This window comes from Glycine soja, chromosome 7, assembly GCF_004193775.1.
Source record: "Glycine soja cultivar W05 chromosome 7, ASM419377v2, whole genome shotgun sequence".
NCBI lineage: Eukaryota > Viridiplantae > Streptophyta > Magnoliopsida > Fabales > Fabaceae > Glycine > Glycine soja.
The window spans coordinates 39,864,991-39,925,938 of NC_041008.1; the positions used below are offsets into that span (position 1 = coordinate 39,864,991).

At 35.1% G+C, this 60,948-nt stretch overlaps 4 protein-coding genes, 1 long non-coding RNA gene and 1 pseudogene across 16 annotated transcripts; 4 read left to right on the plus strand and 2 right to left on the minus strand.

Moving 5' to 3' along the window:
• Positions 1–1,029: 1,029 nt before the first annotated feature.
• LOC114419636 lies at positions 1,030–2,962 on the minus strand. Of its 2 annotated transcripts, none has more exons than XM_028385364.1 (2): positions 2,652–2,962; positions 1,030–1,842 (listed from the first exon to the last, which is right to left on the minus strand). In XM_028385364.1, the coding sequence occupies exons 1-2, from the start codon at positions 2,876–2,878 to the stop codon at positions 1,290–1,292; spliced, it is 780 nt and encodes a 259-aa protein (XP_028241165.1). In that variant the 5' UTR covers positions 2,879–2,962; the 3' UTR covers positions 1,030–1,289. The 2 variants fall into 2 exon arrangements, with proteins under 2 accessions (XP_028241165.1, XP_028241166.1); XM_028385365.1 differs by having other exon boundaries at positions 1,050–1,836; positions 2,652–2,952.
• Positions 2,963–5,867: 2,905 nt separating this feature from the next.
• LOC114419640 lies at positions 5,868–21,707 on the plus strand. Of its 2 annotated transcripts, XR_003668270.1 has the most exons (5): positions 5,868–5,986; positions 6,285–6,369; positions 7,211–7,264; positions 20,923–21,169; positions 21,573–21,707. It is a non-coding gene; the product is annotated as an uncharacterized LOC114419640 (long non-coding RNA). The 2 variants fall into 2 exon arrangements; XR_003668269.1 differs by lacking the exon at positions 21,573–21,707 and having other exon boundaries at positions 20,923–21,296.
• Positions 8,387–16,401, minus strand: LOC114419637. 6 transcript variants are annotated; one of them, XM_028385368.1, is made up of 8 exons: positions 16,235–16,401; positions 16,004–16,120; positions 14,815–15,208; positions 13,818–14,128; positions 13,653–13,706; positions 12,869–13,356; positions 8,931–9,247; positions 8,387–8,605 (listed from the first exon to the last, which is right to left on the minus strand). In XM_028385368.1, the coding sequence occupies exons 3-8, from the start codon at positions 15,102–15,104 to the stop codon at positions 8,533–8,535; spliced, it is 1,533 nt and encodes a 510-aa protein (XP_028241169.1). In that variant the 5' UTR covers positions 15,105–15,208; positions 16,004–16,120; positions 16,235–16,401; the 3' UTR covers positions 8,387–8,532. The 6 variants fall into 6 exon arrangements, with proteins under 6 accessions (XP_028241169.1, XP_028241168.1, XP_028241170.1 ...); XM_028385367.1 differs by having other exon boundaries at positions 15,992–16,120; XM_028385369.1 differs by lacking the exon at positions 16,004–16,120 and having other exon boundaries at positions 12,872–13,356.
• LOC114419639 lies at positions 10,852–12,257 on the plus strand (annotated as a pseudogene).
• Positions 21,708–31,300: 9,593 nt separating the features above from the next.
• On the plus strand, positions 31,301–55,020 carry LOC114419641 (BAG-associated GRAM protein 1-like). Of its 5 annotated transcripts, none has more exons than XM_028385373.1 (18): positions 31,301–31,688; positions 32,325–32,375; positions 32,520–32,617; positions 33,486–33,561; positions 34,686–34,814; positions 34,930–34,976; positions 35,103–35,226; positions 35,383–35,499; positions 36,105–36,134; positions 36,231–36,330; positions 36,661–36,767; positions 37,804–37,947; positions 38,030–38,134; positions 39,769–39,915; positions 40,130–40,183; positions 53,630–53,693; positions 54,441–54,502; positions 54,614–55,020. In XM_028385373.1, exons 1-18 carry the CDS (start codon positions 31,503–31,505, stop codon positions 54,728–54,730), a joined length of 1,758 nt encoding a protein of 585 aa, XP_028241174.1. In that variant the 5' UTR covers positions 31,301–31,502; the 3' UTR covers positions 54,731–55,020. The 5 variants fall into 5 exon arrangements, with proteins under 5 accessions (XP_028241174.1, XP_028241175.1, XP_028241176.1 ...); XM_028385375.1 differs by having other exon boundaries at positions 31,555–31,688; positions 32,305–32,375; positions 54,614–54,997; XM_028385376.1 differs by having other exon boundaries at positions 31,648–31,688; positions 32,524–32,617; positions 54,614–54,997.
• Positions 55,021–57,196: 2,176 nt separating this feature from the next.
• Positions 57,197–59,983, plus strand: LOC114419642 (selenoprotein F-like). The gene is made up of 4 exons (XM_028385378.1): positions 57,197–57,448; positions 57,641–57,699; positions 58,518–58,699; positions 59,587–59,983. The coding sequence occupies exons 1-4, from the start codon at positions 57,259–57,261 to the stop codon at positions 59,657–59,659; spliced, it is 504 nt and encodes a 167-aa protein (XP_028241179.1). The 5' UTR covers positions 57,197–57,258; the 3' UTR covers positions 59,660–59,983.
• The last annotated feature ends 965 nt before the right edge of the window (positions 59,984–60,948 follow it).

Sequence of the window (60,948 nt, forward strand, 5' to 3'; positions counted from 1 at the left end):
GTTTCTTGAAAATTCAACATCTACATTATTTAGAAAGTGTACATATTTTCCGCATGTTAAAGTAGACATTTGTTACTAAAAATCATAGTTAAAAAAATTTAAAACAAGAAATTTGAGTTCAGTGCATTTTCAGCCCTCGAGATGTAGTAGGCCTTTTATACTTCATTAAGTTTTTAAACTTTTTTTCTTATCATTGGTATAAAGTTGTCCTCACTGAAAACAGTAATTAATCTTTGACGGAGATCATAAATACATACAAAATAAATATTTTCTTTGTAACATGATTTATTTCATATTCAAGTGTCAATCAGAATTGAAATTAAAATCACTTGGTTAAAGGACATAAGTCATTACTACTTGTACCAACTATTATTACTTCATTAAGTTTTAATTAACACAAGGTTAGTTTCACCAAAGATACTTATTAACCTAATTAGAACAAATAACATGAATTAACTCAATCGACTCTGAGGAGGAAAGCAGAAACAAATTTGCTCCAGTTTTTTTAACAGTTCTATTAACGTTTTCTTTAGTCTTTGGTCTAGAATTTGAAACATTGTAAATTACGTAAAGAAGCTTAATGTGTGTGTGTGAGAGTATTTCCATTGGGGAACCATTTATCATCAAACAGAAATTAACAGAAAAGGAAAAAGGGGGTAGTTGATAAGTTAAACATGAAGCATGCGTGGGTATCAGAGTCACATTAGTAGTCACAAAACAACCTAACTTGGCCTTTCAGATACAAATGATAACCACTATCCTTGCTCTACAAGTTTTAGTCATTCATGAATTACGTTTTTAGAGTGTCTTATAAGCAAATTAAGGACTCTACACTTAGCAGTTAGTTGGCTGCGTTTGTTGATTTGAGAAGTTAAGATTCGGTATACGTTTGATTTCTTTTATGAAAATAGTGTTTTTTATTTTAAAAAGTTCTCTTTCAGCCTAAAATAAATTAATTCAAAGTTCAAACAAGCACTTTGATTAAGAAAAGAATTTTCCTACCTAAATCCATGGGATTGAATATAGAAATGAAATGAAAGTTGTGATTCTGATCTGAGCTATACATAGCAATATCATTAATTCAAACCCACTTAAAATTGGGTCATATAAAACTAAATATTTGTTGCAATTATAAGACAACCCCAGTAGTAGAAACTTGTCACACAAGGTGAAAAAGTTCAGTGAATGAAATTAAGGCCAAAGAGAAAAGAAAAGGGACAGGTGAGACGTTGATGGAGAATAAAAATTCCCCAACTGGACTGGACAACTACAGAAATTGGACCACTCAATTAAACTTGTCCAATATCATTTGCCATAACCATTCTACTAAGAGGACTAGGCCCAAGCTTTTTTCTCCTCATCATAGTCCTATTCCTAATAACTTCCATTTGATTTCTTCTTCTAATTTGCATCATTGCCTCTTCCTCAATCACAAACCTCCTCATTAGAACATCATCAGTCAATGATTTGCCCCTGAATACTCTCCTTCCCTCAGTGCTAAGCCTAGCACTATTTGTTCTTTCATGTTCATTTTGCAATGGCTTTGATCTTGGATAACTATTGCTTCTTCTAGGTGGCACCTCAGCTCTCAAAATCTCATTGTAGGAATAGATTGGTGCACAAAGACAAACCCTTGTGAAGGATGATGCAACCTTTAGAGAGGCACATTTTCTTAGCTTGTTCTTGTTGTTAGGACTTGGTGTAGTAGGTACGTGAGGGGATTTTGGCATTGATGATCTCTTCCATAAAGTTGAATTAGGTGTTGGAATTTCTGTAGATTTTGATACACTTTTCCATAGGTTAGTCACCTCAATTGCTCTTTGGTACCATGGCTTCCTGCAACTTGAAATGAAGTGAATGTCATGCACGAGTTCCTGAGATGGTGCAGCTGCAGCTGCTTGATTCATACCCTTCACTACATACATTTTTATTTTTTTTCCAAAATGGCATGCAGAAGAAGCAACTGTGCAAGTGGAACATAATATTGAATTTATTTGCTCTTTCTCAACCTTAAGAAAATTTGGGGAGAGGGTCAAGTTTAGGGCCTTGTAAGAAAGTTAATCTAAACTTTGCCTATGCCCACTAACTAACTGGGAATTTTCCAAATTTAGGCTCACTATTGAAAAAAGCTAAAAAGCCGGTCAGCCAGAGAATTTGACTTTCCTACCTTGGCATGAATGATGTTTTCCTTTGGGGTTGGTCAAATTCATAACAACATTAAGGTTGAAAGACTATAATTTGCAGAGGTTAAACTTGGTCTACACAAGGTTGAACCAATAAAAAAATTATTAAAATGATGAGCCGGTGCACCCCATTTTTTTGACTAATCCGGGACAAGGGTTAAGTTAAGTTTTAGGCCTTAGAGGAATAATGTTGAGCATTTTCATTTTTCTCCACAACTAACTAAACAAAAAATAAATACAAAAAACAATACAACCTCAAGCTTATAGATGATCATACATTTATAGAAACATTTATTAGTAAGCAAATATAATATAGTATGCAATATATATGTATATGATGACAGAAAGCTAAAGTACATAGATAATTAAATTCTCAACATGGGTGTGTGTTCAAGTGTGATGGAGAGGAAAAGGTATAGGAAAATAAGAAGGGAGCTAAAGTGAGTGAGCATACATAATATAACATACCTTCTGTTTGAATTGTTCTTTGGATCTTGCATGAACAAAGAAAACTGAAAGTATGAGAGAGTTGGAGGAAGAGAGCAAAGTATTTTCATTTGTGTAGAGAGTGAAGAAGAAGAGGCTTTTGCTTCTGAAGTGTGTGAATCTACTAAGATGGGGTTGGCAACGTGCTTCTTTCCTTTTCTCCCATTCTTTATTCTAAGCCAACCCCTTTCTTTTGCTTTGGCTGCCATGATGCCTTCTGATTTTGAGTGAGAGAGAAAAAGATTTTGAAATTCCAAAGCAAAGTAAAAATGTTACTACTTTTAATGTAATTACCAAGGTGGCCCCCTAGCTCTTCAAAAAGGAAAGAAGAATGACCCTTATTAAATTCATTACTTTCTGGAGCCTTAATCATATTTTGCCCCCTAATCTTATATGATTGCTAGGAAGAGGAGATCACAGAGGCAATTAATTGGTGTAAGACATGCTTGGCCTGCCTTTATGGCAGAAAAATTATGGGCTGCTAAACCTCAACTCTGTTCACTTGCCTACAATAACAAACTCTCAACTCATTCTTCATATAATATAATTAGGGTAATGATAAGTGGCCCTAAATTTACTAACACAAGTAATTATTTAAGGTTATTCAATTCCATGTTAAGAATTTAATTGAAGTATATTAATAGTGTAAAGGTTTTTTATACTGTAATGAATTATGGTGTGTAATTAAAAAATGACTTTTTTTTATTCATAGAAATCAAATATATGTATCATAAGTAATTAGATATACGTGATGTTTAATTAATTGAGTTAAATTTTCTTAATAAAAATTATTTACTTTGATAATAATTAAGTCATATTTAAAATGTTTTCTAAGATCACAATAAGTTAGTGTATTAAAATTAAACTCATTGAAGTGTCATGGGATCTTGCACACGCTTGAGAGATAGTTTAATTGTACAGAATTTGTTGTATGGCTTTCACGTATTATCTCCCTCGCTGGCATCACTCATTATTCTAACATGTTGAGATTCAATGCCAGGATTTATAAAATTAATGGATCTCTTCTTGCAAATGGGTTGATAAATTAAGTCAACCCACTAATCGATTCGGGATTGTTCTGTCAGTTTAATATTTCGGGCAATGGCATAGATTAAAAAAAGGGTAAAATTATTTTTTTTCCCTCTAATTTATTTTTAACGCTGAATTTGGTTTTTTATTTTTTTTCCGAGTTCAATTTAATCATCTAATTTTTAAAATTGATTTGATTTTATTCCTCTCATTTTAAAATAAGTTCAATTCAGTTTCACCATCTAAATTAATTTGAGTGATTATGTCATCTAAATTTGATCCTATCATTTAAATGTGTATTTTATAGTGATTTAAAATCATCACTAAGTGTTTTTAAACATATACAAAGTGTAATTTTTTAACTGCGTTGGCTCAATTTAAATGGTAGGATCAAATTGAATCGATTTTAAAAATTAGAAGACTAAATTAAATTCCAAAAAATTAGAGGACGAAATCCAAGCTAAAAAATAAATTAGAGGAATAGTAATTTAACTTAAAAAAAACATACCTCAAGAAAGTTATCATTATTATAATAAAAAAATGGCATTTTTATATACCATTAACTCTTATATTATAAATTTAAATTTTCATTGTATACACATAAGTACATTTTTTATAATACTCTATTTTTCTTTATAACAATTGTCAGTCATCATTATTTAATATTTGTTTTATATCTAAAAAATAAACTATTATTTGTTTTCGATTTTCCTTTCATGTCAATATTTCTTATTTTTTTTACCCTCGTAATCTCAACTTAAATTAATTTTAATATTTTATATTTTCTCATCTCAAATTTTAACTTCTTGTATACACAAAAAATCTCAATTATTTGAACTCTTAAATTATATTATATATATATATATATATATATATATATATATATATATATATATTAAAAAATTCCCCTTTTCCTTAAATTTAAGCTACTTATATTTTATACTCGATATTGAACTTAATTAAGCACATTTCTGTTATAATTTAAATATTTTTATTCTGGTTTATATTTTTTAAACTTTACTTAAATTTAAAATATTATAGTACATAGGATACATACTACAGTATTTGACAATGGATACATATATTGGTGATTTGCTAATAAAACAAGTTTTAAAAAGGACACAAATTAGTAAAATGTATTGATAAAAATTATAAAAGATACTTCATAGATAATAAGAAGGTTGCAATTTTTTGCACTCATAATAAATTTCTTATCCATACCAAATACCTTACAGACCTAAATCTCATGTTATCAAATTCCATCAATTTGAGATGATTTATGTTTAATATTTGAGTAACCAATAGGAGGATTATATAATTTGGCTCTTGATTCAAAGTTGTGATCCCAAAAATTAAAATCATATTTCTCCCATGAATCTCTTTAACTCCTTTCTCGAGGGTCAACGGAAAGGTCCATCAAATTACACGGAATTTTGGAGCTACACGTATTTGCAATTAATTCCTTGCCTCAACAATTTTATATATCCTACTCCTATCACTATCATATTTCTTCAAATTCAAAGTATATCTAGAAAAGGAGCTATAATTTCCTTTCATGTGGACATCACCATTTGAAAACGCTCCGTGTCATGCATACACATAAGGACCGATTAAATTCTAATAACTGTGAACTTTTGTTGTGCAATTATTACACAAGCTCCTGTACCTTTCTGTTTATGATGATAATGGGGACGTTCGAAGAAAGGAATTATTTTCTCTGCTTGGCCAAAAAATCGGTGTTATTAATTCTTGACTCATGCTACAGTTAATACCCTTTCACACACGATTTGAAGATAGAAATGATACTTGCACAGCCAAACTCACAAACACTCATGCAAGTCATTTGATAATAGACAATGTTTTTAATGATGGAATGTACCTTAAACCCCACAAGGAATGTTAGAATAAAATATGTGCAAGTATTATATATTACTCTTTGAATTTAAAGCAACTAGTTACCTCCATTTTTTTCTTTTAAGAAATTAAAACCAAAGAAGAAGAACTCCAAATGGTTTCTTAAATAAGAGTACTCATAGTGAAGCCATATTCAATTAATACATAATGAAGAGTTATGCACGTCAAGTTAAAAAAATTATAAAACCCAATATGGTTACAATTATTTTGCCACTTGATGCATTAAAATATTACAATTTTGCTAAAGGTGTTGTGGTGCTACGTATGTCTATCCCCAAACTCCAAAAAGCTGCAACAAAGAGAGAAAGACATTATGATTGGAGATGTTGGTTGGCATCTTGGCAATTGTCATTCAATAAAGATTAAGTTACAAGGTAAATTATAAACATGCAATTTCTTAAGAAACTGATTATATTTTGCATCTTGAGTGCATATGCTGAGATATTAAATCCATCAAGGCTGGTCTCAATTTTTTCTATCCTTCCTTAAGAATTCCATACCAAGTTAATTAACAACAAGGGCTTTCCCAAAGAGTACCAAATTAACCACCAGATTCAAACCATTTAATTAGCCTATAACCTAAACATTATTTTTTTATTATTATTTATTGTGTCAAAAAGAAGAAGAGGTTTTCAGACTTTCAGTCATCTTTTGCTTTTTTATACATTGTAGACCATGGAAATCATTTTGTTCACTTTGGATTGGAACGAAGGTCTTCCAATCAAAAGCACAAAGAGATGCTAATGCTACTACTGCGGTATGGTGTCTACCCCTTTGGGGTCCTTTAATTTGCTAACTTTACGGAATTTAAGGTCTAGTGACTATATATCAAACTAGTTTCAATTAATTAAAAAATAAAAGAAAAAGAGAAACATGAGAAATTTTCTCCTGTTTGTGTGTGTGAAAGAGTGCTAGAGTGGCAAAAATTCTGTATTTTCCTTATCTTATTGCCTTTTTTGTTTTCATTTACATTTCTGTATTCTCTTAATTTTGTACTTTTCTCTGCTTTCTTATCATTTACATTACTTTACAAGTCTACTCTTGATTAGCACCAAAAAAAAAAAAGTCTTGATCTTTTGATTAGTTCTGGTGAAGATTAACGCTTTTAGAAACTATCACAAATTCAAGATACTGAAGAAGCTTTTGAATTATAAATTCTCTTCCCAAATTAATAATAAAATATATATTTAAATTATTATAAGAGAAAATAAGATAAATATTTAGATAGTATAAAATATTTTTATATTATCATTTAATTATAGACAACATATTATTAATATTTGTAATGACTATCTTAGAGATCATATTAACCACAATTTATAGTCGGTGATGAAAAAAAATTTACACTCACATTGTGTACCTATTAAACTGTAATTATAAACATACATTTATTTTATCTTTTATCACATTTTTACTTCATTTGCTTGGGTTCTTATTACATCTATCACTTTCTCCCACAACCTTTTTTTCCTTCCTATTCCTCTCTTCTTCCACCCGAAATGGGATGTATATTTTTCTAATATATTTTAATTTTATCCCGTTGATGAAAATTGTGTCCATTAGTCTAAGTGCTTATCAAAATTTTCCAATTAAAGCAGGGACTGTGAAAGATATTACAACTGGGTAAAGATATATAAACGGAAGCTGTCCTAGTAAGTTCTTTCACTCCTTTTCTTTTTTGAGTGTGTGAATAAAATTGCTTCATTGAGTTTCTGTTTTCTATAAATTGAACTTCCATAGCCATGGAAATATTGAGCCGAACCAAAATAAAAACATTCATTAATGAAGTGTGTAATAGTATAAGGATCTAAATTTAACGAGGCCAGGCATATGGGAGAGTATTATTATAGAATCCGACAACTTGATCATGCAAAAATAAAATCAAATGGATTAGTTGGCGAGCACTGAAAATATATCATGATGCGTGCATGGCATATTCACGTGCAATCTCTGGTTTGTTTTTTAGAAGTCATTATCTCTTATTCTCATTCATTCTGATCCCTCATCAAACCAATAGTTAGCCCCACGCTCACTGCAGGAGTATCTGAAGGACAAGGACATTTAAGACCAATCAACTCTATTTTTATTTTTTAAAAATAAAAAAACAATAAATTAGTTCCCTTCAAAAAATAGAGGCACTAGCATGAACACTTGTTAAGATAGGAATACATTAAAAATATATTTGTGGGTTTTATATGAGACTCATTTTCAGTTTAATATGAAGTTTTCTTGGGGTTGATATCAAGTTTCTGGAAATATCGGAGTTAAATAATAATAGAAAACCATTGTCACGTAAGTCATTAAATGTGATTCTTTTTCGGTTTGTTCCCTACATTTGTCAGTGCTATAATTTAGCTGACATTATTATAACAGCAGCAAATAGTGTGAATCAAATTATATACAAAGAAAAGAAAAAAGGACAACTTGGTGCCATAAAGCTCCCCCATGAGAGTCTAGGAAAGGATAGATTATTACATGGTCTTAATAATGTCATATTCCTTACTAATTTTAATATGATATATAACTAAAATTTTCAGTTTACGAAAAAATTAATAAAATTTGATTATGTGTCATAAAAATTAATCAATTTTCATATGACGACTGAATTTTTCAGTTTACAAGAAATAATCAATAAAACTTGGTGATGAGTTACGTAAAACATGGTGGTATAAGATTATATAATAATTTCTAAAAAAAAAAAAAAAGGGGTAAATCTCGCTCATATTATGAGTTTATTGCAGGTAGCCTTAAACCTTGCATTTGTAAGATGCTGATTCCACAACTAAAATGTGACCTAATTTTTCAATTTGCACTAAAGAATTAAAAAAGAATCAACTTGTGTTACATAAATACTGACCAAGATCATGGTGGTACGAAACCATGTAATAATTTCTTAAAAGAAAAAGGCCAGTCTCACTCATTATGAGTTTATTGCAGGTAGCCTTACACCTTGCATTTGCAGGAAGCTGATTCCACCACAACTCAAATGTGACCTAGTTACACAACAACTCTGATCGTTACACCAAGGCTACCCTTCAATCAAATAAAAAACAAATGTACATGTAAAAATTGAATAGAATTTTCTTTTCATATACTAATCAAATTGGAAAAGAGTGTTCTCACATCCAAACCCAAATTGAAAATGGGTGTGAAGTATAAAATCTGAAAATCAGAATGAAACTAGTTCCTCATCAGAAACGATTCTATAATAGTTATTCACTATAACCTTTAAAGTATAACAACGTCTGTCACAAGTTATGAGGGAGAAAAAACAAGCTATAAATTATGTAGTCACTTCTGTTGAGAAGTCTAACTCACTGGTTCTCAGATTCCCCCGAGCATTTCTTGTTCCAGCTGCCTGAACACGCTTTGCGCTCCCCGCGTTTTCTTTTGTTCTTGAGAATGTTCCCATCTCTATACATACAGGACTTCAGAGTTGATTGCTCTTGAGACACTGCAGGGTTTGTTGTTGCCGTATGAATATCTGACATGGGGATAGGAACAGGATTCAGACTTTCTTCTTCCCCTTCACCTCTCTCCACATCCTGAAGCCTCTCCACAGGATACTGACTTGCACTTTTAAAGGTGTGCTCATCTGTTTCAGCTACCTCATGTATCAAGACATTGTCCACCATCTGCAACCATAAATGTCAAATGTGAATATTTTCTGATATGTACAAACCACCATCATAGATAACAAACTTTGATAGCAATAGCAGACCCAAGAGGTGCTTCAAGAGACCAGCCCACCTCATTCAGTCACGTGGGTAAAACTAGCAGCAGCATATCCCTATTGCCTAATCCACTATCACTACCCATAACATAATCTGTTATAACAGAATTCTGTCCCACTAATTCTGTTATTCTGTTTCGTTATCGTTTAGCAGCACTAGGTGCTTAGACTCCATTATAAATAATGTAAAGCAATAGGAATGAGGGATATCAGAAAAGCTTCTTACTATTTCCCTTTTGTTCTTTACTATTCCTGTTATTTTTCTAAGTTTCTGCAGCTCCATTTCTGTGTCCTATCAATTGGTCCGACCTGCCGGTAACCTGCTGGAAGCATGACTGATCCCCACCTCTGTCGGTGGCAGCCTATCCGCCCAGCCATCCACCACCACCCACATCTGCACTTATTCTACCCCCCACAGGTCCCATCCCTTCCATTTCACCACCCTTCGCCGTTTTCCCTGTTGGAACCCCTGCCTTCGACCATGCCCGCTCACAACAGTCACGAGACCACCATGGACTGCCTTGAAGAGGCACTGTCCCACCTCACCCAGAACATTTCCACCATGACCGCCAAGTCTCTGGAGATGGCCGCTAAGCTTGATGTCATCCTTGACTGGTTATCTGCTCTCCAACCAACTCCATCTTCTCCCAAATCACTCGCTCCACCGGACGCACCCATGCCGAATCTGCCCCCCATGGTCGGAATCAATTCCGGCACCGCCTACTCTTGCGTCAAGGTGTGGCAGCACCACCATGTCGAAATCATCGCCACTAATCAGCGTAATAGAAGCTCGGCATCTTACTTTGCTTTCACCGAACGTTTGATCGGTGACGCCGCCAAGTACTACGTCACCATCAACCCCATCAACACCATCTTCAATGCTAAGCGTTTGTGTGGAAGGAGATTTTCCGCTGCCTCCATTCGGAGTGATAGGCAGTTATGGCTATCTAAGGTTTTCCCTGGTCCTGCTGACAAACCTATGATTGTGGTCAATTACAAGGGTGAGGACAAGAAATTCGCTGCTGAGGAAATGTCTTCCATGGTTCTCATGTGATTCAGCTTCCTTTCATTGATGTTATTGGCGATCAATCTTCAAGTAAATCCAGTGTTCTTGAATCTTTGGCTGCTATTAAACTACCACGTGGCCAAGGTACTTGCACTAGGGTGCCTTTGGACATGAGGCTCCGAAATCACCCTTTTACAACCCTAGAGCTTGTCTTGGAGTTCTATGGCCAGACCATTTCAATAGATGAAGCACACATTTCTCAGGCCATAAGTGCTGCCACTGCTGCCACAGAAGAGCTTGCTTGCCATGGCAAAGGGATTTCCAACAACCCTTTGACATTGTTGGAGAAGAAGAATGGTGTTCCTGATCTTTATCCGGTTGATCTTCCTTGTATAATTCAGGTTCCAGTTCATGGACAACCTAAGAATATTTATGATCAGATTAAGGATATGATCATGGAGTATATAAAGCCGGAAGCAAGTATTTTATTGACTGTTCTCTCTGCTAGTGTTGATTTTACTACTTGTGAGTCCATCGGGATGTCTCAAAGTGTTGACAAAACTGAGCTCAGGACGTTGGCTGTGGTGACAAAGACTGACAAGTCCCCTGAAAGCTTGTTAAAGAGACACTCAGGCTGGTTCAATTGCTGCCAGTGGCCGATATGATAACCTTATAGGGATGTTTGGCTCAAGATCAGTGCCTGCAGTTGGTGTAAGTCTGGGAATTGAAGGAGTATTTGTCATACTGGAGCAACGACAGAAGGACATTTACTACATCACAGGAGAGAGCAAGGAGGTAGTGGCGACCTCCCCATTCTTGGAGAGACTCAAGAAGAACGACTATGAAGTTCTCTTCATGGTGGATGCAATTGATGAGTATGCAGTTCGGCAACCCAAGGAATACGATGGCAAGAAATTGGCTTCAGCCACAAAGCAAGGGTTGAAGCTGGATGATGAGACTGGGAGGAGAAAAAGAAGGTAGCGGAGAAGAAGAAGTCATTTGATGAGCTCTGCAAAGTCATCAAGGACATTCTGAAAGACAAATTGGGGAAGGTCATTGTCTCTGACAGAATTGTTGACACTCCTTGCTATTGGGTGAATGGTGAATATGGACGGAGTGCAAACATGGAGAGGATCATGAAAGCTCAGGCTCTAAGAAACAGCAGCATGAGTGGCCACTTGTCTAGCAAGAAGACCATGGAGATCAATCCAGACGATGGTATCATGAAGGAGTTGAGGAAGGGGGCTGAAGCTGACAAGAATGGTAAGACTGTGAAGGACCATGTGTTGCTTCTCTTTGAGTCTGCCCTTTTGACTTCAGGTTTCAGCCTTGATGATCCAAACACATTTGCTTTGAGGATTCACAAGATATGGAAGCTAGGTCTTAGCATTGATAAGGATGACAATGATGACATTTAGGCTTCCCCATCAGTTTATTTTGCGCCTCTTAGTCATATTACAATCAAGACCTTTGACTATAAGTCAGATTTTCCTGTATCTTCTTCCTGGCTAGTTGCTGGAAGCTGCATACAATGGACACGTTTGTGGCTGAATGAGGGGTTTGCAACATGGATTAGCTATTTTGCCATTGATAGCTGTTTTCCAGAGTGGAAAATATGGTCTCAATTTCTTCATGAACCTACTGAAGTCCCAATCATCTACAACCTTGAGGACAAGGTTGATTTTCCAGCAGTGGGTAATGATACCAATAGCAGACCCAGGAGGTGCTCCAAGAGACCAGCTCACCTCATTCAGTCACGTGGGTAAAACTAGCAGCAGCGTATCCCTATTGTCTAATCCACTATCACTACCAATAACATAATCTGTTATAACAGAATTCTGCCCCACTAATTCTGTTATTCTGTTTCGTAATCGTGTAGCAGCACTAGGTGCTTAGACTCCATTATAAATAATGTAAAGCAATAGGAATGAGGGATATCGGAAAAGCTTCTTACTATTTCCCTTTTGTTCTTTTACTACTCCTGTTATTTTTCTAAGTTTCTGCAGCTCCATTTCTGTGTCCTATCAAACTTCCAAGTTTAGCGAATTAGCAGTAGCATTATCTCATGCAACACCTTCAATAGGTATGATGTTTGATACAGATTCATTGGAAAAAGAAATCAGAATATAACAATATTTCAAAAGAAATGTCAAAAAGCATTGGTGCACAGTTATATGTTGGATGGCAATATGGCATAATACCATATTTATCAGAACCATGAGAAATAAAGAAATCACAGAAAGTTGTTTACCAATCAGAACCATGAGAAATAAAGAAATCACAGAAAGTTGTTTACCAGATGAACAACAAAGAATTGTGGACACAAAAAGACGAAAATGAAGATTGTCTTTATTGAATTTTATATAACACTTTTTCTCATATTTTATCCAACAGTATAAATATCTAAATAAGTTATATTTCATTGCATAAAACACTTTCTAGCATCATCTGAAAAGGAATTGGCAGAAATTATAGGAAGAACTTAAACTATGTAATACTTCTTTTGAGAAAGCTTACTACATCTTCACACGGGTCAACAACCAAGGCCGAATGGAGGGTGACATCAACAGCAGACAATAAGCCAACAGTGCTCTCAATTATATCAGGAATCATAGGACCTTCTCCATAACTTGAAATAGCACTATCATGCATAACAAAATCTCCTATATCAAAGTCGGCTCCATCCTGAGTTGAATTATAAATAACCCCAACAGATACTGTATCTCCATTCCCTGCAGAGATTGTAGGACTTTGAGCAGAGCTAGTCTGCTGCACATCACCGTGATTTAGAAGAAAGCTCAAATTTTCTGATGAAGAAAACTTTGAAGCATTTTTGGACAGGATTCCATCAACATCAGTCTTCAGCTTGTGGACCCTAGCATGTATATTGTCTATTGTCCAAAGCATCTTCTGGAAGGAAGCATCGATTTCATTGAAATCCAACAAAGGTTGATCTTCTCCAATGTCAAATCTGTCTGTTGAATCAACATGTGGCTCTGTGATCACTATACCGAGAGAGAGTATAAAAACATTAGTCATGACTTAGATACAAGTCAAAATGTGATTAATAGGCAAATGAAAGGCAGACTAGAACTGCGAATAGTGAATACAATGAAATTGAAAGACAAGTCAATACACACAAACCACTGACATAATGCTAATGCAGTTGAATAAAACAGTTTTATTAATCCTTTTTTCTCAAGGGAAAAGAATACAAGAGATGCTAATAGCACCACTGAACCACTGATTTAACATTATAGCAGCAAGACATTGGGTATCATTACAAAGCAAATTTCCTAACCTGGATTGCCAAAATCATCAGCCAAATAGCCATCAGGATCAGACTTCTTATTCTCTACAATTTAAGTAAAGGAAAGAGTCACACACTTCTCTGAAGCAGGGACAAGCGGTTGGTAAACAATGAGAAAAGATAAGCAAACCAGGTATCAAAATAAATGAGTGGTACCAAGATAGGAGAAAATATAATGACGTGATGTATACGATCCAATATCAGTTGTGTCTTCAACTTTCTTCCTTCTTCTTCTCTTTTTGGCCTTACTTCTGAGCTGTTCACCCAAAAATGGCAATGACTTTGAACCAAACTCTTCTAAAGTAAATTCATCAGGTGCTGTATGTTTTCCCTTGTCATATTCTGCAAGCTCTTTACTATATTTCAATGCTTGTGAGTCAATTTCCCTAATTCTTAGTTCTGTCCATTTGCAACGCCACATTAGAGGTCGTATAAAGTTCCTCCAACGATTGGTCAACTTCCTCTTCCTACAGTTACACAAGACATTAATGTGAGTAAATAACAGTTTAATGTAACAAAGAAAAAATATTCAAGAACATTGCTTCACCACTAAACACCAACTAGCCAAGTATAGTGGTAACACTGCCAATTAATGATTAGCTTATGGAAGAAAAGATTGATCATTAATGGCCTCTAAAGAAGACATTGATAGTATGACAGACCACACAAACAATGCTGATTGGTTTTCCAATACCAATCTTTACTAGATGCAGAGCCAAAATTCTTTCATCAAGAGTTACTGCTAGAACTATAGGTGATGAACAATTGTCAGGATTTAATAATATAAATTGAAGTGCATGCAGTATCTAAGGAGTTGCATAGAGGCCATGTGGGAAAATAACCTACTCTCTTACTGAAAAATCAAACCAAGACACTAACACACCATATACAACTGGAGATTGTAACCTTTAAATTCTATACTTTTCAACCTCTTTCAATAATTATCAGTAAACTAGGGCAGACAAGCTAAGATTTTTAATTGCTAAACACCCATTATCTAATGTGAACATTTGAGTGCATATATGGATTTTATTTGTAACTTCAATGACTTATCAACAATTTCATAAGACCTGGATTCTTTGATTAGATATTGATAGCTAATCTATTTCCAGGCAAAAGAATGTAAAATCTACTGATTAGGAATAAAAATCACCTCATAGGAAATGCAGAACCATCAGAAGTGTTTGCCAAGCCATTATCACCCAAGAATTCTGACTCCACTTCAGCATCACTCAATCTATAACCATTTTCAGCATCAGACGTAGTGTCAGCAAACGAGCTTGAATAGTCTGTTGCATCAGGGTCCTCAACTTTGTTCGGTGCAAAATCACCCTTGTTTGTCCAACTCATGATGTCGACTTCAGTGTCCTCAACAACTTTTGTAGAGTTAATTGGTTCATCCAAAGGCTCCACCTTAATGATGGGTTTCTCAAAGTGACCCATGTTGCTAAAACCCTTCTGTTGAACCTCCTCCTTCCTGGATGCAACCCTTTTAAAGTAGGGACATAAGGTTGTATTTCAAAAACATGGCTTCATTTAAAGTTTTCCTGGTCGAATTCAAAATGTTGAAGTTCATGAGTAAATTCAACAAATACAAAATCAATTCATTCCGATGTATTGTTGATATTGATTCAATAGTAAATAGCTCAAAAGAAAACTAGCAACTTCTACTACATAAAAAAGAGTACATAATGCAATATTTCAAAGGATTTTGCATACATTAGTATGTTACATGGCTCTAGCCCCTCCATAGTCTCCTAAGCATATAGCTCTAGTCAAAAAGTGTATATCAAATTAATTTAATTTGATAATAATAACTCATAACAGAGAGTATCACTTCAAGTTCAGAAAATATGTGTACATATAACCCAATCGTAGAACAAAGTAACCAATGAAAGGGGGGAAATTTGATTATATTGCAAAAGTCAAAAACAAAGTCAGTGGTGCCAAAACATTGGTTAATTACTCTCACTTTTCAAAAATAAACATAGCTTAATTGATATAAATTTAGAGTTTATTAAGCTATGTTTATTTATCACAAAAACATATAGAGTGTAAAATGATCAAGGATCAATTAAGCTTAATTAACCAATGTTTTGAAATGATCAATTAAGCTATGTATAAATCACTCTAAATTTATTAAGCTATGTTTAATTTAGAGTTTATTAAGCTATGCATAAATCACTCACAACAAAACAGTGTAAAATGATCAAGGATGCAAAATACTCCAATGACACAAATAATAATTCATCACAAATTTCAGTATTCTATTTCTATACCAAAATCTAAAAACTCAAACACCATTCATGACACACAACCACATAATTAACCTCAATGCACACCGAATTACAAGAAACCGAGCAACGCCAAGCCAATTGCAGCACACAAAGACACGCAAAAGCACAAGCATCAACACCTAAACATGTTCAGCAGAAGTTCATTCAAGCACAGCACCGTGACTGCAAAATTAACCGAATGACTCTATAAAGTCGGGAAATGTAAGTTGAATTGACGAAACTTCACGTGCATGTGCTAACACGTAGCGTAAAAATTGAGAGAGAGAGAGAGAGTACCGAGAGAGTGAAAAAAGGGTTGAGATGCGAGCGAGAATGGCGAAGTTTGCGGCGTGGAGGAGCAATGTGAGAGTGAGTGGGTAGCAACAGTTTAACGTTATAAACCTAGGAAGAGTGGAAGGAAGGCGCAGGTTGCCGCTTTGCAAGTTCATGTTCCCTTGTCTTGACACGTGCGGGTGCTACCCTAACATAAAATATTGCACGCTTATTGTTGCTGCCTCCTTGTTCCCCTTCACTTATTTTTATTTTTATTTTTAAATCAATCATCAATCTTGCCTTATTAATTCGGCTTATATTTATATATTTAGCTTTACATTAATGTTAGATTTGTATTGTTATTATTTTTAAGTTTCAAATTCAATGAGAATGGATTTCAATTTATTTTTAAGTGTTTTTTTAAAAGTAAAAATCAAGTAGAAAATAAAAATATTAGCTAGCATCCTTAGGACATGGATTTAGAAAATTAAAAGAAAAAAATTATGATGTGTGAAAATACACTCTCTTATAATTTTTAATTGCATTTTCATATTATTTCTACTATAATTTTTTAATATCTTAACCGATGTTCTTAACAATATCCTATTAAAAATAGAGTTTAATATATATGTATGCTATTATTTAACAAAATTTAAGTAATATTGCATATCAGTATTTTATTTATAAAAATACTAAAAAATACCCGTGTATTCTCACGAATCATTCTCATTTTCATGCATATTTAAAATATAGTTGCTTATAAAATTAATTTTTTATATCAAAATAAACATAGTTAGTTATTTATATTCTCTAAAAAGGAAAAAAATACTTATGCAATAAATATAAAATTAAAAAATTATCTAAAATAATAGTGACCGGTAAATATATATATATATATATATATATATATATATATATATATATATATATAATAATAAAATTTATTTCAATACATTTAATATATTATTTATGTAAAAAACATTCAACACTATTATATGCATAATAACCAATACAAGTATTTTATATTAAATTATTAAAGATAGAGTCAATAAATTAATTTATAATAAACTAGTCTGTAATTTATTTAGCATACACAGGGGTGTTCGTAATTTATTTAGCATGTATATTTATTTGTTTTGCAAAGTAGAAATAAAATGAAAGATAATATGTAAATTTAAATAGAGTTAGCATTGATAAACTTGGATGTAAAGGTATGGCAAAAAAAAAAGGGTTAAGATTGGTACTAAAAAATTTTATAGAGGTAATTACAGTGATAGGAAATCTACATAACAAATAAAATTATAGTTTCAAACATATATAACAAAAATTGTTGGGCATATTGTAGAAGTTGTTTTTGGCAAAATAACAAAATAGATGCAACGACAAAACTAAGATCTACTCTATGTCGCTATTGTCCCAATCTTTTTGGCGTCTAACTCCCAGATCTTTTCAGTGCGTCTATAGTAGAAGGAAATTTAATCGTCGTCGCTGAAATCGCTCTCTTCAAGAAATTGATACCATGGTTGAACCACGTATTTATCACCAATTCCAGCGTCAATCACCACAATAGGCCATTGTAGCGGAGGTCCAAACCTTCTCAAAATTGTCATGTGTTGATCACAGTGGATAAGACATGATGTGATAGAGGGCGGAAGTTGCTATATGCAAAAAAGAAAGATTAGCATTTAACTAAAGATTAATATAAATAGTATGAATAGTGATTAATATTTTACCAATGGATAGGGGACATCAAGCATGCATTGAGTGATGGCAAGAGTCCAGATATATTTCCTTGAGCTGCAGCGTGGTCTTCCACATGTCTGCTGGTCTATTGTTGGAGTGAAGTGCAAGTTGAATATGGAGAAGTGGTCAGAGGCAAGAAATTTTATGGTTATGGACTCATAAATTTCTAATTCTTTCCTGAATCTTGTCAAGCCATCAGCAAAGTAACATTTCCCTCTATGTTGCCTCTGTCGGATTTCATAAGTGGTCCCATCATATTTAAATTGCACGAATTCTGAATAGTCTGGCTGCCATTGCTGGTGGTAGAAAGCTGGTATTTGTATGATGTCCTGAAAGGAAGAAGACAGTGTTAAACAAAACAAAAACAATATCCAAAAGTAGGCATTTTATTTTACCTTGTCACAATGGAATGCTGCTTTAAACTGCAATATTAATGGGCGGCCGATAATTGGATTTCTAATCTGCAGTGAGAGACCATTTGAAAAAGCAAAAGTTAGCATTTGAGTATCCTGTCTTAGTAAGAGAAGTTATGTTTGTTGATGTTGGAAAGAAATAAAGAGCACGATTTGATAATATTAAAATTAGAGGTATAAATCATTGTTTTAAAATATACAGAAGAGAACATGTATATTAATCAATTTGGTTGGGACAACATAATAGGAAGCAGTTGATAGAGTTTGGCAAAAAAAATGAAATAGAAGGCAAGAAAACTAATATTTGTAGACCTTAATTGTGTTGTTGATGAAATTGAATACTAATTGAGTTTAAGTTCTTTAACATGTGACTATTAGGATGGTGAAATATTAATCAAAATAAAACAACAGAACCAAATAGAAGGGTACAAAATGGAAGTCATGGAAGAACCTTTCAGAGTTTTGAATGAGTATAATGAAAAGAACATAATAGACAATGCATATAAGAAATCATTAGTATGAACCATACTAAACTTCATCCTTAAGTAAGTAAATGCAAGATATATCCAAGTAGGAAAATAACCTGAATGAAATCAAAGCAAAAGCAGTACAACCAAATGTCTAATTTGTGCATACCCATGGAAGCAAAAGATCAAAGCATATGGTAATGAATTTTAGCATTGATGAAATGGAAGAAGTTTGAGTGTGCAATATATGGACAAAGGTTAATAATAATCAAAACAGCTAGGAAGCTGAATACAATTGATGAAAATAAGACAAATAAAAGGGTACAAAATGGAAGTCATAGAAGAAGCTTTGAGAATTTTGAATTAGCATCATGAAAACTACATAATAGACAATGCATATAAGACATAATTAGTATGAACCATACTAAACTTCATGCTTAAGTAACTAAATTTAGAGGACAAAGGATTAGGTATAAGTAAAGTATCCAAGTAAGTTATTAATATAACTGAATTAAATCCAACCAAAAGCAGTACAGCCAAATGTCTAATTTGTGATGATAATGGATTTTAGCATTGATGAAATGGAAGAAGTTTGAATATGCAATATGTGGACATAGATTGAACAATTACATGGCCAAAGATATAAATTATATATATGTATGTGCTCTAAGATCACACCATGTCAATGTGAGTATCAATTGATTTTTGCTGGGATAGGTTTTCTTATTTTCATCAAGGAAATGTCAAAACAGAACATGCATATTACATGGTTTCTAAAACATAACCATTCGAATATGCAAGAAATAAAGACAACATGACACCACTACCCAATCTCTAAGATAACACTATGTCGATGTGATTATTAGTTGTTTTTTTTTCTGGAATAGGTTTTATTATTTTTATTAGGGAAATGTCAAAACAGAACATGCATATTACATTATGTGTAAAGCATAACCATTTGAATATGCAAGAAATAAAGACAACATGACACCACCAGCGAAAAACATCCATAAGCGCCAAAACATACAGAAAATAAAACAATGTTCCAGGTTTCCAAAATGAAAACATCAAGAGTGATGAAAGGATGACATCTAGAAAGAACTGAAATAGAAGGCGTGAAAAATGGGTGTTATTCAGGCATGAGATATAATTCAGAAGTGTGTCCATGGAATAACAATTTAGGACATGAAAGAAAATTTACTAACTATTCTTACAAGTCACTGTGCATAGACAACGATGCATGCAAACCTAGAAACCACAAATACGTCTGTCCTAAATTCCAAGCGGGAAAATGGCAAAAACTGACGACAAGATGAGCAATTTTGATGTGGGGTATGAATGAAAGATGGAATCAAAAGCAAGGAAAAAATAATGAGATGAATAAACATAATTTGTGAGTATTCGGTTTATACTCACCTTGTTGGAGGCAGTTGATGAATACGAATTCATGGTGATGGGGTGTGCGAAAGACTGGTTTCGGTAAACCTGAAGTGGAGGGTGCAGGTTAAAGTACTATGTTTTGGTGGTGTGAAGTAGTGGATGTAGAAGATTAATCGGTGGCTTTTGCAGGGATTTAACTTGCGGTAACTCAACAGGTTTTGGAACTGTGGATTTTTTTATTGGTGAACGTCACAAAAAGGTTGACATGTTAGAATGCAAAATGGTTTGTATTGTTTAAAAAATTCAATGGCCATTATTAAATTAAGAACGTGCCTTTAACTACAGCCTGCATAATTTATAATAATAATAATAATAATAATAAACATCCATAATAGGGGAAAAAATTAAGAGATAGGAAATATTAGTGCATGTGGTACAATAATAATAATAATAATAACGAAGTAAATATGCATGACATCAAAGAAAAAATTAAAAAAGAAATATCAGTGTTAATTCTTGCCATGACAACATTAAAAAGGGCTACAGTAACAATGGTAGGGCTGCAGGTTACGACGCTTTAGCCATGCAAGGATTCCAATAATAGGATTCACAGGGCGGTGTTGAAGAATAAATGTGTTATTTTGCAAAAAAATTTCCCTTAATGTTCTCATCTTTTCCTTTTATTCTTTTTGCTTCTTCCTTTATGCAGGCTACAGTTACAATGGTGGTGGTGCTGAAGGTGAAAATGCAACACGCACAGTAGAATGCCCATCACTTTTGGAACCCTCCCACACTGTGTCGATAATGTAAAGAAAAGATGAAGGCTGAGGAAAAATCTCGATCTCTCTGTGGCACGTGTCAACAAATGAAGCAAGGGCAAAATGTACGTGTCAACAAATGAAGTAAGGGCAAAATGACCAAAAGACCAACAAATGTGCCACGTGTCAAACTCCTAGGTATTATTGACTTACATTAATGTCACCAGAAATGGGCAAGATTCTATTGAATATGCTATCACAAATAGAAGCTGCAGCCTTACAACTTTGGGCACCTTGGGTTTATGAATAATCAAATAACAAACAATACCACAAAAAATGAAAACTATTAATAATAATAATAATAATAATAATCATAATAATAATAATAATAATAATAATCTCACATGATTCGTAGGATTTTTTATTTAAAAAAGGAAGTACTTTTGGGGTGAATAAATGGATAAAAGTAGAAAATAATGTATTATATTTTATCATTGTTATTATTATTATTATTATTATTATTATTATTATTATTATTATTATTATTATTATTATTATTATATAGAATCTAGTTGAAGGCCCTTTTATGTTGTGATGATAGGACCCAAAAAATTTACGTCAATAATTCAAAGGAAATTGCAAGAACATCAGGAAAGAAGAGGGCAGTGTTTAAGTCAATGTGAGAGAGGTAAAAATTTTGAATTGCTTTGAAGAGAACTACGATAACGTTTTTTTATACCCATTTTTTAAGTTGCAAATTTTTATTCTACTCATATACTTTCAAGCATGCTAATTAAGTTAGATAAAGTAATTTTAATTTAACTACATGTCTTTAAATTATTTGTTGGCAGACAACATAAAATGAATTGGACATTTAGTCCCAACTCTAATTTCTCGTCCAGTTGCATGTTTGCGGTCTAAACAAGGGAGAAGGCTCAGGAAATTTCCAGGCTCCACGAGGGAAAGAAATGGAAAGATAAAATAATTTTGGGAACAAAAAGCAAAACACATGTCAATCTTTCAAGGTTTTCAAAATTCTAACTTTGTCAACTATGGCCATGCACTTGACTACTTGCCAATCTATCTCTTGTCATCCTGAAACTTTTTGCATGAACTTCATTTTCATCCAGTATTTTTCCCAAACTTGAAACAATATGTGCTTCAATTTCATTATGGTTGTTGAAAAAATAGATATTCAAATGCATAGATAATTTATAAAAAATCAATGTAGAAGTAACAAATCCTTTAATATTTTTCTAGGTTTTCTTGCATGCATTTTCCAAATTTGCTTCTATTTAACTGTTGCATTTTATTGACAATCATGTGTTTTGTATGCTTCGTTGTTGTTTTTCCTGTTTATCACATTAGCAAATAATAGAAAACAAAATGAATATGGGAGAGAAAGTTGACCAAGACATAGATTAAAATGCAGTTTTCTTCTTAATTAATAGTTATTTTTTCTTATTGTTTTTCGAACTTTGTTTTTAGTTCCTTTTTTATTTTCCCGCTTACCACGAAGATGAGAAGAGAGAGGAAATATGCAACACGTTTTCAGAACCTCTTATAGAGATGAAGAGAGAGAGAGGAAAAAATCTGGCTCTCTCACTGCCATGAGTAAACAACTCTGACACATGTCAACAAATTACGCAAAGGCCAAAATGGCCTAAAAACCAACAAATGTGTCGCGTGTCAAAATCGCAATAAAAGGGAGTGTTTAAAGCAATGCTTACGACAACTTTGAAGAAAGAATGGCAAAGAAAGAAAATAATGAAATGTCATGGGCGAAATCGAAAATGCATGATGTATTGTTGTGGTTAATTCATATTGATAGAAAGGCAAACCAAAAATTCAGAGTTGTATCCGTATCAAGTTATATTCTGCAAATAGTAGGAGTCTCGGCTGCAAATTTGTTTATAGAATAGTAGTATTGTTTATTTATCAGTTAATTTGTAATTACATTAGTAATATTATAATGACCAAAGCAGTAGTCCAATGTGTACATTTAAAATCAATTAAAACAGATGCAATTCATGATTAATCTGTTAATGTATTTAATAAACTTTAATATTTTTAATCTGATCCTTAGTATTAAAAGCATTAGATTTCTGAATTGATCCAACTAGTTTTTTTTGTGTCTTGATTTTTGGAATAGACTATATTATGTTAAATAAGCATTTTTAGTGATTTTAGGGTGTTTTTTTTAAAATTCGGAAATGTTCAAAATCATTTCAATTCCTAAATTTTGAAAATTATTTATTTTAGTCCATGATACAATGAAATTGTACTTAATGATAATTTTTGTAAAAAAAATTAAATAATTAATTAAAGCTACAAACATATAGCATCATATATTAATGCACAGAGGGAAAAAAGCAAAGCGTTGTTTGGCGAAGGGAAAATCCACAGCAACAAAACCAATTAGCAACTGAAAAACTCAAAAGGAAACAAAAGCAAGAACAGACAATGAAAGAGACGAACAACAACAATTAAGAACGAAGAAACCAAACAAAGTTGGTGAGGACATCACGCAAACGGAGGTAGCAGGAGTTGATAAGGACACGATGCCGATGGGTACTTTTATTATTATTATTATGCTATTATTGTTATTATAATAATTAGTATTATGATAATTAAAATTATAATCATTATCAATAGCATTATTATTATTATTATTATTATTATTATTATTATTATTATCATTATAATTTTTTTTTATTTTGTGTACTATGCAAAACATCATCTCGGACAGCTAAAGGCAAAGATAGCAAAATTGAGGACACAATTATTGGAGTCTCCAAAAGTATGCTACTATTTATACTGGTTATATCATACTGCAATTTTACATTTTATATCATAAAGGTAATTGTTGCTGCAGGAAGTTGGATCAGGATTCTATTTAATTTTATTGTTATTATTATTATTATTATTATTATTATTATGCAGGCTCTAGTTGAAGGTCCTTTTTTATGTTGTGATGACATGAGTTGTTTGCTTCTCTCTGGTCACTAATTTTTCTCAAACCTGATTTCTCAATTCTCAGACATGGGCATTTTAGGGATTTCATAGGCCTTCTCATTTATAAGATTTAATATAGATTAGGAAATTATTTTCTGATGGAGTAGATCGATTGTCCATTTAGTTTGTTGGTGGTGTATCATTGATTTAGGAAAGGTTTTTTCCTTTTCCTTTTGTGCATGCATTAACAAATAACTCATAAAATTTACATCGCAGGTGGTAATGTCCATAAGTGCTGAATGATTTATCATCACTTAAAATTGTTCCCATAACACTACTAAAAATTCTAACGGGGTAAAAAACAATTTGAATTGAAAAACAATTAAAAGATGTCATTTATATAGTGCTTGAAATTGAATTTGTAATCTAAATTCTTATATCTAGGCTGAGTTGTTAGAAAGGTTTTCAAATCCTATGTACTCTTTATTTGAATTTTTTTGGATGATGTTTGATATGGCCACACCATCTACAATGAAAACCAGCAATCTTAATCAAGCATTACAAAAACATAACCCTTTAGGCATAGACAAATTAGTCATTCTCAATTAAATCCTAATGACACTTGCCTAGTGATATTGCAAAGGACCATGTGATGTGAATTTTCATAATTATATATATATATATATATATATATATATATATATATATCTGTGTGTGTGTGTGTATGTATAACATACAAAGCTAGCATTCAGAATAATAGAGGGAAAGAAAAACTTTTAAATGGTTAATCTCACTAAAATCGAAATCCCTCCAAGGAAAAAATAATGGCTGTGCTCCAAAAAAATCATGTGTCATTGATTTGTTTCGGCACTATTTGTTTTTGTTAGCAAGTTTATAATTCTATTTTTTCTATGCATGTTGTATTGTTAATAATAAATAAGATGAAAAGGATCAATGGGAGCGACAATTTTTTGTGTTTGTAAGATTTTAATTTTGTTAGATATAATGCATGTTTGCAATCTAACTAATAGTGATTTTTTCCGGTTGTCACATTGATCTTGGTTGCCTAATTTGATATTTAAGAAGGTAAATATTAATACGTTACTATTCCAATTATGTTGTTTGTGTAATGGGATTAAGTATTGAAGCATAGAAAGCATAATATTAATATATAAATATTGTTCAGAACAACTACATCAATAAAACTAAGAAGCTGAATATTTTAAATTCAGATATCATTCAGGATCAAAATTAAGTAAACATGTTTTGTAAACTAACAAAATAGAAATTAAAATTCAATGACCATCATTGTCACCCCAATTTTTCTGTTTTCTAATAACTATTTCCCAAATATTGTCACAAGGCCTATAGTAGAATGAAAGCTCGTCTCCATGAACAAAATCACCTTTAGCAAGAAACCGGTACCATGGTTGGGCAACATACTTGCCATGAAAGCCAGGGCTGTAGAAGCAAGCTTCATGATGATGAATCAAGTAGTTTTGATGATGACAAAAAACTCAAAAGAAGGATTTCAAGATTGAGTCAACAAGTTCAAGATCAAGATTAATTTCAAGATTCATTAGAAGAAATCAAGAAGATTCAAGATTCAAGAAAAGACATCAAGAAGAATCAAGATTCAAGAGAAGAAATCAAGAAGCAACAAGTTAAGACTTCACAAGGGAAGTATTGAAAAAGATTTTTCAAAAACCAAACATAGCACAATTTTGTTTTACAAAAGAGTTTTCTCAAATTTTTCTAAGTTACCAGAGTATTTACTCTCTGGTAATCGATTACCAGTTTCCTGTAATCGATTACCAGTGATAAAATTTGATTTCAAAAAGTTTTTAACTAAATTTGCAACGTACCAAATGATTTTTAAATGGTGTAATCGATTACAATATATTGGTAATCGATTAGCAGTGTATCTGAACGTTGAAATTCAAATTCAATTGTGAAGAGTCACATCTTTTCATAAAATGCATTGTGTAATCGATTACATGATTATGGTAATCGATTACCAGTGACAAGTTTTGAATAAAAGGTCAAGAGATGTAACTCTTGACATGATTTTCTCAAGGTTATAACTCTATCAATGGTTTTCTTGATCAGACAAGAAGAGTCTATAAAAGCAAGACCTTGACTTGCATTCACAATAATTTCTTGAACAACTTTTGAGAAACCTTTACAACCTTTACGATTCTTTAAGAATTCTTTCCTACTCATTTTTCTTTTTCTTCCTTTGCCAAAAAGCTTTTTAAGTTTTCTGTTTTCCAAACCTTGTTCTTCTGTAAGTGAAAATTCTGCAGAAAACAAAAGTGTGCTATATCTTTTCATTCTCTTCTCCCTTTGCCAAAAAGAATTCAACAAGGACTAATCGCCTGAATTCTTTTTTTGTCTCTCTTCTCCCTTTTCCAAAAGAATAGAGGGACTAACCGCCTGAATTATTTTGTGTCTCCCTTCTCCCTTTCCAAGAGAATTCAAAAGACTAACCACTTGAGAATTCTTTTGATTTTTCCCTTTCCCTTAAACAAAAGATTTCAAAGGACTAACCACCTGAGATATCTTTTGTTTCCCCTTCCGCCTGAGAATTTTTTGTCTTAACACATTGGAGGATACATCCTTTGTGGTACAAGTAGAGGGTACATCTACTTGGGTTATTGTAACTGAGAACAAGAGAGGGTACATCTCTTATGAATCAGTTCAAGTGGAGGGTACATCCACTTGGTTGTTCAAAGAAAACAAGGGAGGGTACATTCCTTGTGGATCTTTGCTTGTAAAGGATTTTACAAGGTTGAAAGAAATCTCAAGAACCGGTGGTTGCTTAAGGACTGGATGTAGGCATGGGTTGTTGCCGAAGCAGTATAAAATTCTTGTATTTGTCTTCTTCTTCCCTACACTTTTTAATTTCCGCGGTGTACTTTACTTTTACGCTTTACTTTAAGTTACATAACTTAGTAGTAAAACCTAATTGAATCTAGTAACATTAAGAAGGATAAGTTTTAATTAGTCAAGGTACATTAATAATTAATTCAACCCCCCATTTCTTAATTATTCCGAGGCCACTTGATCCAACAAGGGCCAACTAGGAGGATAGGCCATTGCAATGGAGGGCCAAACCTTCTTAAAATTGTCATATGAAAATCGCAAGAAGGAAAATGTATTGCTGCAAGAGGTGGAAGCCTCTGAACATAAAATTAAACTGAGTTAAATTTTTGTGTAAAAATTTGATAATAATGTAAAAGTAGTTAATATAGATTACCAGTGGTTCAGGATCACCAAGCAGGGCTTGTGTGAGTTCAAGAGTCCAGACATGCATTCTAGATGCTAGTAAGGGTCGGCCGCATGCTTGTTGTTCCAGTGGAGGTTGAAAATCCATTTATGTTCACAGGCCATAAAATTGATGGTTACTGACTCGTAGATGTCTAAGTGTTTTCTCAAGTGTTTGAGGCCATCAACAAATAACAATTTTTCTCGATGTTGTCTGAGTCGTATCTGGTATGAGGCTCCGTCATAGTCAAAGTGGGCAAAGTCCGGGTAGTGCAGTGCCCACTGTTCATGGTAGAATGCTGGTATTTCTATATAGTCCTGACCAGAAAATGTGGTAACGGTAAGTGTTATGTATCAGCTAAAAGGAATCAGCCAAAAAAACAATATGAATAAAAGAGTAGTCGAATATCTCCTTGTCGTTGTGGAATGCGACAATAAATTGTAACATGCAGGGCCGCCTCATAATCAGATTCCTCATCTACAATAACGCAGGCATGATAATTACAGTTACAACAACCATTTGGTGTGGAGAGAAGCAGTTAATTGAAAACAAAAACTAAGTAAATGAAAGTTTTTTAGGCAGCTTTTTCACCTTCATAATCAAGATCTTCACTATCCCCATTATCAACTACCTCACCATTGGCATGGACTTTGACATCACTAGGCACCTCACCATCAACATGGACCTCAACATCACCAAGCACCTCACCATCACCAAGCATCTTACCATCATCATGGACCTCACCATCACCAAGGACCCCACCAACATTAATATGCTCCTCTTCATCGATCCTATAAAAAATTACAACAACTTCAACCTCCTCAATTTCAGTAAAAGCTTTGCATCTCTTTGTTGGTAGTCGATCATCAAGCATTGGTACATCAATTAAATGCTCCACATATGTGTCAACCACTTCAAAGCCTTGATAATCAGTGACAAGTTGTAACACAACAGAGCCATTATTTAATGGTTTCAAGTCGCGACTAAGAGAAAGTTTAGGATGTCGGTACCAAAGACACTTGAATTGTTTGAACCCTATACTTTAAATAACCTTTTTCATGTCAATGTAGGACATCTCATCAACATCCCAACTCCATTTTTCTTCTTTGATAATACCCTTGACATACATGGTACAAGGCTTATAAATAAGCATTCTTGAGTGATGAATCCTCAACCTCATGGTCTACACATCATTGGGCCTACAAATAAATGACAAACACCACAAAAACATGAATTTAATACACTCAAATGAATACAACACAAATGTGATAAATAACCATTATTATTAACAACATAAAAGAACACACACCAAAGGACAAAACAAGGCAATAAACAAATACTAACCATTATTGACCAACAAAACAACAATTATAGTTTTCCCCAAACCATGCTACAATTATCTTGCAATTTTTGAAACTTCCATGACTTAATTGTAATATACCAAACAAGAAACCCTAACCCCTCCATGAAATAATATCATACTTCACATCATCACACACTGCTAACACACTACATATGCATAAAGAAATCATGAAAACCCACGTCTTTCAATATTATAAGGCCTTGACCTTTGACCCCACCAAATAAATAAACCTCAACACTACACATGCTCAATAACCAAAAAATACCCCTTAGCATGTCAGGAATTTAACCTGGAATAATACACATGCTTGTGGTTTTTGCTTGCCATCTTCCTTACGTGAGATCCATGACCATGTCCATGAATGTCGTCGGCCATCGATTTCAAAAGAGATATCTCAATGTCGAACAAAAAATGAAGACTCTAACCTCACGCGTTTCCCTCGACATCTGATGCCATAACCACAAAAGATTTGAATGGGGATTTTTGGAGTGTTAGGGTTCAACTTTGAATTGGGATTTTTTGGAATGTTAGTGTCTAACTCAAGAATAAATTTTACACACAAAACTTCATCGAAATTAATTGTTAAAAAAAAGGTCATTAAAAATATTCACTTATTTATTAGACATCTAATACCACAACCAATACTAATTAAGTACACGTCATCATGATCAATGTTTGCGTTGACCATCAGCATGTCTAGACTAATGATGTAATTAAAAGTGCAAATCTTATAAAATAAGAGCACCAAATCTTAGACTTACAAACTAGACCAAAATCACGATTTTCTAAATGCAGATGACCAAATGTGGATGTGCAGTTTAGTCTATTATCTCCAAAGAGCTAAGTACGGAAGATGCCAAAAAGAGCATTCAATCTTGGAGCACCAATGAACAATTGCTTGTTGGCAAAGTCTATGAATACATTAGAGGTGTCAAGCCTACTGTTAATTGGTGTTCTGTTATATGGAACCCAGCAATTCCCCCTAAGACGTCTTTCATTTTGTGGCTTGCTAAAAGGAACTGGCTGCTTACTCTTGACAAAATTGCTTTTTTGAACAAGGGTTCCCTCTGCCCTTTATGTTCAAATGAGGCTGAGTCAAATGCTCATTTGTTCTTTTCTTGTAGGAAATCTCTCCAAGTTTGGGCTCACATTCGTGATTTGGTTCCTTTACGCAGACGTTTCACTTCTTTATAGCATATTACTACTCTTTAATTAGGGACAGATCCACATCAAGTGTTCAAGGAAAATTACGTTGTCTACCTATAGTAATTACAATCTACTGCATATGACTGTCTAGGAACAAGCTGATTTTTGAAGATTATGAATTTTCTGTAATAGAGGTTATTAGCAAGATTAAGTTTCTTATGTATAGACAAGCACACCTGTTACATTTGTTTTAGCATATTGATATAGGTCTTCTTATATTAGTGAGACTTTTGATTTTTTTCTAGCCGCAGAGTATATCCCGTTTATTGTTGTATCATTTTGGGTTTAATATAATTTACATTTTTTTTTAAAAAAAAATTGGGGTGTTTAAAGTCTAAAGTTTAAGGGGTGTATTGGATTAAGATTTCAAAGGATTTTAAAAGACTTTTTTATGATTAAAAAGTCTTGTGGTATTCAATCAAGACTTTTATAAAATATAAACAAATCTTGTGGTATTCAATTAAGACAATAAAGATTTTTTTTTCAGGGCAACAAAATCTGTTGGTATTCAATTGAGATTTCTTACCACTTTTAAAATGTCTTTTGGTATTCAAAAGTAAATAGATTTTGATGGATTCTTTTGTGGAATGGATTTTGAGAGACTTTTTAGTTAGAAATACACATAAAATACTCCTCCAACAATCTCACCCAAACCCTTGAGACTTTTCATAATCTTCCAAAGACTTTTTCTTCTCCTGACAAACAAGACACAAACCACTACCAGGTTCATTCTCTTACAACTTTTCAATCAATTTTACCTATTTTTTTAATGGCAATCGATAGTCAATATTGTTCATACTATATGTATATTACGCAAATCAAAAGAAAAGGGTGCTGTATATGCTTCAAGATTTCGTATTCATATTGTTTTCAACGTCCAGGCAATGAATATGCATCAAAAGAATGGCAATTGATATGCATCAAGATTTCATATTACTTTTTTTTAGTACTGTATATGCAAATCAAAATAAAAAACTCTTTTTTTTTTTTCTGTTTCTTCAACTTGTTTTTTTACAACGTCCATTATTATTATTATTATTTTCTTGTGTTATTATTAAAATGTTAATTATTAATGTGTTATTATTATTATTATTGTGTTAATAATTTTTTAATTGTTATTGTGTTATTATTATTGTTATTTTGTTAATAGTTTTTTTTAAATGATTTTATGATATATGAGTATTATTTTTATGGAAAATGCTAACATGTCCCAGATCATCTTTTTCATTCACTTTTGTAACTTCCGTTATTTTTTTGTTTAAAATGTATTAATCTTTCAAAATCTTAAAAATCCATAAAGTACTTTGAAATCTTAAAAATCTGTGTTAGAAATCCATTAAAATCTTGGGTTAAGAATCCTGATTGTAAAAAGTCTTTTAAAAAAAATCTTTTAAAATCCCACAAAATCAATACAATCCCACATAATCTTTTAAAATCTTCAAGATTGTTTTTGTCAAAATATTCTCTCAAAATCTTAATCCCATACACCCCCCTTAAAACAGGATTTATTAATGTTATCTTGTCCGTTTGCAGGCAAGAAGACGAGTGCGGTTGTTTTGTTTGACACTTCTTTGCGCTCTCTTTCTTTCTCTTCCAACGGTCCATCTTTGACCCTCCTCCTTCTCTTCTTCCAATGGCTTCTCTACCTCATTTCCTAAACCCTAGAAAATCTCCTTCGCCGCTCAATTTCTGATTCGTTTGTTGGGTAGTTACTCTCTCACCGTTTCCGTTGCCACGCCATGAACGTGACCGTTGATTCCGCGCTCTTCGCGTTTCTCTTCCCCTCGGCGTGGGAAATCAAAGTCGCCGTCGCCGCGTCCGTCTTCGTCATCCTCGCCTACCGCTTCTTCGCCGTCCGGACCGGATACGCCGATCCGTCGCTCACCGACAATTCCGCCGGTGATGTTGCCGACGAAAAGGACAAGGTTATATTCGTCACTCCATATGCTCCTCGATTGCCACCGCGCTTTCATTTCAGTCTTCGTCACTATTTCTGTCGTGTTGTTTCTGAATCAGGGAAGATTTACGGAGATTCTTTTTTTTTTTTTACGGTTTCTTTTGTTTTATTCTATGGAATGATCTTGCAGTTTATGTTCGATTTCTTTTTTCTTTTTCTGGTTTTAGAGGAATTGATTAATTCTCCTTAAGTCGAGTTGTTTGGATTCAATTTTGTCGAGTTCGTTAGGATTGTGAATTGTGATCGCCAGTTCGTTTGCGTTTGTGGCTTGTCGAGAATTGGAAACACTGTTTGGTTTTACAACTTAGTGGCTCTAGATTTTCGTGTTAGATGCTTCATGGAGTAATTTTGAACTTGTTGACCTTCAGTTTTGTTTGTGCTACGGTTTCGTTAGGATTGTGAATTGTGTTCACTGATCACTAGCTCGTTGGCTTGTCAAGAACGGAAGTGCTGTTCGGGTTTATAACTAATTCGTTTGTGGCTTGTCAAGAACGAAAATAATACTGTTTGGGTTTATAACGTAGTGGCTCTAAGTTTTTGTGTTAGGTGCTTCGTGGAATAATTTTTAACTTGTTGACATGCAGTTCTGCACTTATTTTTGTAGATGGGTCAGTCTAAAGTGGATTCTCAAGCCAGTTTGGCGTATCTGATCAAGGTAGTTAGGTTTTCTTGAATTGTTTAGTCTGCACCTTCTTCCTCAGAGAAGGCAATTTGTCTTGCACTAAGGTTTGCATGTGGAATATATATATATACTGCAAGTTATTGATGATATCTGATTTTTTTAAAATTCTCTTTGAAGTTAGAACTGTTGGCTGCCAAGAATCTTGTCGGTGCAAACTTAAATGGAACATCGGATCCTTATGCTATAATCACATGTGGCAATGAAAAGCGATTCAGGTTTGTTGATCTAGTTTTTTACCCTCCTTTATTTGAATCTCTCTCTCCAATAAATGGTGGAGCCAGAGGAAAATTTCGTTAGTGCCTTGGGGGTGGGGGGATTCTTTTCAACTGGAGCCAAAGCCTCCTTCTCCTCAACTATGTGCTTCCCCTGTCTCATGGAATTCTTTCCAGTAATATTTTTGGCCTTAAACAAGACTATTCATGTGGAGTTGTGGGCCTCTGTACGGTGAATTACTCTACAATTCAGGTTGCAGATGGAAGGTTTTTTCTTTGCATATATTTCTATCTTTGTTTGACATACTACTAGATTTTACTGTATTAGGATTTTTCTTATATCTAGCAAACTGCTACAGGCAGAGATGCTTTCCAGTTTTGCTTTTAACTATTTTTCCGACTTGCCTGTGCCATTGCCTTTTCGGTTTAGAGCTCTTTACTGTAATCAACCTTAGTTCTCTTACTTTCTTTCGTAAAGAAATTTAGTTTGTTGATAGTCTTATTTGTACTTTGTATTTGTAAGTTTAGGATTAATTTATAGGAGGAATAATATTTTTTGATGTCTTGGAATAAGTGTGAAGCACCCATATATTTATGCATGTGACTGCATACATAAATATATATGTAATGTTGCAGAAAGATTTTGTACTTTAAATGGAATACATGTACTATCAGAACTGACTATTGACCATAGAGTGACAAGAAAATAAAGAATGTGCACTGTCAAAGTCTGTTAGACACTTAGACATGTGACATACTGATATGAAAATATGTTTTCCATACTCAGCTTATCTTCTTCTTAAAAGCAATGCTTTTGCTCAACACTGTTAATTGGGCCCTCATTAGTTGATATTCTGGTGTGCTGATGCAGTTCCATGGTCCCTGGTTCAAGAAATCCAATGTGGGGTGAGGAGTTCAATTTTTCTGTTGATGAACTTCCTGTCCAGGTAGCTAGCTTATCATATATCTATCATCTATGTTTCGATTTGGAGTAATTATACCAAGTGTTTGCAGCTGCTGAAAGTGGTTTCAGTGGTTTGTGAGGTTCAATTTTTACTATTTTTAGCAGACTGTTGTTTATGTTTAAGCTATTCTTACCATTAAGCACCAAGGCTTTTTTTAATAACCTTAAACTTATCTTCCAAGAACATGCTAGTTATTATTTTTTATTTTTTTTGCTTTTTACCTGGATTTATTTTCTTTCAGAGAACAAAACTTTTATCCACCTCTTAGCTTTACATTTCATACAATATGTTTGGCATTAAATAATGCTTCTATGTAAATTTTTCCATGTATGAATGGATTTGATCTCATTGACAATGAAATTTATTTACTAGAATGAAATAACACTATTTCATTGTCATTGTAGTTAATAGAAAAAATATGTGGCAGCAATGATGCATTAGTGAGAAAGTTGGGGTAGCACATATTCTGGAAAGGATGATCAGTGTCATCTTTGGTGGTTTGGGCATATGTGGAGAAGACCTGTAGAATCCCTAATTAATAAGGAGAGTGTAGATTAAATGGAGGAGGATAGTTCAATAGTTTGAGACTCAGAGTTAGGGGCAGATGAAGGATAACTTTAGGCCAAATCATTAGAACTATATAGATTTAAATGGTTTATTATTAGACATGATTTATGATAGGACATAATGGTGTCATTTGATCTATGTAGCTCATGCCACCTAGTGGGACAAGGATTTTGTTGTTATTTGTAATTAATAATCTTTTACTTAATTGGATTCAGATTGTTAAGTGTGTCCACTGAATACCATCTGGATTCTAGTTTTGCATTTGAATGATAAATTTAATGCTGTAATACATTTTCTTTTTTAAATCTCTCGGACAAAGAAAACAGATGAGAAGAATAATGAAAATAAATATGTCTATGCTAATGTAATTATTATAGTGACCAAACATAATATTTTCAGCATATTCTTGGATTGTTATCTTTAAAGGAGTATCAGCATATATTTTGTGCCTTATGTTAGTAGAAGCTTCTCAATTGACAGATTAAATCTGTTATGTAGGTTTTTCGTGAAACTGACTTCTTTCCCTGCTGACGTAGCAGATCAATGTCACAATTTATGATTGGGATATAATTTGGAAAAGTGCTGTTCTAGGTTCAGTGACTGTTCCAGTTGAAAGTGAAGGTCAAACTGGTGCAGTGTGGCATACTTTGGATAGCCCATCTGGGCAGGTAATACCTGCTGTCAGAAGAATTTTTTTTTTGGTTTCAAAGTTTTTGTTTCTTTTAGTTCTAATACTTTTTTATGTCTCAAAAATATCATTATTAATATGTAACTGAATGTCAGGTTTGTCTTCATATAAAAACAATAAAACTATCTGGAAATGCTTCCAGGTAAGCCTTTTGGTTTTATATTTGTTTTTAAAAATTTGTATTATGTTGGTCCTAGATACTTGGGTGCTGTTATTATCATCATATGTTGGTGTATTTCTTATAGTAATTAATTGACTGGTCTGATAGGATAAATGGTTATGGGGGAGCCAACCCTCGAAGAAGGATGCCTCCCTTGGAAAGCCAGGGGCCCACTGTAGTCCATCAAAAGCCAGGGCCTCTTCAAACTATATTTGGTCTTCATCCAGATGAGGTTACTGACAAATTAAACTTGTTTGTTTCTGGTTAATGATTACCAATATGTAGTTTTTTTAAGGTCAAATATGCTCAGAAATAAAAGATGAATGTGTACACCTGGTCTTTTGTACGATTGTGTTTGCAAATCTGACAAGTGAAGCATATTTTTCAGGTTGTTGATCATAGTTATTCTTGTGCACTTGAGAGGTCATTCTTGTACCATGGTCGTATGTATGTCTCAGCATGGCATATTTGTTTCCATTCCAATGTCTTCTCTAAGCAAATGAAGGTCAGACTATACTTCTGTCTTATCTAGGTTGAGTAGTGAACACTATAGCGTACAGTGTTTCTTGTATGAGATTGTGAAGTCATTGTTCCATTACTAGCTATTTTAATTTAGGATTTTCTGATAATGTTTGAGAGATTGATAAAAATTGGAGTTGGAGCAATTACATTTGAGATATGATACATATACATGATATAACAATTCATACAACATCGTTCCTTGTGTCTATCTTTCTCCATCATTATGACATGTAATAAATGATGTGTAGGAGAGAGATACACACAAAAAAAATGATGTTATACAAACTGTTGTACGAATTGTTGTACAAATAACTGTTTAGATTTCATGTAAAGTTTCTCATTTAGGGAAACAGTTGTATTATCAGTCATCGCCTCATAGAGTTTTGCCTGGACCTTCATTTACTGAAACTGTATTACTAATAGTAATATATGTGCCTTTAGAAAAAAAAAGTAAGCCAAAAAAATAAGCCCTTTCTTATCGACACTGTCAATCATTTATTTGTTGTGATTCCTGGGTTTCTTGTATTTATAGTGTCTTTTTCTGTTTCTACGTTAATTATAATATCAATTTTTGGGTGTATTTGCCAGGTGGTTATTCCATTTGAAGATATAGATGAGGTACAATCTCTATTGTTTTTTCTCTTCCCATCTGCACTAAATATTTCAGTCAAATTAAAACTTACATTCAGTGTAACAATTCTACTTTTTCTTAAGATACGAAGGAGTCAACATGCATTTATTAATCCTGCTATAACAATTATTCTTCGCATGGGTGCCGGTGGACATGGTGTCCCTCCTTTGGGAAGTCCTGATGGTTAGTAATTTGTTTGAAACACTTAGTTATTTATTTTCTTGGAGTAACTTTTTTCTATTGTACTTTATGATTCAATTCAATTCTTGTGACTTGTCCAGATTTTTCCTTAAACCTTTATTGTTGACTGACTTTCTGTTTTCATAAATACTGACATCTTACTGTATTGCTGGATACTATTATTATTGTTATTCAGAGTTTTTGTAATATTTCTTTTACAAAATAACAGCGAATGTTTTTATTTAGTGAATAAAAGTAAGCACTAATTATCTCACACTAATAATGGCCTTTGTCAGATTTTTTTGATTAGATCTGTATTTTTCTTTATTTCAGGTAGGGTCAGATATATGTTTGCATCATTTTGGAACAGGAACCATGCATTAAGAAATCTACAGCGTGCAGCAAAGAATTTCCATGAAATGTTGGAAGCTGAGAAGAAGGTTACAGCTCTTGCTTAATCAATTTGGTTTTCATTGTCTTAATACAAGCTCAATTGTAGAAGTTTATATCTACTTTTTTTTAATAAGTTGCATCTTATTATGAAATCTATAAGAGATTCAAACATAGGAATATGAATCCTCTAAAGTGATGGGTACACTTTAGAGGCTAGAGTGCAGAGTTTGTATATATTTTATGACAATTTATACTGTTACTTTTTCCATCAACTGTTATATTTTCTACTTTAGCCTTTAAAAGTGCCTATCAGATTAGGGGAGCCAAATCTTGCTATTAATAAAATCTTATGCCATGTCGTGCTTTGGAACACATTATGAAACTGATATGTGTGTTAAGAGAGAGAAAACAAGGGACATTAGATGAATTGTGTGTTCCTGATCTACAGAGTGAAGGTTCTTACTCCCTTTGGACCAAGACTATAGATGTTTAAGGTTAGCGCACAGTTGCACATAGCTTAAGAAGTATTTAATACTACTCACAAACTACAAATTTAGTCTAAAATGCCTTCATTTAATATCTATGATTGGAGTGGTTGTGTAATAGATCATCAATAGTATATTTGGAAGAAAATAATTAACGAGACTTGGAATTTGTAAAAACATCGATAGTTTTAGAAAAAAAGAAGCTAAAACATCAATAGTTTTGGTCAGGAGGGAGTATTTATGAGTCATAAATACTTGAATAAAGGTTATCCTAATTTACATAATTACATGCAGTGCATAATATTTCTTAATATACCTAATTATAACTTTCACTTAATCTCCATCACTACCCCTCAACTATGCAAGCTTGCTATTGCATATAACTAACTCAAGGAGCTTTCAATGACTCTGAGGAAATCTGTCAATTGATAAATCCAATGGTGATGTCTCCGAATAAGATCTTTCCCATGATGAAATGTGTTTGGACCTGATTTTTTTTCTTCCCTTTTCAATTTCATAGTAATTTTTACCCTGACATTTTTTGGACAAATAGAGAACAATTTCAAGCAATTTTTTGTTTTTGTTAATCATTATACAGGAAAATGCAGAGTCAGAGCTGCGTGCACATAGTAGTTCTGTCAGAGGAAATAAGATACTGGACAAGGCTCCTGAAGAAAGCATGCCAAAAACTGGAAGACTTCAACCTTTTGTCAAAGAAGAGGCTTTAGTTGGTATATACAATGTATGCATCATTTTCTCCTTTTATCTTCATGAGTTTAACTATCTGCTTAATTATTTATATATAACCAGTGATCCTTCTACAGGATGTTTTTCCCTGCACAGCTGAGCAGTTTTTTAACTTGTTATTGAATGATGGTTCAAATTTTACTAGCAAATATCGTTCAGTACGAAAGGACACTAATCTTGTGGTAAGTTTTCTTCAATTTATTGTCATTATTTTTAAAAGTCATTAATTTCTCAACTGGGTTATAATGGAAATCAAATGTGAAACAATAAAAAACTTATTCTTGTATCTAAGAAATGGCTATTAATTATTGTGCAAGCTAGCTTGGCTTTTTTCTGATATTGAGGAACTGTTTCGCCTGCCAATGTTGAAAGCAAAGCTAGATGCTCCATACAAGATTGTTCAAATTAAGATGTTTATCCTCATTTTATAATTTAAAATGGTTTAGTCTTTGAGTCTTTGTGATTCACATAGTGGTACCTTTATTGTGTTAGATGTTTTCTTATGATCTAGTTATGGTTAAGTGAAAGATTAGTGTTTTCTAGATTATGGTTGTGGTTTCCTAGATTCAGGTTCACAATGAACCTTCCAGCATATAGAAAATTCAACAGGAAATTCAAAATTATGAATAACTACATGACAATATTCAACCCTTGTATATTTTTTTTGCACAGCAAAAATCTGATAGTATTAATAATGATTCAGTACTGGGTGTACTGAAAATAACAGATAAATACAAAGGCAGATCCTGCCGAACCCAACTACAAAAGAAAAAAGCACAGTAGCTGGAAACCCAACATCAAACACCCCTTGTATATGTTTCCTACATATGGTTCACAACAAAACTGAGTCCATATTAACACAACAGTCAGAATGATGGATAGTCTGGCAGATGGTAGTACAATAACATAGAGTATAGTTGGTTATGAACTCTCCAACTACAATAGATAGCTTTTGTTGTGTGGTTCTCCCAAGGTTTTTATCATATGGCATCTTTAATTTTTACCTAAAATTCATTTTCCTCTCGTTTCTTGCTAAAATTGAAATGTGTATTGTCTTGCTCATACTCAAACGAAAACCCTTTGATGTCAATGCTTGTCTCCAAAGTTCAAGCTTAGAGTTAACCTCTTCCCTAAATTCTTTAATCAAAATATATCATCCACAAAAGGCATGCATTTAGGGATAATATTTTGTATGTTCTTGGTAAGCATATGTAAAACTAGATTAAACAAGCAAGGACTCAAGGTAAGAGCCGTGACATAAACCCATCCTTACAGAATAGTCCTTTGTCTCATCTACAAGAGTTCTTGTGCTAGTGGTTACTCTATCATTCATTTGCAAATGGATTGTAGATCTTATTAGAGGTGATGCTTTCTCTCCTTTATATGACCTTTCTCTCCTTTTCCTTTATAGATTCTTTTGTTAAAAATAAAGAAGAGTACCACTTAGTAAGAGTACATAGTTTTTTTTTTTAATCTTGGAAGTTGTATAGTCTTACATATACTTGTTTTATTTAGTTCTCTCTGACCGCCATAATTGTCATTGAGAAAACACTGGCTTTCTGACAATTTTGTTTACTTGATTATGGAAAGGTGATAATCAGAATTTGTCTGTATAAGATTATTTGTGGTTACTGTTAAAATTAGATTTCTTTTCTCGGCGCAACATTTTGATTACGTCTTGATGTTTAACTCTAAACTTGGAATGGAAGAATATTGAGGTTTCAGATTATTTGTTTGTTCTGCATGTATTTAACTTTTGATAGCCTGGCTTTGGGACTTAAGGTGTTGGTTTGCTCTATGGTTATCCTGTTTGCAGATGGGTCAGTGGCATACAGCAGATGAATACGATGGACAAGTCCGAGAGATAACCTTCAGATCCCTTTGTAACAGCCCCATGTGCCCTCCGGACACAGCCATGACAGAGTGGCAACATCATGTTCTATCACTAGACAAGAAAAACCTGGTTAGACTGTTGCTTGTATTTACTTATGATGAAATATTAAATTCGTCACTGAGAATATAATGATAACTGATTAATATATTTGTGGTCTGGCTAACTACCTTCGCTTTTGCAACACTTATCCTTTACTTTTGTATCCCCACCCCCACCCCCCTCCCCCAAGAAAAACCTGCGGAGTTCAAAATAACTAATGAAATGTTGTTATGACTTCTCTTAGGTGTTTGAGACTGTGCAACAGGCACATGATGTTCCATTTGGATCCTACTTTGAGGTTAGGGAATACTTAAAATATCTGAATACTCTGCTGTTTTTGCTACATTTTTCTTTTGATATATTATTGTTCCTGTTATCTGATTTGAGTCATTCCATTTGTATATGATTTTTATTCATTGGTTTAATAGAGGCACATATGATCAATCCATTTCTGTTTGACTTTTATTGTTCATTAGTTTAATAGAGACACATGATATGTGTAGTCAAGAAAACTCCCAATTGCACATGAGTGGAAGAGTATGATTCACTGTCACGACCCACTCTTGGACCATGACCGGCACACAAACTATAATTTCTACCTCACACTAAAACACAAATAAAAGATCAACCTAAAGGGATTACCGAAAATCCGGCAGATTTTCCCCTAAAAAGAGGACAAACCACGCGTGCACACACACACACACACATATATATATTTAGATCCAACAATTAGATATCAAGCCCTTGACATAATGTCCAAAACATCAACTAGTAGTAATATAGCTCATACATAGTAATCATCAAAGTGTTTCAAAACATCATAATTACATCATTAACATATCTATAAGGTAGAATCATCTACGTCCCAAAAATAAGGGATTTCCTATATATCTATTTCTAACCCGAATCTCTATAGCTGCATTTTACCAAAGTTACCAAAATATACTCTCCATCATATGCAATGGAGGCCTACCAAAAGATGACTAAAATCCTGGGTAAGACAGCAAATCCCAGGAAGTCAGTTACTCAACCACCTGTGAATCTGAGGGGAAAAAGGAAAAAAATGGGATAATTCACGAAGATTTAGTGAGAGCATAAAATACAAAGTGATTAGGAAAGAGAAAGCAAACATAGCACGAGTTTTTTTTTGTCCCTCATTTAAAAAGAACTTAAATGATGTTTAATAAAAGCAATAATATATACAACTCACTTTTGCAAAAACTAATATTTACTCCCTTGAAAATTCATTTGAAATATAATCAAGTCAAAATCAAGAATAACAAACTTGACTCCAATTTAAAAACCACGTTATCTCTTCGTTGTGGTAAACGGAAAGAAAAACACACTACATTGTAGCAAACAGAAAAACATGCTACTACAGTACATTATCTATTTGTTGTAGCAAACGGTAGCAAATCACATAATCCACAATAAGAAGCCAATTTCACATTTAAACTACATTATCAAACTATTAAAATATTCATTAAACCATTAAGGATCACAAGGAATCAAGTTCCAACCAAGTAAAATAAATATTATACTACATTCTCAAGTGCTCATAGAAACCATAATCACCAAAACAGCTTACTTTAAAATTTAGTTGCTTCTCCTAAAAATAGTTAAAAGTTCCCCTAAGCAGGATTAACTACTTACAACTAAAGAGAACACAATCAACCACCGTATTTTTCACAAAATCTAAGCATTAAAACAAAAAGAACAAAAGGTTAGGCAAAATCCCCACTTGAAGATTTGAAGTGAGGAAAACTTTACACTTACTCTCTTAGCTTTTGTTGATTTCAAATGACACATATATATATACAAGATACATAAGAGAGAGAAGGACAGCTGACAGTGACACCACACTGCTACCTTCTGAATTCAGTAAGATAACAAGCAACCATACATAAAATAATACTAAATATTCAACACTCCCCCTCAAGCTGGAGCATATAAGGACATTGGAAGAGAGAGATGAGAGAGAGAGGTAGAGAGAGAGAGACACGGGGTGGGGGAGAGATAGGCTTAGAGATCACGCAGTAGTGAGAAGCAGAGAGAGCCTAGGGGAGGATTCTCATACCCAGGATACAATGGAAGAGACAAGCAAAACGCAATCTTCAACTGGAGGGATCACAAGGACATCTCATCCTTTTATTTCACTCGGTTCTCGGATGACATTACAGAAAAGGAGTTGTGGTACACTTCAAAAAGTGGGGGGATGTGAAGGAAATATTCATACCAAACAGAAGAAACTACAACGGGGGACGATACGGTTTTGTTAGATTCAAAGGGGTTAATGATGCTAACTACTTGGCAAAACAGCTGGACAAAATCGTTATCGGGGGATTGAAGTTATATGTTAACATTCCAAGGCATGGCAGGGAGATGCAAAGAAAGGGGGCTTCAGGGAACAAACAAAAGAACTACGCTGGGAGCAATCAGGTTGAAATACATGGAGATGCAGGACAGAATGGTGTCAAGCAGGGATCATATGCGGCGGCATTGTTAAGAAATATCAGAAACATGGGACAAAGGCCAACTTACCGCAGCCAGGTGCAAAGACATCAGGCTTCTTCATCATCAGTGCACCTCGACATAGGACTGGAAGAAAACAACTGGTTGAAAGATGCGTGGGTTGGGCGTCTAAGAAATCTTGCCATGTTTGATAGACTGGAGGAGGAGATACTGTGGGAGACAGGAATGGACTTATCAACTAAGTATATAGGGGGCGACCTAGTACTTCTACTCACTGATGAGAGAGCAGCACAAGTCATGAATGGCGGCCAATATGGTGGTGCACTATTGTTCTATTCTATGGAGAAATGGAGCCCAAGCATACGCACAAGCTACAGGCTGACATGGGTGCAGTGTTGGGGTATCCCACTTCAGGCTTGGGATATGAGACACTCCAGAAGATACTAGTAGCGTTGGGGGAAACGGTAGACATGGATGACGACACAGAGGATAAATGCATGCTGGACAAAGCTCGGGTGCTCGTTAAAACCCCATGGAGCCCGACGATAAGGCATACGGTTGACATCGGCATAGGCGCTGAATGTTTTCAGGTGTTTGTAGTGGAGGAGTGCGGCGGCGGCGACAACCAGCATTGAAGAGGTGGAGGCAGCTCCAGCGGCTCATCGGAGGAGATAGATTTCGATGACAGCCACCTCGGAAACTTCACTCCAAGATCGACAACCTCTCTGGGCATGGTAGGTGACATGCAAGACCCAACGGCACCGAAAAAGGCAGCTGAACCACGCGGGATCAGCGACTCGCGCACCACCGCCATCGTTGACCTCGGAGGGAGCTTATTATCCGGTGGACAATGGGAGCGAAATCACCCACTGGGTAATGCTACTAAACCATGGATCCTACGCAAGCCTCCACAGGTCACGTCAGATGATCAGTCGAGGCAGCTAAGGCATAAGGCAACGGTCACCTACCTTCCTAACAACACACTCAAACAAGGAGGATGTCAGTGTGTCGGGACTGCAAACCGTGAAGACAAAGGGAACCTAGGACATGAAAAAGGCAAAAATGAAAAAGGAGAAGGCAGCGGGGTGAGAGAGATACAGATGGCAAAGGCAAAAGCAAGCGGTGACGTGGAGGCAACATGCGAGGTGGCAGTCACCCAAACCTTGTGTCTCGGAAGTGAGAACTCTGAATTTCAAAATTGCAATGGGCAGGAGACATATGAGGCAGAAAGAAAAAATTACTCAAGCAAGGAGGGGGATAACACTCACGTGGAGGAAAGTGGGCCAGAAATTGGGCCCAATATAAATGTGGGGTTTTCTAGTTACACCCCTACACAGGCCACACAACTTTCGGGCCTTACTCCACAAAACACCAAAAGAGGATCTAAAGAGGGTGGCAGGTATACTCTAGACAGAGGTATCAAAAGAAATTAAATTTGGGCCAGCCTTTGGATACTCCACCGAAAGACACAGCAGAAGAAATGGTCAACTTGCATCCTTTCCAAATAGAGGATTTGCCTCATCATGGGCCTGCCACCAACATAGACACTGTCCTGAATCTACACTCAGCAACACACAATGAAGGCCCAGAAGACATGTTGGAACCTCAACAGACTCACGAAGCCATCAACATTTGGAATACGACTAAGCAATTGGGTGCTACAGGGGGAGACGAACAACACATAATCATTGAAAAATTAAAGAAAATGGAGAAAAGAGACAAGGAGGAAGCAGAGAGGTTGGGAGATACCAGTAGATGCCCATGAATATTATATCATACAATGTCAGGGGTTTAAGGAGGGAGTAAAATGGGCAGCTATCCGAAGATTGATCAAGAAGGAGAATGTAGACATGGTATGCCTGCAGGAGACAAAGAAGGCAGCGATTGATAAAGCTATGTGCCAATCATTATGGGGGGAAGCTGAGGTCTGTTGGGAATTGCAACCTGCTAACAACACAGCAGGAGGCATCTTGTGTTTGTGGAGTGGAAGGACATTCAAGCTACAAAGGAAAGTCATTGGCAATGGATTTATTCTACTCACAGGAGAATGGATTAGGGAGGCACAACAAGTCAACATAATTACTATATATTCCCCAACTGAAATCCAAAATAAGAGGTCATTGTGGGAGCATGTAAGGCAGCAGAAACACTCATTGTCCGGGGACCTTTGGTGTATTTGTGGTGACTTCAACAGCATAAGAGAACCAGCTGAAAGGTTCGGCATAAGTCAAAGGGACCCAGGGAACAACACCATCAAAGAGTTCAATGATTGGATAAATGATCTGGAGGTAGTTGAGGCACCTTGGCTGGGAAGGAAATTCACCTGGGTCAGACTAAATGGAACCTCCAGGAGTAAGCTTGACAGGTTCCTGCTCTCCCCTGAATGGCTGGACAAATGGCCTGCAAGCACTCAAATCACCTTACCCAGAAACTTTTCAGACCATTGTCCACTATTGCTTAGGTCCATATCAATTGATTGGGGTCCTAAACCTTTTAGGATTTTAGATTGCTGGCTATCAAACAAATCTTTCAAAGAAACTGTGTACAATTGCTAGTCTTCTATTCAGCAACAGGGTTGGAGAGGGTATGTTCTCAAAGAAAAAATAAAAAGACTCAAACAAAGGCTGAAAATCTGGAATAAGGAGAGCTATGGAGACACTTACAAGAAGGTCAAGAAGTTAGAAGATGAATTAAATAAAGTGGAGGAGGATTCAATTCAAAGACAGCTTTCTAACCAAGAGGAGACAAAAAGGAGACAATTACAGGAAGTTCTATGGGTGGCTGCACAAGCTCATGAATCGTTATTGAGACAGAAAGCGAGGTCAAGATGGATCAAGCAAGGAGATTGCAATTCACGCTACTTCTTCTTGATGATGAATGCTAATCGAAGGCACAACTCTCTAAAGGGAGCCATGATTGATGGAATTTGGACCGATGACCCATATAAGGTTAAGGAGGAAGTAAGATCATTCTTTTCAAAAAGATTTCAAGAAGCAGATGAACAACGACCTAGGCTGGATGGAGTTTGCTTTCAGTCAATCAGCCTGCAACATAATGACATGTTGATAGCACCATTTCAAGAAGAGGAAGTAAAATAGGCTGTATGGGATTGTGGGAGTGATAAAAGCCCAGACCCTGATGGAATGAACTTTAAATTCATCAAACAGTTCTGGCAACTAATTAAACCTGATGTTCTTCGTTTTCTAGACGAATTTCATGCTAATGGAGTGTTCCTAAGGGGCTGCAATGCATCCTTCATAGCTTTAATCCCTAAGGTGGCTGACCCTCAATTCTTGAATGACTATAGACCCATCTCATTAATAGGCTGTATGTACAAGATTGTCTCTAAGGTGCTGGCTAAAAGAATGAAGAAGGTGATGTCCTTTATTGTAGATGAGACACAATCTGCTTTTATTGAAGGAAGACATCTACTACATAGTGTCCTCATTGCAAATAAGGTGATTGAAGAGGCCAAAAGAAGCAGTCAACCTTGCCTTGAGTTCAAAGTAGACTACGAGAAGGCTTATGACTCTGTGTCTTGGAATTTTCTGTTATATTTGCTGGAAAGAACAGGATTCAGTTCCAAATGGATCAAATGGATTGCGGGGTGTTTGAAATCTGCGTCTATTTCGTTTTTGGTCAATGGTAGCCCTACAACTGAATTCTATCCTAAACGGGGTCTGAGGCAAGGGGATCCACTAGCACCCTTCCTATTCAATGTGGTAGCTGAAGCTTTGAATGGGCTGTTGCGGAGAGCCAAGGAGGAAAATTTGTATAAAGGCTTCAAGGTAGGATCCAACAATGTGGATGTTATCCTACAGTATGCAGACGACACAATCTTCCTAGGGGAGGCAACTATGGAGAATGTAAAGGCCATTAAAACTATTTTGAGGACGTTTGAACTTGTGTCAGGCTTAAAAATAAATTTTGTAAAAAGTAGCTTTGGAGCTTTTGGTGTAACGACTCAATGGAAGCAACAGGCAGCCAAATATTTGAATTGTGGGTTGCTGACTTTTCCTCTTGTTTACCTGGGTATACCAATAGGGGCCAACCCAAGGCAAAGGCATATGTGGGATTCCATTATTCAGAAATGTGATCGAAAATTAGGAAAGTGGAAACAGAGACATATCTTTTGGGGGGAGAGTGACATTAATAAAATCAGTGTTAACATCGATTCCCATCTACTTTCTTTCTTTTTTCAGGGTTCCTAAAGCAGTGGTGGATAGGCTGGTGAGAATACAACGCCGCTTCATGTGGGGAGGTGCAGCTGACCAAGCTAAGATTCCTTGGATCAGTTGGGAAGTAGTATGCTTACCAAAAGAAAAGGAGGGCTTGGGCATCGAGGACATCAACAACTTCAACCTTGCATTGCTCGGCAAATGGAAGTGGAATCTCATGCAAAATCAAGGAGAACTATGGACTAGGGTATTAGAATCCAAATATGGTGGTTGGAGGGGTTTGATGGATGCAAATTCAGCAGCTCATGAATCAATCTGGTGGAGAGATTTAAAAAAGGTTTTCCTTCATTCTCACCAGGGGCAGCTAATCACTACTGGGATGCAATGGAGGGTTCGAAGTGGAGATAAAATCAAATTCTGGGAGGATAGGTGGCTAGGTGGGGAGGATTCATTGGCAGGAAAATATCCTAGACTATACCGGATATCATCACAGTATCATCAGCTTGTTTGTCAGATGGGAAGTCATAAGGACAGTGGTTGGGAGTGGAATTTCACCTGGAGAAGGTCACTATTCGACAGTGAAATTGACAGCCATGAGAGAGGTTGATGGTAAGGTCATACAGTAACAAGGATTCAACGAGGGGGAGTGGAGTGCAGACCCAACAGGCCAATACTCAACACGTAATGCATATCAAATGCTAGAGGAGGAGGCAGCTGTGGGTAGTCAAGAGGAATGCTTTGTGGAATTGTGGAGATTAAAGATACCAAGCAGAATAGCAGTTTTTGGGTGGAGGCTACTTAGAGACAGACTACCTACCAGACAAAATCTACAGAGAAGGCAAGTGCAACTCACAGACACGCTTTGTCCTTTCTGCAAAAATGCAGAAGAGGATGCATCACATTTATTCTTCCACTGCAGCAAAATCCAACCCCTGTGGTGGGAAACCATGTCATGGCTACATTTACAAGGTGCTTTTCCTCTAATTCCAAAACACCATTTTCTTCAACACACAGGTGTTCAAGTGGATGTTGTAAGGTTCAAAAGATGGCATTGCTGGTGGTTAGCTTTAACATGGTCTATTTGGAAGCTCCGAAATAGCATAGTGTTCTCTAATGCAACCTTCAATGCTAATAAACTGCTCGAAGATGCTACATTCCTCATCTGGACGTGGCTAAGGGGTTTTGGAAAAGATTTCACCATCCATTTTAACCAATTGTCAAGTAGTATTAGTCAAGGTTTCTGTATCAGTAGAGGCTAGAACAATGTGCAGGACAACATATGTATATTTAATTTATTCCTTACTTTGGTTCTCCTTTAGACTAGGACTGTCTGTCTGTGGAACCAGCAGTAAGGTATAACATATATGTATATCAGTACCTCTGGTACTGCATTTTATATATCTAATATATTATCTTTGTCGATAAAAAAAAAAAGCTGGAGCATATAAATCATATGCACCAAGCTTGGAACATATAGACTGAATCCTAGGTCTTCTTAAGGACTTAGTCAAAATATCCGCTAGCTGATCATTAGAACTAATGAACTCAGTGACAATCTCCTTGGACAGAAGTTTCTCTCGAATGAAATGACAATCAATCTTTATGTGCTTAGTCCTTTCATGAAAGACTGGATTTGAAGCGATATGAAAAGCAGCCTGATTATCACAATACAACTTCATTTGCACCACTTCACAGAATCTCAATTCTTGGAGAAATTGCTTAATCCACATGAGTTCACATGTAACCATAGTCATAGATCGATATTCAGCTTCTGCATTGGACCGAGCAACAGCAGTTTGCTTCTTGCTTTTCCAAGAGATAATATTCCCTCCAATGAAGACACAATAACCTAATGTGGACCTCCTATCCATGGGACAACCAACCCAATCAGCATCACAATATCCCGATAGTTGTGTATTACCGTTGTCTTCATACAACAAACCTTGTCCAGGGGCTCTCTTAACATATATGAGAATACGCATGACAGTATTCCAATGGTCCAAATGAGGATTTTGCATAAATTGGCTAACCACTCCCACAGCAAAGGAGATATTAGGTCTTGTAATGGTGAGATAAATGAGTTTTTCCACAAGTCTCCTATATCTCACGGGGTCAGGATAAACTTCACTCTGATCTGCCATGAGCTTCAGATTTGGATCCATAGGGCTATCAATAGGCCTACAATTTTGCATGCCTGTTTCTTCTAGAATATCAAGAGCATACTTCCTTTGAGAGATCACAACACCATCTCCTGATTGAGCCACCTCGATACCAAGGAAATACTTCAAATATCCCAGATCTTTGGTTTGGAAATGGTTGAATAAGTGCTCTTTTAGCTGGGCAATCTTAGTAGTTTCATTTCCTGTAATCACTATGTCATCAACATAGACCATTAGATAAACACACTTTTCAGGGGATGTATGACAGTAAAAAACAAAATGATCAGCTTCACTTCATTTCAGTCCAAAAAGTTGAACCACATGGCTAAATATACCAAACCAAGTTTGAGGAGATTGCTTCAATCCATAGAGAGATCGGTGAAGCTTACACACAACACCATACTCCCCCTGAGCAACAAACCCAGGAGGTTGCTCCATATAAATATCCTCCTCAAGATCACCATGGAGGAAGGCATTTTTAATATCAAGCTGATGGAGGGGCCAGTGACGTATGGCAGCCATAGCAAGAAACAGACGAACAATAGTGCTTTTGGCTACAGGAGAAAAAGTATCACAGTAATCAAGACCATATATCTGTGTGTAGCCTTTAGCTACCAAGCGAGTCTTAAGCTGATCAACGTCACCATTGGGCCCAACTTTGACAGTATAGACCCATCTACAACCCACAATTGTCTTGTCAGGAGAAAGGGGAACAAGTTCTCAAGTATCATTATTTTCAAGAGCCTGCATTTCACCAATTATAACTTGTTGCCAGCCAGGATGATCAAGTGCCTCATAGACATTGGAAGGAATAGTAAGGGAAGATAATGAGAAAACAAAGGAAGCATATGAAGGAGACAAACAGTGATAACTTAAGAAATTATAAATAGGATGAGGATTATGAGTAGAGCGAATACCTTTCCTGATGGCAATGGACCAATCTGAGTCAGAATGATGAGAAGAGGTGGAAGGAGAAGAAGGATCCATGAGTTGAGGACTGGTTGAAGAAGGATGAGGATCACGAGGAGAAGCTTCAGGCACTATAGATCCAACTTGCCTTGTCCTGCATTGAATAAGAGGTGGAGAAGCAACTTCAGGTGAATTTGGTGGAGAAGATGGGACAACATTGACATTTTGATTTGAGTTACCTAGAGGACAAGGAGAAGGAATTGGAAGTACTTCCTGGAGAGAAGAAGGATGGTCCACGAAGGGTGTGTCTTCAAAGAAGGTTACATCTGCAGACATATAGTACCGTTTTGTGGTTGGAGAGTAACACTTGTAGCCCTTTTGAAGACGAGAATAACCCAAAAAGATACTTTTGACTGACCTAGCAGAAAGTTTGTCTAAACCAGGAGACAAATCATGGACAAAACAAGTACAACCAAACACTTTAGGAGAAACATGAAATAATGGATCATGAGGGAAGACAATTGAGTGAGGGATTTGGTTTTCAAGGGAAGAAGAAGGCATCATATTAATTAGGAAACAAGCAATAAGTATTGCATCTCCCCAATGATGTGTAGGAACATTAGAATTTAGCATTAGGGAACGTGCAGTTTCAAGGAGATGACGATTCTTCATTTCTGCTATACCATTTTGTTGTGGTGTGTGAGGACATGTGGATTGATGTAGGATACCTTTGGAAGATAAAAAAGAAGAGAGATCATGAGAGAAATACTCTTTAGCATTATCAATTCTGAAGATCTTAATTGTTTTTCCAAATTGATTCTCAATCTCATTGTAGAACGACATGAATAAAGGAAAAAGTTCAGATTTGTCTTTCATTAAATAAATCCTAGTACATCTGGAGAATTCATCAATGAAGGTTACAAAATATCGAAAACCAAAAGATGTAACACGACTTGGTCCCCAAATATTCGAATGAATGGTAGAGAAAGCCGAGTTACATCTTTGTACAGTTTGAGAAAATGATGACCTAACATGTTTTTCTAATTGACAAGACTCACACTCTAAGACTTGAAGATTCTTAAGACTAGGAACCATCATCTTCAGTTTTGGTAAACTTGGGTGACCCAAACGATCATGCAAAAGTTTGGGTTTTGAAGTTGCAAAACAGGACATAGGTAGGTTGGATTCTAAATAGTAAAGTCCTCGTAATTCACATTCTTCTCCAATCAGTCGGCCGTCCCATGTTCCTAAATAACAAAAGAACTAACAGTAAAGGTTACTGATCAATTTAATGAACGAGTCAACTGACTTAATGAGATTAGATTATAGGGACACTGAGAAATGAATAATACAGAATTCAATTTCAAAGAGGGAGATAATGAAACTTGACCTCTTCCTTGAGACGCAATCTTGGAGCCATTAGCTACAGTAACAAGGTGAGGAATTTTTGGAGAGGAAAAGGATGAAAAAGAGGACTTATTACCAGAAATATGATTAAAGGAACTTGAGTCGAGTATCCAAGGACTAGGACCTTCCATGGCTTGAGAGATACATGTTGTTGAAAAACATGGTACAGGTGTAGATTGAGCTTGATTGTTGGGTTTCTCGGATTTGAGCTTCAAATACTCTTGATACTCCTCATCAGAGAACCTAGACTCTGATTTCTCTAACCTAGAAACCTACGCTACCTTGTCAGGAAAGCCATGCAACGAATAACAATTCTCTTGGGTGTGACCCATCCTTTTGCAGTAAGTGCAATGAGGACGTTCACCCCTTCCACTGCAGCCTCCTTTATTGTTGCGGCCTCCTCCTCTCCCACGATGTGCAACCATGGCTGATGTTTCCACAACATCAGAAGGGTTTTCATCCTTTAATACATGAGGCACGCGAAGAAGTCTAGTGATGAGGGAATCCATTGATGGAACTTGGTCCCCAGCAAGGACTTGATCATGCACATGATCAAAGTCTGAATGTAAGCTTCTCAAGATGAGGACCATGTAGAATTTGTCCAGTTTTTTGTTCACTTCTTCCAATGAAACAGCCACAAGAAACTTTCTCAACTCTTCCACTGCAGCCCGAGCCTTACCTACATGTGCAATCATGTCATGGTTGGTTTGCTTGAGGGCTGTAACCTTCATGGTTGCATCAAACAAGCTTTGGATATCATTAGCAAAGATTTCTTGGGCCTTCTTCCAAAAGGAGCGACAAGTTTTGAATGACCTAAGGATTTCCAAAATATCTGGCTCAACTAATTGCCATAGCACAGCACAGAGTTGATAGTCAAGCTTTTTTCACTCAAGTTTTTTGTCGCTTGGAACAATGTCAACACCTTTCTCCAAGTGGTCATGGTGTCCTTGATCGACAAACCACAACTCCACTGAAGCAGACCAAGACAAATAATTCTTCCAATTGAGTTTTGCAGTTGTGATGGTTGGGGTTCTAGAAAAGGAGAAAGCAAGTCCAGCAAAAGCCATTTTTGATCAATACGGAAACCCTAATGAAAAAGGATAGAAGAAAGCACACGGGCTGACACAAAAACTTGCTGAACCTGAAACGTGCTCAGGAAAGGACGACGAAGCTGCTGGGACAAGTCGGGTGAGCTTCCGATGACGGGACGGCGACGCGTGGACTTCACGTGCCGAAAATCGCACGAGACGGTGAGAGCGCGTGGAGGCTCCGTTGGCAGCGCGACTTCCAGGGGTGGTCACGCTTTTCAAGGCGAACCTAACCCTGGTCTCGCCAGAGAAAATGGCGGCCGGAGATGACGGCGAGGGCGGACGGTGAACAGAATCCGCTCTGATGCCAACTTGAAGATTTGAAGAAGTGAGGAAAACTTTTCACTCACTCTCTTAGCTTTTATTGATTTCAAATGACATATATATATACAAGATACATAAGAGAGAGAAGGACAGCTGACAGTGACACCACACTACTGCCTTTTGAATTCAGCAAGATAACAAGCAACCATACATAAAATAATACTAAATATTCAACACCCCAAATTTAGCATGCTTAGGGTTTTGAGAAAATCACAATAATCCTTCTATTTAATTATTCCAACCCCTCTCACACAACCCATAACTAATCTATGTCGTAAAAATACTCATCTATCTCAATGGGTTATGGAATTACCTCAAGAAGCTCAAATAGAGAATTTGGGTATTGTTCCCTTCTACTCCAACCACCTTCCCATGCTTGAGAGTGCCACAAGAGTGCAAGGAACTTGATGAATTTTGGAACAATGAAGGAAAAAGAGTGGAAGAATGAGAGAAGAAAATGATGCAAATGGGGATGGAGGACTCGAGGGATGGGGGTGTGGGTTCTAAAAAGGAAGGGAATTAGGAAAGTGAGGGGGGGGGGGGGATATGTTTATATTATTATTATATAATATTTTTTTTCCTTCTCTTTCAGTATACGGTGTGTTTCACATACACTGCTTATTATTGTAAATTTAAAAACACACCGCTTATTATTGTTAATTTAAACCTTAATCTTTAACGTGTGGCTGAGGAAGGAACAAAAAATTGCTAAACATGCCTACTTATTGCGAATTAATCTATTATCTTAGCCTCTGAAGGCACATTGGTTTTGCACATAAAAGTGGTTAGCACGTCTAAAATGAGTGTGAAGCTGTAACCGATCAAACGCTTGTATTCTACCTTTTGTTATGGTGTACAATGCCAACTGGAAAGGGAAGGATTGTTGGCCTTTTAAGTATTAATGTAAAAACTTACTATATCAGCCTTCTTTTAAGGTGTTCATTTGTGACTTCCTATCAAAAGGGAGAAAGAACAGGTTCTACACTTTTAAAATACTTGTTTTAAAAATCATAGATGGCTACACCTCTTGTAATTGGAAGGACTAAAGTTGGTCATTAAGGTATGAAATATTGAAATAAAATAAAAAAAAAACATGCCTATAATTGTCCCTTCATTAATCCGTGATTTGTTTGTCTCCTGACATATATATTCTAATATTATTAGAATTGTTCTGATAAAACATGGTGTTATGTTCTTGGTCCAATAGGTACACTGTAAATGGAGCTTGGAGACAATTAATGAAATCTCATGTACTCTGGACATAAAAGTCGGTAAGTTGTGGTTGAAACTCCTCAATATTGTCCCATTTTACTTATTCCTCATTTAAGTCTGTCATTGATGATGCGGTCCTCTGCTAATCACCAACCTCAAATAAGTGTTAACTATGAAAACCCATGATATTATTTGCTTTTTGGGTTATTTTCATGATTTTGCCCCTTTTCTTTCATCAGAACAGCCTGTATGATTTAAAACCATGTTCGCAGCTAAGCTTTATTCACACAGCACTCACTGCTTGCCAGCGTTTCCAGGCACACCCTTTTCTCATTTACACACATTCTCTTCTGTTGATTTTTCGGCAAGTCTTCTGAATAGAGAAAGTCTGTGTGCTTCCTCTACTCCTTTTCCTTTGCTCACCCTTCCGGGTTTTTTTTTCTTCCTTTTTTGTGGGTGGATGTGTTTTTTGTCTTCATTCTGCTGTACCAACTCAAACTTATGTTCTACCTTTGTGTTGTGTTCTGTTCTGATTCGTGATTTTTTTTTTTTTTATCTTGACTTCAATTTTATGTACTACCTTTGTGTTCTGTACAGCCATCCTACCTCACTAAAGCAATTTTGGGATTGGCTACTCTGCCACTGATCTTGGCATTGATAACTAGATACAAATACTATGATTACCATGTTAGAATCAGGGACAAGCTAGAATTCTCTCAGGACTTGGCCAATGTGAAAAACATTAGGGAAATATTAAAGTAATAAACAAAACCTGGGTTCATTCGCTTCCTTCACTGTTTTTGCAGGTGCGCATTTCAAGAAATGGTGTGTTATGCAATCCAAAATAAAGTCAGGGGCAGTCAATGAGGTTGGTAGATCTTTTGTTGACAGAGTTATTGCATGTATATAGTAGTTCCTTCAAATTGCTGGTATCAGCAGCTTTTAATTAATAAAAAATATTTGTTGTTTAACAATGTAGTACAAGAAAGAAGTTGATGTGATGTTAGATGTTGCTCGGTCGTATATAAAATCAAATACTCCTAATGATGAGGACGATAAGGCCTCTTCGCCCCCTGCAGCGACAGTGGAAAGCTAATATTTTTTGGCAACCTCAGATTAGGATTTTATTTATCTGTGCTATATTGTAACCTTTTTTTTTTTTGGTTATTTTTGGCAACCTCAGATTAGGATTTTATTTAGGAAATATATGTATATTTTGATTGCAATGGGATTTTGTTTTGTGTATCATCTCCGTTGGTAACTATCAGCTTGTCAGAGGGGGGATTCTGGTGCTCTATTTTTCTTCTGGAAACGCTTCTGTGGAAAATGAAAATTTCTTTATAGTGCCTTTGATTACTAATAATAAGGTTTTGCCTTTCAAGAAAAGTTATCGTATGATCTAGCACTCCTGTTGATAAAGAATTGTCTTGTAGAGCAGTTCTCAAGATTGGTGTGTATGTTACCATTTTTCTTTCTGCCACACTTGTAAATAATATAGTGACCGCTGCCCTTTTTCCTCAAAGGCCAGAATTGCATGTATGTGAGAATGAATATTGGGAAATTCTTTTGTTTCGAACTAGCAGCTGCAACAGTTAACGGATGTGCTCAACTCAAAGCTGTTAGAAAGTCCCACTGGGGATGTGTTTTAAGCCAGTTCTACTTGATGAAGTTTACTGGCGCAACGTTAACGATTGTTATGTAACAGAAGTTTTGAGTAAGCTTAGAAGTTATCACCTGCATTATTTGACCAAAAGAATATCTATAAGGCTTTTATTTAATATTTTAAATAGTTATTATTATTAACGTGAAAAAAACACTGAAATATCTCTTTTTTTTACTCTAATATAAAGTGTGAAATGGATATCTAAGTGTAACTTTTCTATAACCAGCAACTAGTTACTCTGCAAGGACATCCCTAGTATTTAAAGGGACTCTAATTTCAACACCTTATACTTCTTTTACATTATTTCAATTTTGGCGGATTAATAGTAGAGTATTAGAGACGAGTGTGTTTACATGTATTTTGAGATTTAATTATCTAAAAGGATATCAAAGTATATATGAGGACTTTCTTATATCAACACTTTACACTTTGAAATTTGGGAAACTAAGGGAGAGATAAACTGTTTAAAGGTGTATGATAGCTATTTAATTTAAGTAAAAAAGTGTGAAAATGGTTCAATAAAATACTTTATAATTAACATTATTGGTGTAAGTAGATAAAATAGAAGAGTGAGTACTGCGTACCAGAAAGTAGAGGACTTTGAATGGTAGATTAGATTGAAAAACTTGTACGCTACAATAGTTGAGGTTGATATTGTTTTCGATTAGTTGAAGTGAAAGGAGTGTGTATTAAACATAATTCCAAATTGTTATCTAGAGAACAACATGCATTCTTGATAACTTAATCCAGAATTAGGTTTGCATAATGTCAGAAGAGCCAACCCATAACGCTACAATTTTTTTTCTATTCTAGATTGTGAATCAAGAGATATAAGCAAATCTAAAAACAAATTATGGGGTGACCGGTGGAGGATAGAGATGGGCAAAATAGATAAATGAAAGGGTGTTGCTAGGTGCACCCAACATTTTTTTAAAATATCAAAAATGTCCCTGTGCTTTTTTTTGCATCTGTGATGAGTGTGTGTGAGGGTGGTCCGTAAATCATACGGATCAAGTTGATCCGTATGTTGATATTAAACATACGGATCAACTTGATCCATAAGGCTTCTACGAATCAAGCTAATCCGTATTGTTCCATAAAAGACTTACGAATTAAGTTGATTCGTAAAAGGTTTAGGATCAACTTGATCCGTAAGCCTTTTTACGAAAAAATACGGATAAACTTGATCCATAGAAGCCTTACGGATCAACTTGATCCGTAAAAGGCTTATGGATCAAGTTGATCCGTAAGCCTTTTACGGATCAACTTAAATGGCTTACGGATCAAGGGTATTTTTGTTATTTCACCTTAAGTGCTGGGTGCACCTAGCAACACCCTAAATCAAATTGAACTGTAAAAAAAGTTTGAGTGAACTAAGTGAATTGGGTAACAATTTGGACGAACTAATGGAACTGGGTAATAGTTTAGATGAATTAAATCAAATTGCTTTGAACTACTTTTAACTGCTTTGAATTATTTGAATTGCTCTCAATAAGCATCTTATTTTGAAGCAAATTTTCACATTTTTTTAATTTCATAGGTTACAATTTAGAGTTGGTTCAAGTAACGGTTTAGGAGCAATTCAACTTTAAAAAACTGATCTATAGAACAATTTAGTTTAATTTTTTATTCAAAACAATTTAGCCTTTTTAAGAATGGTTCAGTTCAATTTTTTTTAACAGCCCTACGGGAGAGCGAGGGAGCCACCCATGAGACAGAGGCACTAAAGGCTGAGAGGAACGTATAAAAAAGGTAAGGGTACTATTAGAATTTTCAAAATTATGGAGATGCAAGTAGTAAATTGGGGTGCAGGAAGTAGTTTTCCCCTAGATTTCATATGTTATGTGAAACATGGGCCTGGAGCCCATATAGTGAAGCCTAACATGACAGAGCGTGAGGACCATGCCCATGGAACGAAGTAACTAACCCAGTCCCTTGACTTGGCTTTCTGGTTCGATTCGATGCGATTCTCGGAGATGAAGAAGGGCTTGATGCATAGCTATGGCGTTGCTGTGATTGTGTTGGCTTTGAGTTTGTGTTTGGGTTCATCATCGGAGCAATTAAGTTCACGAGAATGCGAGAATCTCGGTTTCACCGGACTCGCCTTGTGCTCCGACTGCAACACTCTCTCCGAGTACGTCAAGGACAAAGGTCTATTCCATTTCGAATCTCTCTCTCTCTCACACAATTTTCATTCAGAAGCAATTTTGTTTTGTTCTATGCCTTTTCGATTTCACTGTTATTATGTCGCTCGGAGAAGCGCGATTAGAATCGCGTTTAGGTTAGTTAGGTTACTGTCTCAATTACGAAGAGTGTTGTACTAAGCTCGAAATTCGGTTGCAGAGTTGGTATCGGATTGTTTCAAGTGTTGCACCGAAGACTCCAACGATGCCACTACCAAGGTATGAATATGATCCATCCGAAAATGATTTACCGATTTTGCTTTGTGATTGAAATGAATTGTGACGGTTTAGACCTAAACGAAGCTGGTTGCCAAATAAGTGTATAATTATGCTGCAAACCGTTACTAAATTAATCTTCTAGTGTCGATTAAAAGCATTTTGAAAGGAAGTGTAGTGCCTGCTGAGGTTAAGTGAAAATGAAAATGTAAGGATCTGTTTGGTTTGGAAAAAAAATATGTTTTCTGTTTTCATTCCCGGTTTTATTAATTTACAAACAGGTCACATTTTATTTCCTTTGTTTTTTTGAATATTTTCATAGGAACTAGTTAAACAGCAAAATGTTTTTTTTTTTAACCACTGTTTCATGTGCAAATGTTTGAAAATAAGAAACAAAGTGATAAGAATGCAACTTCTTTTGTAATTATTTGTAATGAGGAGGGAAATGAAAACAATAAACATTTTTTTTTCAAACCAAACATGCTCTAAGGTGGTATTTGGTTTGTTTTTTGTTTTCGTTTGCTGTTGATGTGTTTTTTACAAGTAATTACAAAATTGTTACGTTGGTTTCATGTGATTTCTTATTTTCATGATTTTTCCAAAGGAATAGTGAAAACAACTAAATGCCTGTTTCATCATTTCCTTCACAGCATCTTGAGAAACATGAAACAATGCGAAAATTAGGTGACTTTTTTGTAATGATAAACAAAATATATCAACTGAAAATAAAAAACAAACCAATTGTTACCTAAGAAATGTTATCGTAACACACTCAGAAAAGATGAAAGGAAGACAATATCATTAATTCTTTTAACTTTTAGGTTACTTACTCTGGAGCTGTGTTGGAAGTCTGCATGAGGAAACTTGTTTTCTATCCTGAAGTTGTAAGCTTTATTGAAGATGAAAAAGATCAATTTCCATCAGTTAAAGTTCAATATGTTTTTAACTCTCCACCAAAGCTAATTATGCTGGATGATGCGGGTCAGCAAAAAGAAACAATCAGGTGACACTTATTATATTATCCACAAATGAGTACCTTGCTGACATCTTCTTATTGGAGCCCATCATTGGTTTTCTTTTCTAATTGATACTGTGGCATTGAGTACATTGATTTTTCAAAATTCTTGTATATAACAACCAAATTTTTTACCACTAGGTGGAGTCAGCTACATAGACCAAACAATGTCATAATGTTCTATTGTGAATTTTGTCTATAAAAAAACCTTTGATCTCTAAATCATTCTTGATGTATTCACCTCTAATTTTTCTTTGACCCCCCAATACCTCTTGGGATGTATTTCTATCAGAAGCACAAAACAACATAACTTTGATTAACATTGTAGAATTTTTACAAATGTTTTAAGTTGACTCCCCCAATACCTCTAGGGATAGTATTTCTATGAGAAGCACAAAGCAACATAATTTTGATTAACATTGTAAAAAATTTACAAAGTTGACTGGAAGTAGTCATTGCATTTGCAACATTTATTTACAAGGTTTTGTAGGTCTAGGTAAAACCATACCCATTATGGAATTGATGAGTAACACTAAGCCTGTGGATGTGTGTGTAGCAAGTAGCATATAAGGGAATTTATCTCTCCATTGAAATGCAAGAATCTAGATCTACCAAAAGAAATAACTTATTGAACTTCTGGTTGATGGCTATGTGGATTCCAATGAAACTAAAGCATAAACAAGAATAGCTGCAATGGCTTCAAAATCATTTTTGAATGTGATTTAAAAGCTATGATGCAGCTTCTCTTTACAAAATCATACCTTTTGTGTACTCTAGGAGTTAAAATAATCTCTCTTTTTTTCTTTTGAACGAAAAAGAGTTTTATTTTATTTATATTTATCTTTCTTCCCCCACCCCCTTTTTGTCTCTTGCAGGATTGATAATTGGAAACGTGAGCATATACTGCAGTTCCTCCGAGAGAAGGTGAAGCCTCTGGCTTCTGATTGAGAGAATCTTTGACCCATTCTCTAGCAAGATCTGGACTGTTCCCATTTAACAGAAAAAGAGTGGGAGTATATACAGTGTGACTTAGACAAGTGAATTAAACTTGCCCTGGGTTACAAGTGACCTGAATAACATCAAAATCATCATGATTTGGTCAGTTAAGATAATTCTGGGTTTTGTGACAATTGATTTCAATACGACGGTTTCCTTTTTCCAGATTTTATGGTAGCTGTAAGATGATGTATAAACTGCAGTCTTGTAATATTGAATTGGAGACAAGCATGTTTCAGTGATAATGCGGGAATAGATAATATAATTTCTTTTTTTAAAAAAAAAATGAACTGTCATTTTTCTCAATTAATTTTTCGTGAGCGTCAAATTCATATTTTGTTAAATTGGTGGACACGTGACCAACCATATTGCCCAGTTTTGAACAAATTGTAGATTGTTTGTTATAGCCTTCTGAAGTGTATGTAATTCATGTTGAGTAATCAACATTTTAGAGATTAGAACATAGATGAGGAATTATTCTTCAGCTTGTTACTTGCAACATATGGTTGTTACATAATGTAAGATGATGCAACTGAATAACATATTAAACTAATTTATATTGTCATTCATAGGTATTGAAGAATTCCCTTTGAGAGGCTTAGGTCTAATTTCTATTGTCATTATAGTGTAAGTGTATAACCCTGAATATTAGTTGAAGTTTGCAACATAATCCATATAAGTCTTATAATGGTGATGTGGAGAGGATCATAAATCTTTATCTTAATGATTTTCAACATTTCAGTTAGTAGTTGATTAACAAAATGAATACGATAGTCACTTTAGAAAGCATACATCACCGAAGACTGCAACTGCAAGGGGGAGGAGGCAATGAGTCACTTGACTTAAGGTTGGTTTGGTAGAGAGAAACAGAATTGGAGAAGACATATTTGAATTAAAGTATTATGGTAGAGGTGTGAAATCCATAAATATTTTTGAAAATTTCTCTTCTTTTCTCACATTTTTTACAACCAAACCTACCCTTGGCCTGTATTTGGTTTAAGGGAGCGATTTTGGATTGCAATTGAATTGAGCTGGTTTTGAGTTGAAAGTGGTGGGATGGGTGTTTGTTTTGAGTGATTTTAGGTTACAAGTTTCTTAAAAAATGTGAATCCCATTGACTTAAATTTTCATCCCAAAATGAGATGAGTTGGTGTGAATTTGGGCTCATTGGTAAGAAAAAGATCCGCTCTTTCAAAATTGCTTCTAAGAACTTATGACCACCGATGCCTATATAATTAGTT

Coding starts and splice junctions, on each gene's coding strand:
- LOC114419636 (XM_028385364.1), bottom strand. CDS start 2,878: ATGGCAGCCAAAGCAAAAGAAAGGGGTTGGCTTAGAATAAAGAATGGG. Junction 1,843..2,651: donor AAGAACAATTCAAACAGAAG/GTATGTTATATT, acceptor CTTCATTTCAAG/TTGCAGGAAGCCATGGTACC.
- LOC114419637 (XM_028385366.1), bottom strand. CDS start 15,104: ATGGGTCACTTTGAGAAACCCATCATTAAGGTGGAGCCTTTGGATGAA. Junction 13,357..13,652: donor TGATGATTTTGGCAATCCAG/GTTAGGAAATTT, acceptor CTCTCGGTATAG/TGATCACAGAGCCACATGTT. Junction 9,248..12,868: donor TTGACCCGTGTGAAGATGTA/GTAAGCTTTCTC, acceptor TTATGGTTGCAG/ATGGTGGACAATGTCTTGAT.
- LOC114419641 (XM_028385373.1), top strand. CDS start 31,503: ATGAACGTGACCGTTGATTCCGCGCTCTTCGCGTTTCTCTTCCCCTCG. Junction 36,331..36,660: donor TCCTTTGGGAAGTCCTGATG/GTTAGTAATTTG, acceptor TCTTTATTTCAG/GTAGGGTCAGATATATGTTT. Junction 39,916..40,129: donor CACTAGACAAGAAAAACCTG/GTTAGACTGTTG, acceptor GACTTCTCTTAG/GTGTTTGAGACTGTGCAACA.
- LOC114419642 (XM_028385378.1), top strand. CDS start 57,259: ATGCGATTCTCGGAGATGAAGAAGGGCTTGATGCATAGCTATGGCGTT. Junction 57,700..58,517: donor CCAACGATGCCACTACCAAG/GTATGAATATGA, acceptor TTTAACTTTTAG/GTTACTTACTCTGGAGCTGT. Junction 58,700..59,586: donor CAGCAAAAAGAAACAATCAG/GTGACACTTATT, acceptor TGTCTCTTGCAG/GATTGATAATTGGAAACGTG.